General features: G+C 39.8%; 5 protein-coding genes across 5 annotated transcripts in view; 3 read left to right on the top strand and 2 right to left on the bottom strand.

The window, feature by feature from the left end:
* Positions 1–1,104, top strand: part of adamts6 (ADAM metallopeptidase with thrombospondin type 1 motif, 6) — a 66,235-nt gene extending 65,131 nt beyond the window's left edge. The window contains exon 25 of the mRNA XM_018662286.2: positions 1–1,104. This exon is cut by the window's left edge and continues 1,696 nt beyond it. The gene's annotated coding sequence lies outside the window, so the exon portion shown is untranslated.
* Positions 1,105–15,782: 14,678 nt separating this feature from the next.
* On the bottom strand, positions 15,783–45,195 carry cwc27 (CWC27 spliceosome associated cyclophilin). The gene is given in 15 exon segments (XM_018662276.2): positions 15,783–16,353; positions 22,519–22,538; positions 22,540–22,623; positions 22,756–22,865; positions 30,423–30,526; positions 41,427–41,605; positions 41,703–41,739; positions 41,816–41,895; positions 42,648–42,717; positions 43,222–43,325; positions 43,421–43,519; positions 43,651–43,794; positions 43,981–44,093; positions 44,585–44,681; positions 44,969–45,195. Coding segments are annotated over 15 exon segments (1,446 nt in total). The 5' UTR covers positions 45,011–45,195; the 3' UTR covers positions 15,783–16,190.
* Positions 45,196–45,521: 326 nt separating this feature from the next.
* ppwd1 (peptidylprolyl isomerase domain and WD repeat containing 1) lies at positions 45,522–50,414 on the top strand. The gene is made up of 12 exons (XM_051072816.1): positions 45,522–45,528; positions 45,608–45,793; positions 45,914–46,016; positions 46,777–46,880; positions 47,062–47,182; positions 47,291–47,738; positions 47,821–48,011; positions 49,051–49,240; positions 49,342–49,523; positions 49,615–49,696; positions 49,808–49,990; positions 50,188–50,414. Exons 1-12 carry the CDS (start codon positions 45,522–45,524, stop codon positions 50,329–50,331), a joined length of 1,941 nt encoding a protein of 646 aa, XP_050928773.1. The 3' UTR covers positions 50,332–50,414.
* A 130-nt stretch (positions 50,415–50,544) lies between these two features.
* Positions 50,545–57,289, bottom strand: trim23 (tripartite motif containing 23). Its single transcript, XM_018662273.2, has 11 exons — positions 56,962–57,289; positions 56,064–56,226; positions 55,052–55,173; positions 54,670–54,948; positions 54,401–54,583; positions 54,092–54,307; positions 53,845–53,979; positions 53,583–53,712; positions 53,390–53,500; positions 52,466–52,590; positions 50,545–52,342 (listed from the first exon to the last, which is right to left on the bottom strand). The coding sequence occupies exons 1-11, from the start codon at positions 57,160–57,162 to the stop codon at positions 52,163–52,165; spliced, it is 1,845 nt and encodes a 614-aa protein (XP_018517789.1). The 5' UTR covers positions 57,163–57,289; the 3' UTR covers positions 50,545–52,162.
* A 127-nt stretch (positions 57,290–57,416) lies between these two features.
* On the top strand, positions 57,417–62,984 carry mzt2b (mitotic spindle organizing protein 2B). The gene is given in 6 exon segments (XM_018662280.2): positions 57,417–57,762; positions 57,998–58,186; positions 58,293–58,410; positions 58,412–58,454; positions 60,812–60,949; positions 62,273–62,984. Coding segments are annotated over 5 exon segments (621 nt in total). The 5' UTR covers positions 57,417–57,762; positions 57,998–58,010; the 3' UTR covers positions 62,419–62,984.
* The last annotated feature ends 9,105 nt before the right edge of the window (positions 62,985–72,089 follow it).

Raw genomic sequence — 72,089 nt, 5'->3', positions numbered from 1 at the left:
TTTGTATCTGAATGTGTGAACTCATTGACAGGGTTGCTGTCAGGCTAGCTGTTTCCCAGTTTCCAGTCCTTTTGCCAACATCGCTAAGTGCATCGTATTTAGCATACACACAAGAGAGTGATATTGATCTTCTCGTCTGAAGCAGGAAAGTGAATATGTGTATTTCCAAAACTTTCTAACTATTCCTTTAAAAAGGGGCCAGTGCTAAATGTGTACACACATCACACTGATTGTGGATATGTTGCCAGACCACGTATCCAGGCTTCAGTCACCCCCTCCAGATACTTAGCCTTTCCCTTTCCTCTCATCATCAGCAAAACGACAAAAACAGCCAACTCAATGGTGCTTTCCCCCTCTTTTATTGTTTTTTTTTTTTTTTTTTTTTTTTACTTTCATGGAGTACTGTGTTTACCTCTTCTTTTCCTCCTGCTCTGCTCTGAGGGTTATGGCCTTCCCAGGCTTCTGGTGCTATCAAGTGGGTGCTTCCATTCAACCCTCTCCAGTGTGCTTAAAAGTGAGGCTGGATCCAAACAATATAAAATAATATCCTGTCAATATCTCTGTTGGTAAATGCTGGTCATGTTATTGTTTTGTTTGTATCTGTTTATACCTCACACTGGGAATTTTCATTGTTAACCGTATATTGTTGTTTGTGCTACCAACAAAATGGACACTTACCCAGTTGTAACTGCTCCCTTTACCCAGGCGACATTTCTGCTGGTGTAGGGTTTTATGAAAGGGAACACCTATGAAAAGTCTCTCCATCACACACTTGTTATGGAGGTACAATAGGAGTCAGAGAAAAATGAGAGACAACGTAGGAGTGTGCAAGGATCTCATCAAAGCTGTTAACGACTAATTTCTAATTTTGCTGCTGCTACTTTTTTGTAGCCACCTTCAGTATGACAATGTCGAGCAGATTTTCATGGTTACCAAACCTTGAATGAGGCAGTTGGAAAAGGACAGTGGATGCTGAGAAGCATTTTAAAATTGCTTGGACTAACTCATCTACTGGCTGTTGGATTATGGGAGCCTCCAAAAAAAAAAAAAGAGAGAGAGAGAGAGAGAGAGAGAGAGAGAGAGAGAGAGAGAGAGAAAAAAGAAGTGAAATCAATCAAACTGGTACTCATTGCTGTGAACTTGGATGTTTGAATGTCACATTGCTATTATCTGTACCTAAAGTGCAAGAAAAATGAAAAGCATCATGTGATTAGTTGCGTATATTTTATATTCGGTATTAATGTTGGTACACTGTTACTAATTTTTTTTTCAAATGTAAATTATATGCTAATTTATTGCGTTGTCTCACTTGTACATTTATTTCACTGCATGCAAACTGAAATTTAGCATAGTGAAAAAAATGCAGTGATACGGCCCTTCACCAACATTTTTTTAAAAAGTAGATACAATAAAAAAGAGCAGCTTTTAAAGAGACGCTGTGTTAGTGGATTCATTCATTTCCCTGCTTGTCAAAACACATCAAAACATGTGCAACATTTCTAGTCATGTACACAGTGATTGCTGTGAGAGAAAAAAAGCTCAACATACGCTGAGGATCAAATGAGAAGTGCTGGTGCCAGCGTAGATGCTCCGTTCTCACAGGCTTTAGGAGATATATACTCTTGTCCTTTCACTCAACTCTTGGAAAGCACCCACAGCATGAGAACAGCTAATGGCATCACACCAGGATACCCGTTACCACCGCTGAGGAAATCCATTCATTAGCTGCCTCAGTTTAGGGTCACTGAATCAGGGAAGTCTATAAAAGCTTTTGTTCTTATCTACCTAGCTGCATCATCACCCGAGGTTTGAACATAATAAACGTCAGCTGCTCTGAATAAGCAGCGTCAAACACCTTTCCAAACTGTCACGGCTTTGTTACCATAGAGCCGGAATGGCACTCTCCTTCCTCTCATCACGGCCTCAAGTGTCTGGATTCACTCTTAGGGAGCTGTGAGGTTTCCACTCTCCTTGGTAATTAATTCCAAATAAACAGTAACTAGCCCACTTGGCTGGGAAATGCTGCCGTCTCCTTCTAATCCACAGTGTCCAATTACAGAGGGAGACAGATGGCCTGTTTGGTCTAATGTAACCAGTTTAGAATACCTGTACGTCTGGCCCAGCTTCTGTCTCCCGTGCTGGCCCGTCTGCAGGGGTCTGTGATTACATTAGTCCTAACCTGCAAAGCTGAGGACAAAAAGTAGAGAAGAGAAAGGAGGGTGATGGAGTTCAGGCTGACGGACAGCCCTGACGTGGCTGATTCATGTGAAACACTTTGCAGGCAGTAATGTGCACACATATGTCGATGATAGCTCATTGTAAATTAAACACACAAACAGGTTTTTCTTGGACTTACACAGCCACTGTGCATACACATGTGGCCAAGAGGCCTCCAGATGATGAGGCAATGAAAGTAAAATCGAATCCATCAATGTCAGTCTTAAGGCCTGGACCCACCTGTAAGTGGTACAGCAAAATCAATCTGCATGTGATTGATAAATATCTGGTTCTAAAAGCTGAGGGATGTAGTGACTATAGTCATGGGGTATATAGTTGGTGAATTCCTAAACTGGGTTGGCTGGGCAAGAGCTAGTCAGTCACGATAATCCTGGAGATTCATTGGATCACCATTGTGCTCCGTCCTGTGCAAGAAAAGTTATTTAAAAGGGAGAATAAAGCTCCCTGAGCTAACTAGCTTATGTCTCCCGCGCTGGCCTGTCTGCAGGGGCCTGTGATTACATTGGTCCTAACCTGAAAAGCTGAGGGTAAGGAGAGGGGAAAAAAAAACAATAAGGTGATGCAGTTCAGGTCACAGGAGACCTGACAGCCCTGAGGTGGCTGCTTTAAACATTTGCACACTGTAATGATCAGTTAGCAAACTTGTTAGTAACACAGCTAATAAGCTATGATAGATTCCTCCATTTTGGACTCTGGCTCTCTGCCCCCTTAAAAGTCAGCACTGTCAAGATGGCTGGCTATTAGTCAATGGTGCAAACAATGGGGAGAATTTGCACATTTACTTTGTCCTGTGAGGGCATCCATTAATGGAGGTGATTCAATTAAATGTTGGTGAGACCAGGCCTTTAGACTACATCACACAGCAAGGCACTGTCAGCATGAAGACTATGGAAAAGTACTGTCTGACTCTCTTTTTCCCATATGTTGACTTTATTAGTCGAGGGGATAATATTAGTCTCCCTGACATGTACCATGTGTATTTGCCCGAATAAGTGACAAGGTGATTTCCCAGTACATCGGGCCGCTGAGACGTGGAGCTCACGGGCTGCTTATGATAAGAGGTGTAGAGAGGATGGGGAACAGATTTCTCCTCTTCTCTGGGATTCTGCACTTCAAATGGAAACTACTGACATTGAGAGAAGCCATTGCTCTTGCTTATCAGAAATAAAATATCCCTCACAAAGCTGATCAATATTTGGTGATAAGATACTAACAATCATGGACGCACATACACACGTAGTCATGCTCTAATACATGTTAAAATTCTTCAAGAAGCAACACAGTGTGTCAAACTGGAAAGAATCTTTTCAGCCACATTCCTGGGTGGTAATCATCTGCCTCCCCTCGGAGTTTGAAAACCCAAACACCTGTGGCATTACTCTTGGCTGTGATCTTGGGGACATACCATCGCTATAAACTGACAGACAGTGGATATTTGCATATTTATTCTCCAGCTGGGAAGTGTGAGGATTAGCACAGCAACATAGCTCTCTAAGGGTTTATCATTCTTAATCAAAGTTGCTGTGGTACTGCAGTGTTGTCGATGAGTGCCTGAAGCGTTTCGGACACTCTTCCATTTGAACACAGCGCAGCAGGACAAACAGCTCCAGATGGTGTGACTGGAGACAGTGCATGCACAGACCCGGGGGGGTCTGACAGGCAGGAATGCTGGCCTGGGATGGGAAGGTCACGGCTCCAGCACCTGCTATCTACTGGGCTCCGTCCTGTTAAGCCCCGCTGCTTGTTCCCACAGCTGAAGCCCAGATCAAACTGCTGTGGACAAGATCAAAGCCTTGAAGGGTGCTGGCTGCAGAGGAGAGGGCAAGAGCCACCCCATCACATATACCAGGAGGATGTGTTTTTTCCTTCACACCTTCAAAGCTGTGATGAGAAATGCTTCAGCTGTGCACCATGGCCTCTTTCAAAGTTGTTTTCTTTCAGCATCTAGAGCTCTGCACTTCCCTTATCAACTGTGAACCAAACACACTACTGTGCATACAGATGCCATACTGTAACATACATATTATTTTGTGCATTTTAACAGGACAGTGTCTCTTGGTGAGTTCTTTAAGCATCATTTGTGAAACAGGTGGTGCTGGAAGCCGCTACTTACAGGTTGTACAGCAGGTGCTGTTAACATCTGAGCTAGCCTCCGCTGTTCCACTAGTTTCTGTAACTTAGTCTCTCATTCAGCATTTCTAGAGTTTATAATCATATTCTAAGACAAATCGGCATCCATTTTCCTATTTAACTCACCAAGACTCCTGCTGTTAATACAGACATGTAAACTAACCACGACACCTTGACTTGCTCATGGACTCACCCTCATGTATCCTGTCTGAACAGGAAAAAACTGTTTTGATTTTGCCTGAGGATCAGGTCACTGAGGATTCAGTCACTAACCTCAAATGGTGTTCATTTCTAGAAAGCAGGTACTTGTTCTTAAATAGGATAACTCACTCAACTAAACCATCTCCCTTAATTTGCATGCTAACATTCACTAAACAGCACTGGAAACATGTCAGTCAGTACTGGGCAAATTAAAACCTGATGCAGCTAATAAAAGAAGGTGAAGAAAAAACATGCCTCAGTGAACGGGAATATGGACCAAAGCTGACTTATAAACAAATGTGCCATAAATGTATTTGTTTTAAGGGTATCCAGTGACAGATAGCTAGCTATTTCTTTCTTGTCTATGATGCCCTTTCATCCCCTTTACCTGGGGCATTACCTGGACAGCAGTGAAAATAATGACATGCCCTTTGCTCCTACAAGAATTTACAATTCATTGAAGCTACAGCTGAAATTTGGATTAACCTGCTGGTGTATACTTTGGAGGGTCAGAAAGTGCATTGTGAGGTTTACAACCACTGCAGCGCAGTCAAGGTGTAATGGAAATGAGGAGGCCTGAAAAAGTGCCATGTGGGTCTTGAGGATTTGTTTATCAGGGCTGATGCAGAGAAACATGGAACATGATTATCTGGTATCCATGATTATCCTGAACATACAGATTTAAAATCAGTTTTCACAAAAAAGTGATTAAACTTGTTCGGGTGATTCAATTAAGACATGTCAATGTTGTGATATGGCACTATATAAATAAAATTGAATTGAAAAATTGAATTGAATTGAATTGTCTTAACCAATGGTCTTGATGAAAAACACTGAAATCACAGCAGCAGGATTTTTCAGAATAAGTGACAATGATATGACCTGATAACCCAAGGTTTTCTGTTACAGAACCAGATCTGCATCCAATCTGTGTGGTATCATTTGAAGGCCATCAGCAGGTTCTTGTCTGAACTGGTCTGGTAAAACTGCTCTGACTTTGCCTGAGGATCAGGGCAGGGCTTTGGCCACTTAGTGGTGTCCATTTCTAGAAAGCAGAATCTCTAGGGCACGTGTTCAGAAATAGGGCAACTTACTGAACTGAAACTGAAAACAAGCGACTTGTTGTCTTTTGTCTGTTGTGATCTAGAACGGGAGCTAAAGCAACATTTGCGGCATGTACAAACAAGACTTAGAATCTGTTAGTGGCTCTGTGAGGCTGTGTGTGAGTGTATTTGTTCACTGAATATTCTATACAGTGAGTGTGAGCCCTGAGTGATAGCCAGTGGCTCAAATTGCCAGAATCAGTACCAGCAAGTTCAAGAGTCATGCCGAATCCACATCAGTTAAAAAAAAAAATAAAAAAAAAATTCAAATATTCAGTGAGGAAAAAAAATATAAACCAAGTTTGGTGTGTCTGTCAAAACAACAGCACGTCTGGTTTCTGAAGCCCGGCATCATGAGGAATATATACTGTTTCAGTTCAGTGAGTGAGACTATACAGTCTGAACTGGTCAAGCACTGAACGATTTGGTGAACAAATAGCTGATTCTAGTGATTCGGGGCACTGAAAAGAACTCCTTTGCACATCACTGATATTGGGTCCTTAACTCTTGAGGGACCACATGTGTTGTGGTTCAGCAGGTAGCTGGGTCACCTTTAAGGGATGCTGTCTTGTTCCCATACTGTCCTCTGTCAGCAGGAAAGACAGCAGGTAAGTGGATTAAGTGTATAACGAATCAATAGCCAATCACTTAGGCCAATGGAGTAAAGCCAAGAGCTTTTGCTTGGTTGTAGATGAGGCTGAACAGTATTATGTGTGTATGTGTGTCATCATTTGGGCAGATGGCGAGCAGCATATTCTAAATACGGCATACTTAAGGACATCCTCTCTCAAGAACATTATGAAATCCATCAAGAATGAATTACGCTGTGATTTAGCCTCTTCTGCTCCAACTGCCCACAACTAATAAAAGACAGCAAGCTAATGAGGACAAATGATAATGGGGCTGTAGTCACAGCACAGAAAGCTACAATGCTCATGGTTATTACTCAGTTACATTGTAATGCTGCTTCTGTCACTGTTTCATAGCCCACATGTCCTTCACTCTTGACAAGGAAAAGGTGAATCTTTGTATAATACATGGACGTATGGAGGACATCCAGTAGAGGCACATTGAGGGTTTGACAGCAACCTTGATGGTCCCGCTGTAATGTGAACCCTCTATAAGATCTATTCTGTTAGCAGCTTGTAACTGTAATTATGTTCTGAAATAACAAAATGTTTTATGGAGGAATAAGTCATCCTTTTTTTAATAGTGTGTGTTAGATGTCCTTAAAGTAATATCTCTGCTCTCTCATTACAATGAAAAAGTGACCGTAAAGACAAAATTATCTGCTTGCAAGCAATTGTATTAATTGACCAGAGATTCATTAATCAGTTGTTCTCTCAAGAGTCACAGCTAGAGTTCGTAGGAACCTTGCACACATGCCGAATATACTGTACAAAAGAGATACCACTCTGCTTTAAAATTAAAAACATTTTTGTCCTTTTGTAACCTTTGAGATTACACCATATCTCTATTTATTTTATGTTAAAATGGGAGACAGAAACACCATGGCTGTCAAACTGGTCACGTGACCAATAAGGGATTTTGTTTTTTGGCCAATAAGGGGCAGAAAAAACATAACACCCAACCACTGCCTGTCCCCAACTTCACTAATGTGTTACCTAACAGTTGTCTTATTACACACTGGGCAGATGAGGAGAAATATTAGCATTCACTCGGAGTTATGTTTCTATCCACCTGACAAATATGAACCCAATATTCACTCTCCTTGTAGCTCTAGTTTGGTCTTCATCATCTCCTAAGAAGGATATCTGGATCTTTAGTGTGCTAGAGCTTAGACTTTTTTCACCATCTAGTGCCTCAGTTCTACCACACTTTCTACCTTTGCTCAGGGCAAGTAATGTGCAGTGTGTTTATCAGATGTTTTTTGTTGTTGTTTTTTGCTGGAAGCAGAAAACTTTGGGAGTTGGGGAGATGGGTAAGGTGAGATATACAGTGCATGTTGTGTAGAACCAAGACAATGAGCTAAAACAGGCCAAAAAGCTTCATGGAGATGCAGAGTGGTGTGATTGTTCTGCTCTCAGATTACACTAAGTCATTTGATTGCACTAGTATCACAAATGTTGAAGAGCTTTAACGCTGCTATAAGCAATATTTTTGTATTACCAACTAATCAAATGACAAAATCTGTAATTAATTGAGGATAAACCCACAGAGAGTTATCACCCAACTCTGCAGTTTCCCTTTGCTCTACAGGGGTGGTGTAGCATGTTTCAGCTCAATGTTTTGGTTTTGCAGCTGGCAACTTTTCTGTTTTCGTTCACTTTCACCACTCTCATCAGCTTAGTTTCCAGGTGCAGCAGACTGTAGCTCAGCAGCAAACAGCAGACAGACGCAGTCAGAGAGCTAGCTAGGGAACACGGCGGAGCATTTAGCAGCTAAAGAGCCAGATATTTCCCTCAGGAGCTTGCAAAGACCAAAACAGAGCTAGAAGGAGAGTTAATATTGGACTTACATTTGTCAGGTGGGTAGAAACTGTTTGTTTATAGGTATCCAATGACAGATAGCTCACCACTTGTTCTTCATTTATTACCCCCTTTCATCTTCTCTACCTGGGGCTTTAAGGGTACATACCTCAGATACTACTGCAGAGTAGACAGGAGTGAAAATAATGACTCTAAATGCATGACCTTCGCTCTTAAGAGTCTACAGTTCATTAAAACTACATTTGCATTTTGGAGGAACCTGTTGATGTACACTTTGGAGGGTCAGAGAGTGCATTGGGAGGCATGAGAAAATGTGGAGGCTTGAAACAGTGCAAAAAGCAAGATGGAAATGTTTGACTTTGCCTGAAGATCAGGGCAGGGCTTCGGTCACTGACCATAAGCGGTGTCCATGTCTAGAAAGCAGAATCTGCTGTCAGTCTTTCAGACATAGGATGACTTAATGAACTGAAACTGAAAACAAGCGACTTCTTTGACTTGTCTTTTGTCTGTTGTGATCTAGAACAGGAGCTAAAGCAAAAGTTGGAGCACAGAAGACACACAAGCAAACAAGACTGAGGGTGTATGACCATGTTGGCGGCTCTGTGAGGCTGTACTTAATTGACTGATGTTTTAAGCTAAATGCTAAAATCAGCATGTTAATATGGCTCATAGCAGTCACTGCTGGATGAAAAGTTGGAGGAATCACCAGAGTTACTTCCAATTCATCCTTAAGGAGAGGTGAATGTCTCAGCCAACTTTCATAACAGTTCTTCCAGTAGTTGTCAGACCATTTCAATCTAAAACACAATTTTCAACCTGAAGGTGGGATGAAATGAAAAAGCAGGGGATCACCAAATTAATTAGGGTTCATCATCCATGAATGTCTGGGCAAAATTTTCTGCCAAGCCATTGCACAGAAGCAGAGATATTTCACACAATAATAGAAAATGTTGTCATGCTACTTGGGCTAGGTCAAAAGTCAGGGAATTACCAAAGTAATTAGGATTCATCCTCTGGAAACCACGACTGTGTACAATATTTGATTGTAATCCATCCCATAATTGTTGATATTTGTTAGTCTGGATTAAAGTGGAGGAGCGACCAACAGAGCAACATCCCTAGAACCACATGGCGAGTGTGGCTGAAAACATCATTGATCAAACCACAATGATCAAATTCCTTCTCGTACCAACTCGGTTTACCTAAAAGGAAACACTGAAACAATAATTACTTTAATAACATGACCCCACGTACAGTACTCTACACTATTATCCATATTAAAGCCAAAGCACATTACGGTTCCTACTAGCCATACATTTGTGGGTTCTCACCAAAACACACAATTACACTTACTTCTTTGTCTAACAATCTGTCATATTATGGAATAAATTCACCATGACCTTAAATAGAAATAGTTTATAAAGTCTGGCTAGAGGGTTAGATAACAACTGCCTGCCATGTAACTCAATGCTAAATATTCTTTCAGTTTGAGGTGAAGTATTTCTGAGGTTTGTTTTGTTTGAGTTTAACCTTGGTCTTAGTTGTAGTCCTGTGCTTAATTTATTGTTTACACTAGTTTCCTTCCGTGTGCTCAGTTTCTGAGGAATTGTATTCATTCCTGATCAGTCCTGTCCAGTCGCTGTGGTATTGGAAATTTCATGAGCAGGCCTGACTTGGACCTCATATTTGGCAAGATGTGGAGGAATGAATGTATTATTTTTAATGTCCCAACACCCGGGCTATTTCTGCATCACACAGCACTGGCTGGCATCTCTCTGGCTCCTGACATGCACCTCTGCACCGACATGTCATTTTCAAGGTGTGTCCGAGTAGCTTTATCTCTGATCCACAAACATAAGAGCAACATAAGAGTACAGCAGCAGTGTCAAACAAAGACTGCTTTGTGTTACCTTATCATCTTAGTCTGTTCTTACAACAGTGCTTGCTGATTTTGTTCTGGTAACACAAGAAGCACTTTTGGAGAATCGTGTTCATAGAGGGGAAAAAAGAGAAGGAATGATGTTATGGGGAGGAGAGACTTACATGCCTACATGAAAAATAAATCTTATAAAGTAGCTGTGAAATATAACCAGTGACATAAGGACATGTATCCAAGCAAAGCATATTAAAGGAGAAGCAGGGCATGATTCAGCTTAAGTTGACATTTTTTCACAGCTGTCTTAAAACAATACCCACATGGCCATATATACACTGAAAGAGTTATTGTTCCCCCTGTCCATACTGGTCATGGAGCGATCCCATCCTTACATGGTTCCAGTGCAGGAGTGGAAACTAACCAAATACATTAATGCACATAAAAAAAACATACTTTCTAAGCTTATAAAATACCATACATTGTGACAATTTACCGTAGGACCTCAGACTTCTGGGCTTGTGATCCCTTAGAAAAAAAAAATTTTATTTGCTCCTTGTCATGTTTAATATGTTTGTGAGGCATTAAACCTCTCAGATGGAGATATGTCTGATGGAAAATCTGAGCACTTCTTCAGACCTACTGTAGTTTTGCATGAAAAATTTTTGTTTTCTCATTCATTTGAATGTTGCCACTGCGGGGGTCCCAATGCAAAGAGCTCTGAAAAACAACCCAGGGTCATCTGACAAAGAAGTTGAACCACAACCAACATTTGCTTCAACACAAGGGCATGTATTTTGGCAAGGTGGCTAATAAAATACATGCAGTTGCACATTGCTGATAGTTTACTTTGCAACATAAACACTATATTTCTGCAATTTATATTGTGATTTTGATGACAAAACATAAAATACTTGCTGCCATGATTACTTTCCAGATTTGTAAATTCCTGTCATGTAGTATTCTAAACTGCTGTGCACTGTTTTGGCATCTGAGAAGCTTCAAATTCACAGATCTGTTACTCAAACTCTACTCTCTGGATTATATTTCATGTCTCACCAGTACCTGAAGAAATGCACAGTGTATGGAAGCAACACACTCCAAACAACTCAGCCTCAAGTGCAGCTTTGACGCAGGGCTGACTTTGGTCTAAATGTGTTGGACACACATTGCAAGTGTTGAGCCAATAATGAATATGATTTGGCCACGATGAATGATCAGACCGAGCTGGGCTGGGTCTGTTCCAGTCTGGGTCAGTTGGTCTCCTCCTGATCCTGTCACACCAGCTGTTTTTTAAGATTTTTTTTAAAAACATGCTTGATATTTGTAATTGACTTCGGTGAGCAATGACGTCGCTTGTGTGCTGTGTTGCCTAGGCCTCCAGGATCTCACCTAAAAACTCTGTGCCTTTTTCTTCGTCCTTTGCCTTTTCATTGAAAATGTGCAATGTGGAATAACAGTGCATGATCCTGGTTGTCATCCATGTGTTTTAGTGCAAATGACAGTCGGTGTTCTTGCAGGACTCACAGGGTCGTCTGCTGCCAGAAGACTAAAATAAATCTGCACAAGTTTGTGGAAATGATCTTTATATGTGGTGGCTTCATGTTTGTTCCAAGCTTAGCGATAGTAGATAAAATGGACAGTCTTCATCGTCCATTCCATTGAAATTACTTTAGGAAGGGATATTTTCATGATGAACAATTTCAGCAACTATTGGCTCTTTCATTGTACATCTGGGAATGTGAATGTTGGAATGACAATTGACTCAAACCTATCCTTTAACACCAAAGCAGAGAAAAAAAAACTGGTAGGCATTGAAAACACCTGCAGCAGAGACAAATGAACTTTCTGCTCCTTTGACATCTGTGAATGACCAATCGCTAACCATGAAAATCTGTTGTGCCTGTCCAGGCCATCTTCTCTTTGATCTCGCAGACTCATCAATAAACGCACGCTAACTGACTGAGCTCTCCTCTTACGCACACTCTGTCCATCACAATCAGGGGAATTAGCCATGGAGGGAGGACTCATGGCCGTGGTTGAGGGGTCAGGCACAAACTCTCGCAGTTAAAAATTAAATGCAAAATGTATGCGCTTTCAAAATATATTGTTTTACGAGAGGAAATATGTTCAAAAAGAGGACAGGAGAAAGTAACCATGTCACAAAAGAGGTGTGAGTTGAATTTCCTTGAGATGTGAAGGATTAGTTTGCTATATTTAGCCATTACCCACAAGGTCAGAGGGAGATAGTGGTTGTAGAATAGCATGATAATGCTATTACAGTCCCATCTCATCCCTGGCAGTCACATGACCAGCAGCAAAGAGTGGTATTTCCTGCTCCGATCTGGGCACAGTGACACTGGGGAGTGTTAAATATTCTCCTGGTGGTGCTGGAGAGGAATGACACTGTCCTGTCCTTCTCTCTGGTCCCCCCTTTAAACATAAATTACTGATTTATGTGGCAAGCGATGTCCTTGTAAAAAGCAGATTTATCGGAGCAGGCAGAGCATATGTGCATCTTCATGAAAAAAAAAAATATTTGAAGATTAAAGGATAAAGTCAATCGTAAAACAATGCTGACATGCCCATATGTACAGTAAGCTGAAACTGATTTTGGTCTTGTAATTGTTCTTTATGTTCATACCAATGTATATTATGAATATAAAGATATATAGAGTCATTGGTTTATACTGGCCACAAAGAGTTCCCCTCTTTAAGCAATTGCAATGTAAGTGCAGTGGTGGAATATTAATAAGTACATTAACTCAAGTAGATGTCACTTTATACTTCAACTCCACTACATTGCAGAGGGAAGTACTGTACTTTTAACCAGACTATAAACAGTTTGACAGCTATAGCTACTGGTTTCTTCATAAATTCTGTTTTTTTATTTTTTGATACCAAACACATGAGAAGTTTGTCAAATATAAACTACTCATCAGTGTTTTAGATTAGATCTGAGACCATTAGTTGATTAATCTAATCTGATTGGCAAGAACTTAAAAGTAAAGTTTAGGGTCACTTTTAACTTTTCATGCAAAAATGCCAACGCAATGCACTTTACATTTCATTGTAATGATTACAATTACAAAACTACTGACTGACAAAGCTGAATATTTGAATGTGCCACTTTGAGCTCTGGGTAACTGTGATGAGCTTTTCTCACCATTTTCCAACGTTTTACCAACAATTAAATCAATCAATCGATTAATCAAGAAAGTGATAATCAGATGAATCCATTTTGAAAATAATCATTAGTCACAGCCTTATATATTAAAAAAAAAAAAAAAAGAAAAAAAGTATCTGAATACTCCTCCCACTGTTTAAGTGATGAAGGACAAAATCCACAGTCTATGCTAAAATGCATTCTGCAGGTCAGCTGAAGCTAAAATTTACTTTCAGTCATCTGAGTTAGACAGATCCTGATGGTATCTCTGACCACTGAAGCCGCACATTAACCTCAGCTGAATTTTGGGATGTACTTTTACACACGAGGACTGTAAATTTAATCACTTTGCATTAAGAAAGGAACTCTTCTGGGCCAGTATGGACATGAGGTTACAGTGACAAGATTACAGCAGATGCACATGCAAGCTCATGAGGATTGTTTTCAGACAGGTTTGAAAAAATGTAAAGCTATCCTTTAATTTCCAGTTATGCATCAGTTGGGGCATTTCAACCTGACCTGGACCCAGGAGCACACAGAGTCAGTTAGATCACCTGTTTTAGATTTGCAGCAGCTCGGGCCGAGCTGGGCTCATAATGTAACATTAACTCTCCTTCCTGTTCCATATGAAAATTTAAGCATAATCCCAGAAGTGCAGTAAAAAATAGTGTGCAGGCCAAAAGCAGCTCCTGGTCACACACACATACGGCAGTGGCAGATCATTTACCCCCAAAACCACCACAGTGAGGTAAAGTCTTTGGTTTAAACAGTTCCTTTTTACAAGCTCTGACTGCTCCAGTAGTGACCTGAGGAGGACAGTGAGGCAGATACTGTTGGAAAAAAAAAAAAAAAAAGCAGCAGGGTGGTTAGACAATCTCTGGTTTTCGTCTCAGCATTAAAGGAATAGTTCGACATTTTGGGGAAAAAAGCTTATTTGCTTTCTTAGTTCAAGAGAAGTCTAAAGTAGTATGAGGATATTGTCAGATGGTGCCTGGGCCACAAAAATACTAAACTGGCCTTTATTAAACATCCCACTGTTCAGTTCATGACTGAGGGAATCATTTTGAAGGAACATATTCTGTGAAGCCTGGATGATTATTTAATCAGATGTCAGTTAGCTGTAGTATTTTTGTATTTCAGCAGCAAGCAAAAACTGTCATGGTTTCAGGGCTGATAAGAGTGAAGGGAATAGTGAAAAGTGCCTATTCAGCTTCCCTGAAAAGGCTGAATAGGAAGATTGACACACTCTTTTATCTGCTTGTTAAATAAGAATCTACAGCCAGCAGCTTGTTAGCTTCGGTTAGCATAAGAACTGGAAATGGGGGAAACAGCTGCCAGCCTCTCCAAAGCTAAAAAAGTACACCTACCAGTAAATGTACAGCTCACTAACTAACACAAATGAGTTGCAGATATATGTCCATATTTAAACAAACAAGATAAAAGATGAAACCAGATAAAATATGTTCATTATGAGCTGTAGTGTTGCCTGTAGATGGACAGAGGCTAGCCAGGCTAGCTGTTTCCATCTGTTTATGCTAAGCTAAAGTAAGCTAAGCATCTCCTTGCTATAGCTTCATAAGCAAGGGTGGTTTGTACACATGGGTGGTGTTGACCTTTTCATCTAACCCTGAGGCAAAGAAGTGTGTTTCCCACAATGCTGAACTACTCATTTAATCTGGTAAAAACTGCTATTGTGAAGTGAGATATCCTCGCATCTGCCAAAAGTTGAATCAGATATGAAAGGATGCACCAGGCCATTCATTAACGCTATTATCTATAATTAGTGTAATACCCTTTTGCTCTGTTTTTATCCCAAAATATTATTTATAGGTGGCAGCATCAGTGCTGCTGTTTTAGCTTAATCTGAAACTCCACTGCAACACACTGCTTCTCAGGCTGATGAATGTAACCAGTATTAAGAGTACTTAGGGTATAAAAAGGTACTGATGCAACAGGAAAGGTCAATACAGTAGATAGCTATGAAACCAAGGATGTGCCTGAAATGAAGTCACTTCCCAAGTACTACTTAGTGCACTTTATTTACTTTCCACCATTTCGTCAGACTCTCCAAGTTCTTCTTTTAAGATTTTTTTGGGCAATGGTCTGAATTTAGATGGTGACAGAAAAGAAATACTTTGATGATTAGTGTTTGTAGATTTCCATTTACTGCTCACTAGAGAGCAAACTACTACCTAATGTCTAGTATATGGGTGAGTGATTCTGGACACAGCTCAGGCCTTCTGACTTGGTGAATACTGTGCTGCACTAATACACACTCACATGTGTACAGTCTAATGTAATCCTGCAACCTACAATGTTTAGGTTTGTGCTGACACTTATACACGTTATAGATCTGAATTCTATGTTTTAACATTGAGGTCAGAGTTAGTGGAGGTGCTGAAATGGACTGCATTATATTCAGAGGTGTTTCTAATATTCTGCACTCATATTCTTTCTAATTTTATGACTTTACATTTCACCAAAAACTAAACATTATGAGCTTTGTAAAGATAGATCATGTAAAAATGTTGCATTGGATTGCATTAGATTGTACAGGTGTACCTAATAAACTGGCCATTGAGTGGTGCATTTATTTAAATTAAAAATAGAACAATCGTGGATCTTGTTAACAAATGTCATTTATTTTTTGGGTAAAGTCTAATGCTCACATTTAAGCTCTAGACAACAAAAATGGAGAAAGAATGGCATAAACAACCGGCATAAAAAAAGTTAACAACTTAACACGTAATCAAATTATGACCTTAATCATTACTGCGACTACAGCCTTAATCCTGATGAGTAACTGAATGTTGTCTGGGTGCAGCTGTTTAAAGTGAAGAAGCCCTTCCATCACAGATTACAGGGATGGTATGTGCTCAGATCAGTATCCTCAATCCAGATGTTTGAGCCATGAGACTGTTCAACAAAAGCAGGGTTTGAAGTGGTGGAAAAGCGGACAGGCAGGATGCACTATGACCACTTCTTCAGTCACTTGGCTTGGGCAGGACCTGACCTTCGACCTTGTGACCTCACCTCTTGGCCTTTTTCTCCTTCATGATCTTCTTGCTCTCCTCTCTCCGTCGTTTATTGACGGGGTTGCGCGGGTCGTAGATCTCAAAAGTGTCCTCGTCCTGCATGTTGGCATCCTTGACTTTTCTGGTTTGCTCATCAAACTGCAGAACATGGCCCATCCTAAATCAGATGGAGAGAGGTGGAGAGAGTTCAAAGAAGCGCAGCAGAGGATCCACTAAATCACTGCTCTGAAGAACTTTTACCTAGAGGCTAGTCTCTTTTTGCCTTGAGCAGTTTGACTTTATTTTTATTACAATCTAAAAATGGGAAAAACTTGAATTTGAGTAACACTCTCTAGAATTTTGATTGCTGGTATTTTTTCAGCAGCAAATCATAAGTATCAGAATTCTAATAAAAAATGTTGTTTATATTTTTAAAAGATGACAATGATGAAGCTGAAAATGGAAACGAAACATTAAAAATGGGAGGAACGGGCAGAAAAAGTGAATAAACTGAAATGAAAAAGATGAAAACTAAACATTAAAAGACATAAAAATATGTAGTGACTGCAAGTGCTATACATCATGCATACTGTGAATGGAATGTGGCTGTCATATTGTAGTGAAATATGTGGCTCTTTAGCTGCTAAATGCTCCACCATGTCCACCAGGTAGTCACTAACATTGTCTGAGTACAGTTAGTTTATCAGAGGTTTTCTGTGAAAACAGCTGCCTGCTGTGGCTGAAAATAGAGCCGGTAAAGAGCAACAAGACTGAACCAAAACAGAAAACCTAAATGATGAGCTAAAAGAAGCTAATAAGCTCTGCAGAGCTGAGAGGAGCTGTAGAGACAGGTAATAATTCTCTGTTGGTTCATCAGAATGAGGAACTGCTTAAACTTTACACATAGTCACATGATCCATTGTGAATATAAAAATATTGATAAGTGCAGCTTTAAATTGCTCATGATAGGCTATAAAGATAGAGGTTGACGTAAATCTGTACACAACTGTATCCAAGTGATTGGCTGAACTTTGTCCTTTGGACTAAACCCAAAATATTTCCATAATATTCTGTATTGCTGTCAGTGGGAAGCCAATATACAGCCATGTTAAGCCTAGGTCACACAAAGCATTTTGAACTCACGTTTTAAGCCTTGTTGGAATTTAAAGACGCTGGGGTAGCCAGACAACATGGTTAAAACATGATCCTGAGTGTGGTTGGGGAGTATACTACCTTATTATAATGGTATTCAAATTGTAGCAAAAAGTATCTGAATGGTTCCTCTCACTAAAAATGAGAAATACAGTATTATATTTTTGAGTCATCTTAGCAGTTAAAAAAAATCCTGAGTGAAAGCCATAGTCCCCAGAGAGCAGACGGTCATGTGTCTTTCATTTCCCCAGTCAGATTCTCTTCCCCCAAAGAGAGATTAAAGAATCAGGACATTCCTCACGGGAGATATCAGTGTCAGGCACTTCACAGATAGAACACAGTTTCTCCCACTGGCAGGATTTCTTCAACTGCTGCACACAGTAAATCTAAACAACAAAGCAAAACTGACTGGTCAAATGCAAGGATCCCTTTTTTAGCCATGCAAGAGGCTAAATCTCCTATGTCCAGATCTGCACAGAAAGTAAAGTATCAGAAATGACTAAAAGATGGGCAGCATGGCTCTGAGGATGGTAAAGTCAGTTGGCCTGTCTGGACGGAAATACCTTAACAACCACTGGATGGAAGATCATGACACTTTGTACATACATTCATCTTCCCCAGAGGATGGATTCTAATGATTTTGATGATCCTTTGACTTTTCCTGTAGTGCCACCTTGAGGTGACATTTATAGCTTTGAGTGAAATGTCTTAACAAGTATTGAATGGTCAATAGAATTCCCCATAGAAATTGTTACAGACATTAGTGTCCTTGTCAGGATTAATTGTAATTGTTTTGGTGAGCCCCTTACTTTTCATATAAAACAGTCTTCATGTCAAAATGTCAATTTGTCTAATACTTTTTTATTTTTTATGACCACTTCTGTAACTTTCCGAAACTGACAATCCAACATTCACACCCACTTCACACAACGATCGGGCAGCTGTGTGGAGTTGAGAAAGGAGTCAGGGTGTGAACTTCTCTCTCAAGCTCTCTTTTTATATTCATTACATAACTACAGCTGTCTATTTTCTACATGAACAACCAAGTGCAATACTCTTAGGACTGTCTGAAAATGTGGGCCATTATAATAAACACATCTAATTCCTGATGTGGCCAGAAAACACATCATACTAGTTCCATTCTAGCATAACCTGACCCTTAATCTTGTTTGAATACATTAAGGTGAAGGCTAAAAGAGACGTTAAAGGTGCTATATGTCAGTTGTGGTATCACTACATAGCCAACATTAGCAATGTTAGAATACACCCTCTGGGCAGCATTACTCCTTCATTCTCTCATTGGACTTAAGGCAGATTGGACACTTCAGCAACTCACTCTTGCAAAATGGTATTACAAGACAGGACTGTATGGGGCTAGCTGGTTAGCATGCTAAATTTAGTAGAAAAAAAAAAAAAAGAAGTGATAGAAATAGAAGCAAAACAAGAGTAAGCATTGGCATGGCTTTCCACCACTAGAGACAGCTCTTAGTGAGTAAAGGAATTAAGTTTTATGCTGTATTTGCAACATTTCTTCTAGACTGGAAAGAAATCAGCTGTTAATGCTAATGTAGGCTGAGTAGCGATAGCAAAAATCTTACATATAACAACTCTTAGAAGAGGTGTGATTGGGGGAGGGATATGGTACACACAGCAAAGATCCACGGCCTGACTCAGACCAGGGACATTGTAGTTACATGGTCACTGTCTTAGACCTTCCAGCCTCGAGGACTCCTTCCACAGCATGACAACGAGCTCAAATATACAGCCAGAATCATAAAGAACTATCTTCTGACAAGAAGAATAAGGAGTCCTGCAACAGGTGGTCTGGCCCCCACAGAGCCCTGATCTCAACATCATGGAGTCAGTCTGGGATTAGTGTGCTGAAGAGAACTGGTGCTGTTTTAAAGGCAAAGGGTGGTCACAGCAAATATGGATTTGATTTAGGTTTTTCTGTTTACTGCACTTTGTATGGAGTTAACTGATAAATAAAAACTATTTATGGCATCAAGCATCCTCATTTTACTTTTAGAGCCTAAAACTTGTAATGTAATGTACATCACTCCCAATGGGCACACTCATGCTGCTTTATGTCACAATCTCTGAACCTTTCCTTTAAAGTTTATCATCAACAGGATCTTTCTTATCTGCCTGACAACAACAACAAAACATAACCCTGTGCTGTAATTGTCTGAGTGAGCAGACTGTAGCACCAGTGTGTTTTAAATTGGCTGTACTACTTTAAAGAAACTGCATTTTCTCTATGTATATTTCAGGTTTGATGCCTTGTCTACTGTGTATAGCATGTGGCATGTGTCTGCTCCTGTCTCTGGCTGAGTGCACAGTTTGGGTGTGTTTGTGTGTGTGTGTGTGTGTGTGTGCTCTGCGCTCTCCCCTGTGTTCATTTGAAATCGGCAGGAGTTGTGACAGCTCATCTAGAATGTCATGGCTAGACTCTGGCAGACCCTGAGGACTCCTGCTGTGTGAGCGGGCCGCCTCTGATAATTTGTCTAGCAGTCTCGGTGATGACAGTCCGCCGGCCGCACAGCCTCAGAGTCAAACGGCCCAGAGATGTGATGTGGAAACTCAGCGTTCAGGCCTTATCAAAACCACTCTGTGCTGCCATGATGCGGGTCTACAGAAGTCTTTCCTTTATTTATTTTTCTTACATTTTTTTTTTTCACTCAAGTAGGGGGTGGGGATTACAGAGTACAGAAGGGATGGTGAGAGTGACTACAGGCTCTTTGCATTGAGAGCGTGGAGAGAGAGAGGAGGAGGGGGCTGAAGAGGGAGAGTCAGAATTTGTAGACACAGACACAGATGGAATAGTTTACCTCCTCTGGCCCAGACTTGACTTCCAATGTCTGACCTGTTGTAACCCACATTCTGTTCGCAGTGCTCCTAGAGTGGCACAGACTTCCCACTGGTGTTTTTCTAGGACTGCTATGCTACTGCCCCTGTCCTTCCCTCCTCACTATACCTGGCAGGGGGAGTGGGGTGGGAGCACAGTGAGGTGTCTACGGCCGGGGAGAGGCTCCAAACGCCAGCCAAGGCCTCTCTCAAATTCATTAGGGCCCCCACACACAGACAGACTTACACTTCAAGGGGGCTTCTCGAGACTAATAGCAACTACAGATTTTGTTATTCTAAATCTCTCACACACAGACACTTTGCTCAAATTCAAACACATGGTATTCATTTCAAACCCTCACTCTGTGTAGTTAGACTTTGAGATCTTTGGTGAAAAACAGAATATGAGAGGAAAACACAGCGTCAGGGCTGATTTCCTGATGGCCAATCTGGTGGCTGCGGGTTGAAATCCCAACTTGACACACACACATGCATACAACTTGAACTTTCACACACATTTATCGGTACCTGAAGCAAGCTCTGGATCTGACAACGGTCAGGTTCATCATTCCCAGTGTGAGGAGAGGTTTTCTGCAGTAGTTGACCAGTTCATTGTCTCATTTAAGCTGCTCTTACTATTAAAATAAAAGGTTTCTTTCACAATTTCTTACAGTCCAGTGTATCAATAAAATAACACAATCTAAACCCAGGAGAGGCTAATGAAAAAGGCTTTTTTGTGCCAACTTGTCATGCTTGAAGTTCGCCGTCCATAAAACAATGTGTTTGCCAAACTGCTTCTTGAACTCTCCAGGAGCACTCAGGACTCTGGTGTGCTGCTACTAATATTTGCTATAGCGAATAGTGTCAGTGATTTAAAGCTTAGCAAGGCTGCTTTTACACGGCTGCTATTTTATTCTGTCTTTGGTAATCCAGTATTCCTCCTCCTAGAGGCATAAGCATTTAAATCATAAAAGCATCATAAAATACTGACAAAAATGTGCCCTGCAATTTAGCTTGCATGAAATTACAATAATTGCAGATAAAGTAAGAAATGCTAAACTTATAAAGGAAAGTAGCATCAGATGACTGTGTCCATAAATCTAACCTGTTAGTAAGCACCAAAAATCTGATGTCAGACACACCTGTTCTCGTTTTTCTACAATAAATAATTTCAAATCGGAGTCATGACCCCTTCTTATGACTCAGCTAGGCTATTGAGGTAGTGCACTGTAGCGGTAAATTTGTATTTATATAATTCCACATGACTTTAAAAGGTTAATCCAATGATTCAGTACTGCACTTACATGAAGTTGAGGAACTCACAAGAAACACAGGAAACAAAGATCAAAACTGAAGCAGCAGAGACTGAGATATTCTAATTTTCAGTTCCAAGTCGGTTCCAAGGTCAGATTTAAAAAAAGAAAAACTAGATCCTACAATCCCACAATGCAACTTAATTGCACCTTTTTATTAGATCTTCTCTGCCTGGTACATGTCCATGTCTTTCAAACTCCAAATCCCTAGTTTGCAACATGAACTTATATATATAAATAAATCAATCAACTTATTGTTGCAGCGCTATACAAAACAAAGCATGGTTCTGTGGTTGTGTGACCATTTTGACAACAGCTTCTGATTGACAGTTTCATAAGAAAAAATGTTTTTCGAATTTTAGTCGCGTGTAGTCGGACATGACGCTCACTGTGCTGCCACATTCTCCCTTTCATCGCTTCATGTAGGAGTAAGCATGTTTTGTTAAAACAAACTGTTGCTTGATTAAGAGCAACACAATAATGGCAACTACTGTGCTGAACAGACGATAGATACCCTCTGTCAGGGAGCTGATCAAAATAAAAAAGAGAAGAAGAGATAAGATAGCCGTCGAGGAAGATGAATACATGACGTGTTCATCATTTTTGTGCTAGTCACAGACACTGTGACTGACCTGAAATGATCAATTGACATGATGAGCAGAGAATTTAATGGAAACTTCTTGTTATCAGCCAACATATTCTCTGATAACAGAATATTTCTAATAAATTAATATCTTAGCTCTAGTGTGGATAATAGTATTGAAGATTTTGATGATAAGTGTCCAAATGAGGTAAATGACTTCCTGTGTTTATCACTCTTTGGACAGACATTCAGGAAAGATTTGGCTGCAGTAAAAACCAACCATGCCATACTTTTTCAGCCCCAAACCTATGGTCATGTTTATGTCTGACTTTCTTTATCAAATGAGGGATGAATTCAAACAAACTTGAGAATGATTCCACAGTGATAGATGAGCTAAGGAAATAACAAAATCCACTAACTTATCTCAAATGCTGTTGGGCTCACTCACCATCCTTTGTCATCATCTTCTTGCCAGGTCCTCCACGTCATCCTCTGGAGCATCAGTGATAGCCGATGACAGCTTGGACTTGAAGCGATTGAGGAGGGCCAGTGTCTACAAGGCAGAAAGATCAGATATTATTAGATCATACAGTACATAATGAACTGTGACAGTCTCCAATCAGTCTGCTGAAACGGTTTGTTTTTCAAGTTTAGTAAATGATGACCATGTATTCAGCTCTTTTACCTGTTCTTCTCTGTTTGAGCCTTTCTTCAGTTTTTGTTTCCTGAGCTCTTCGTACTTCTTTCTTCCCTCCAGGTACTCAGCCACTGCCTCACTGTTTGGCTTTTTATCCACTGGAGAGACAAGAGAGACATTGCTGCTGATTACTGGTAACTCTTCATTTACTTTATCTACATCGTTAGATATATGTGACAGTATGCAGAAAAACAAAAGTACTTTGTAAAGTATTTTTAAAACATAAACAACAACATAACAGGCACGTATATATCATATATATATATATATTTCTTGCTAAACAAATTCAGAGGCTGCTACTAAGCCGGGATAATTCTCCACTGGTAGTGCCATTTGTGTTAAAGAATCCAGGAGCTTTCAGATGCTTGCAAATGGGGCAAACCATAATAATATTTTCTTTTTTATGTCATTCAGCGTTTATTGATTTTGTTAGGCAATCAATCAAGAAACCAAAACAAGAATCCCACACTGCCCAGGAGCACTCAGTCCTCTCACACCCCTATCCCCAGTCCTGCATGGGATGTAAAAAAGTACAGAATTTGAATTAATGAGAAAACAAAAAAGGAAGGATGAAGAGATAATCTGCCTTTTACAATATTGGATCAAAAATGTAGCTATAAGGAAAAGGTCAAATCATACACCAGCTAATGGGTCATTAAACAGACATTATGATACTTTGGGTTGTTTGGTAAAAAGTATTATGAAAATATCATTATGCGTGGTTATGGTTATACACAATGCTTTAAACATTTATCTCATTGTGATTATTGTTACTCACTTTCTTTATTTCTCAGACAACATTCTGACAAAAACTGGGAGTGAACACACTTTCTGTGGGATGATTTTGACAATGTAGATAGATATTAAAATTACTAACTAATAATTACTACTACTACTGCTACTTTTATTATTTATTTACAACATAATTGATCACATTGAAGTTTTCAAGTCATATTTTTCTGACCATACAATTAAGATTTCTTCCCATTTTTTGTTTCCTACCAAATAAAAAATTAGTTTGGCTCACAGAAATGCAGCCTCCCACAAAAAAAATAGTAGGGATGATTCCAACTCTCTGATGCTATAAGTTGACAATATACTGCTGCTTCATATGTTCTGCGGTGCTTGACAGATGAGCAGCTAAAAAATGGGCAGAACATGATCAGAGAGAAAAGATAAAAGGAAGTAAAGCTTGTCAGGCTGTGACAGTTGCTGCCGTACATGATCTGAGAACATGATAATAAGAGAGGTGAAAAGATGAGGCAACACGGGGCAGTCCTCTCATCTCAGATTGACATGCTCTGCATGAATCCATACTGCTGCCAACCTTCACAAAGATGTAGTGGACAAAAGTCTTAACCTAGTAACCCCTCACTTTATCTTACTCAGAGATGACCTACATTACTGCTGCTACTTTATACACAAACCTTATGTAAGTGATCGCTCCTGAGCAAGGAGAGACCCCTTTAATCCTCAGCAGAGACAGGACAAATGAGCATATGTGCATTTTGTTCACTTGGTTTGAGAAAAGCAGCAGTAAAAGTCACTAAACTGCTGTTTGAAATATTAGCAGGAGACTGTGATTTTACAAATGTGGGCTCATTTTGAGAATTACTTCAAATATAGGAAGCAGAGCTGCAACAATAGGCTGATTAATTGATGATCTGATCAAAAGAAAATGAATCTACAACTATTTTGACAAGCAATTCATCTTTTTTTCACATTTATTAAAGCAAAAACTCCAACTATGCTCTGATTTCACTTTCTGTTTTTCTGTTTCATATCATTTGATGTTTTGGCTGTTGGTCAGACAAATGTGACTTGAAAGGCAAAGATTCCCATGTTCCAGCTTCTCAAATGTGAATATTTTTGTTTTTCGTCTACGAAAGTAAATTGTATATCTTCCAATTAATTGAGAATAAAATAAGAATAAAAATAATCAGCAGAATTAATCAATAATTGTTTTTTTTTACAAGGGCCAAAAACCGGACTTAAGTGCACTGCAGCAGACTGCTGTTACAAATAAAGCGGTATGACGTGTATGTGTTATTAAATGCAGACAGGGAGAGTAATGTCACAGAACTGAAGGTAATGTAATTTTCCACCAAACTGTCCTCCTCTGCAGTATGTGTGAAACAGTTTTTCATCATGGCTGAACAGAGGGACAATCAGCAGGCTGACATTGGTGTCTCATGCAGTTAATGTGCTTCTGTAAATCTCCCAGCTTAGACACTCGGGCTGTGAAGTCACAGAGTGGCAGACAGTGAGTACAGTCTGCTGGCTGCTGGAGCACTTTCTTTCCACAACAAAATGTGATGTCACACACACACCGCCAGCCCCGGGACAGCGTCATCTCGCTGGCGAAACTGTGCCACCTCTGACTGGATGCTCTGACACATTCAGCTACACAAAATAAATGATGTAACAGAGAAAACACTGCAGTTTACTGCTTGTTATTTAGTAAGAACTAAATTGTGTTAATGTGTGTTTATTCATACAGCCCTTTATCATTAACTTGACTGTGAAAAGATAGAGGTGCTTACCAAGATCTACTAGGAAAGACTACTAAGAGAGAAAAATAAAGTGTAAGATACAGAGAAGTCTGTTAGAGAGACATAACAAACCTAAACTAACCCGAGGTTGCCCAGTCTGTACCACCACTCCACAAATAAAAAAACTTCAAAGAAAACATCATAATATAGGAATTTAAATAATGAATATATTTAGAAACCACAGAAACTTTGGATAGGCCATGTTTCATACAAGTCATCTGTCACTCTAAAGGTAAAATTATGAGCAAAGACAAACACAGAATTTCTTAAAAATATACAAAGTCCACTTGTGTATCTTTAAATATTAGAACAGCCTCAGTCTCTGTTGACTGAAAACAGAGAGAGAGAGAGAGAGAGAGTGAGTGGTGGTCGAGTTAGCTAGAGAGTGAATGAAGAGATGATGATGGGCATTAGTGAAAACAAAGCAATGAATCAGAGAAATAAAATGTTATTTTGTGTTTGTTTCATGGTGGTTACGTTCTAAAGAATAAATAACCCTGCAGGAAGATGCTGCGTTGCCAGATTTTCAATGAATGCATCCCAATTCAGCCCCGTCCTCGGTCACACATCCATCACGCAGACAGAGAATAAGAAGAGAGACAGAGACAGTGATGCCACTTTTTCGCTACGTCCCTCACACCCTGGCACTGTTACTGGCTGGAGGCTACACACCCACTGCTTTTGCAGCCAAGCATCGTCCAAAATACAGAAAAATAAGAAGGACATAAGAAAATACAGGCAGAGGGCAGGGTTTCTGCAGATGAATACACTGCCACACACCTTTAATGGGTCATAAGTGATGATTGAGAGGGAGACGGTAGACTGTATGAATCTATACACTGCTTTTATTTATTTATTTAAATCCTGTAGATCGTACCTTTAAAAGATTACATGGACATTTTGGGAAATGCCTTTCTTTGCTTTCTTGCCAGTTGTTAGTTGAGATGATAGATCCCACTCTCATATTAACATATGAAGCTACAGCCAAGACGTGGTTTACTTAAAGGTAAAAACAATAAAATGAATCAGTTTACTGTCACTTCTGAGGCTCGCTAAGTAAAATTTTACATTTCATTTGGTTAATAAGAGTTTAATGTAAGCTTAACAAGACCTTTAATAAAATGAAGTCGTTAAAAATAGTTATAACTCTTGCCATTGTGGAAAATGTTCTACTTATGTAATAAGTTATTTGACAGTCACACTTCTTATTGCGGAGAAAAAGTATTTTGGGGAAAAATAGGTTCAGTTCAGGAGGAATGTGACTGAACAACAAAGAGCCTCAGTTCCACAGGGTGTTTGGGCTGGCTATCATTTAAGAAAACCATGCAATTACTCTTGTTTCTCTGGGCTTTTAGGCTGCAAATATTCCAAATACTGAGCAATCACTGGAATTTACAAATACAACCGTGGAGATCCAAGTGCCACACTTTCCTCACTTCCCCCGGTGCCATAATGGAAGTCTGTTGGGCTGCTCATGGGGTAAACCTTTCTCTCCTGATTTATGAGCCCAACAAGTGATCTCCCTCCATCTCTCCCTCTCTCCCCCAGTCACCTCTCCTGTTCTGCCTCCCTGCTGCCGCCTGTGACATGCTGGATGCTGACTGATGATGCCCTGAGGTCCTACATGAGGAACACACATCACCTTCTCCAGCTGTTGTCACTAACTACTATCTTTGAGTTTGATGGCCTTTCTAACTACATTCCTCCCCTCTCCTGTCACCTGGGCCCAGGAGAGCTACAAATCAAGCTGCTGATGTTGTAGCAACCAAAGGCTGTTGTTGGACGACAAACGACTCTTCCATGGGATGAAAGGCTTCTGTGTTTAACAATTCACAGTTTTCACAGAAAAGTCAAAGCAGCACGGCCCAGTGATCATCAATCAAAAACAAATCAAAAATTTTGTCAGCTAGTGCTTTAAGGTCAACGCCAACTATCCATCTTCAATTATAGAACAAGAAAGACTGTTTACATATGAAAATATGTGTCCAGTGAAAATAACTAACCTGGTGAAAAACTGTCATACTGAACATAACTAATCTTAATCACAGGTAACTGGTGTTTCAAACATCTCTCTGCTGCAACATGTCTTCTAAATCAACAACATGATTGACATCGGTGTAATAAAACAGCCAGAACACACAGGCATAACCTGTATAATATCTAAAAGGGAAAAAGACTGTTGCCACACAGTTTAGGGAGGGTATTGAATGGACAGAGGTTTCAGAATGGCCTTCTTATTTTTGGCTCTGCTACCCAGCGGTGATGCCAAGAAAGAGAAAACCAGACTACAGGAGCATGCCATAATTTATGTGATGAAAAGTGAACTGATGACTGCTGAAAACATAATTCAGAAAGGTAAAAGAAATAAAGGTAAATAAATAAACTCTGTGCTTTAGCTAATGGTGAATGCTGAGGAAACAATGTGTTTTTCATTCCCAGAATCAAGTGTACTGTTACACACATACCAGCAATATGGGAGGCTGCCGGTGGAGAAGGATGAGGACTGGGTATGGACTAAGATGTGGACCACTTAGCATATATCACAGCTGTAAAAAATTGACCACTGCAGTGAAAAAATCCTCATTCTATGCTTTGTCCTCTATGTTTATTTTATGTACCCAAGGTCTAGAAACAATAGATGACAACTAAAAATTACTTTTACCATCATTAAAGTGTGTTTACACTGACACAAAAGAGAAAAACAGAAAACCTCACTTCAAAAGATTACTTCAATTAATTAATCATCAAAATAGTCCATTCATTCATTCATCCATTATCTACACCACTTATCCATTAAGGGTCCCAGGGAGGCTGGAGCCTATCCCAGCTGACACTGTGCAAGATGCGGGGTACCCACTGGACAGATCGCCAGTCCATCGCAGGGCAAATACATATAGACAAACAACCATTCACACTCACAGTCACACCTACGGGCAAGCTAGAGTTATCAGTTAACTTAACCTGCATGTCTCTGGACTGTGGGAGGAAGCTGGAGTACCTGCAGAGAACCCATGCAGGCAACAGTATTTCAAAACCACTGCACTGTGCCACTAAGTTTCTCTTTAAGCAAGAAAGCTGCTTCAAGGTTTCAGATATCCATGAAAAGTTCAGTGCCTTAGCCTGAGTAATGGCAAAACCATGTGAATTAAAATGGACTGATGTATTAAAATAGCAGTAGACAGAATAAGTAAGGAAATGTTTATGTGGAATAATCACATGCTTTTCTGTGGAGCTGAGGAGCTTTATGCAATTTATATATATATATATATATATATATATATATATATATAAATTTACACTGTTACCTTTCAGGGGAGACCAGAGTTATGACTGGAATCAAAATGGTTGAAGAACAGTAACCTTTTTATTTTGGGTTCAATATTTTTGGGCTTGTGCAAAAAATGGGGCTTTCTGTTAATGGATTAAAGAAATCAACAAAAAGTGATCAAAATAATTTAGTCTTTAGGTTTTAGGTTGGCCTGATGCTCCCACAAAAACAAACTATTCAAAAGTTGACATTTTTTTTCCTGTCTTCTGACATTTTAGAGACCAAAACTGATCAAAAATGAATGTAATAATTAGCTCCAGGTCCTAAAATCTGTCATTTGAAACCTACATCATATGTTCTTCCCACTGAACCCACACTGACCATTTAGAGTGGCATGTGAGTGAAAGGAGACCAGAGTTTGACCTTCACAAAGAGGTCAGAGCAGAACCAGAAGAAAGATTTAAGCTTTAAGGGATGACAGTGTCAATGTGGTCCTTAATGTGTCTGTGCGGCTCTAACTGCTGTGCAGCTTCTCCAGTGGGATGAGATAAAACGAGCCCTCACCACAGTGTTCCTCTGTGGCTGAGCTGAGTTTCATGATTTATAGCAACAGAGCAGACATCCTTCTCCCCTACAGTGGCCATTGGCCCATGACATCTAAGAATTACATCTAATGGAATTAACTTTTGCTTCCAACACAGAAATGTAATGAGGAACTCTTAAAAGAAACTCCTGCCTCTGGCTAAGCTGCCAGAGAATCACAAAACAGAGGTCCCTGGCAGAGTCTAAATACCTTGTTAGATAATGGAGGAGCTTAGGCTAGTTGCCACTTGGTGTAACAATGTGGGGCTGTTCCTATACCTCAACTCTTGAGTTTATAACTGGATCTATTTAGTGAAGGCCTCTTTCTGCTTTGAGTGTTTATAGAAACAGCCTAACTCTATGCAAATATCACTAAGAGCAACACATTCAGCCTGAGACACCAACAGAACCTTAGTTAATCTTAGTATTAAAGTACAATGTAATGATTGTGTTTTGTGCTCTTTCACCCAAAATGACCACTAAAATCTTGAACCAATCAGCAGCAAGCCATGAGTGGGTTCACTGTCTGTGTTTAAAAACATAAAACCATCAGTGTTTGTGGAGACAAAAACAATGTTTGAGCAACAAAATCCCATCATGGCGTCTAGTAAATTTTGGCTGGTGGTAATCCCATAGTTAGGCTGGTCCCTGCAGAACCCCCCGCAAACTATTGTGTTTTGTTGCACAACAATACACACAGCCTCAAGCTAACCTCTGTGCCTAAGCGGTTTTTGTAATTTTCAAAAATGTGTTTCAGCATCAGCAAAAATCCAAAGATTGACGGCATTATGACAGACTGCAGTGTGGTGGAGACCCCAAGGAGATTTGGGGGCAGATTTTTACAGAATCACACTGGCCAAGGCTGCAAACTAACAAACACACAGAGGATTAGATGTGCAACTATGGCGGCCACTCAACAATTTTTACCCACGCAATTTTCTGCGAGCTGTAACACAAAAATGCGGACCCTTGGGGGGGAAAATACACGTCTGCAACTAATTGACAAAATCAGAGGGTTGCCTCTCTTGGTGTCCATTAGCAGGGAATGTAGCACGGACCACCTTCTTAGAGACTTTCTTCACACTTAGAGCTGTGTGGTGGGAAAATCCTTTTTCAAACATTGCTAAAAAGGATCTAATTGTGGCAAGAGATTTAAACAATATATTATCAAAACACCAATAAACAACAGCATAATGGGTAACAGTAATACACATCAATCAGTAAATAAAGGGGATAAAAAGCTGCTCACATACCTTCCTTGACTTCATCTACTACAGGTTTTGAACTTTCTTCTTTCCTTTGCTTTATGGCCTGTAGCTCCTTCTTCAACTGCCGCGCCTCTTTCCGTAATTCATCACTGTTAGCGGAGAAATGGGGTTTAAGCATTTAAACTCAACATAAATAACTGTTATAAAGAATCAAACCTGCAACAGACAAGAGCGGTGACAGAGAACAGGTTCACACACAAAAGTCAGCCATGACAAACATATAGTGAATAGTTTAAACAGATTTGTGTGTCCACCGGCCGCAGCTGTAAAAGAAGCATATACATGATTTTAAAAAAAATCACATCAGTACCCTGGATGTTGCTGGTCTTTACAAACAAACATTAATTGTTCTTAAACATTATGCCTCTCAAAATTCACTGGCCAATTATGTGGGCATATAAAACAAACATACTCTGTGCGAGTGTCAGAATGAAGAATGTACATTAAAAGCTTGTGTTACTCCAATTAAATTTGATGGAGCCTTAATAAAATAATTGTTCCCCCCTCCAGGCTCCTGGAAAGCACTGGAGGGGGTGTTGAGGTTGAGCAGACTCAAGTCAGAAAAACGTCAGTGTGTTTCTTGTTTAGAGATGAGCACTTGTCATTGTCACAGTATTTATTCCAATGTAAGAAAAAGGGAAACAACTCTGACAGAGGTCATTCTTAACCTATTAAAATGCTGTCACTCAGTGGTGGAAATATTTTTAAAATACATGCATGTGAGGGAGATGCAAATAAAGCCCATACTGCATATATTAAACATATATACTAGTTGTGTACGGCTTCTAAGTTAGTTAAACATTTCTTGGATATAAACATTTCGATCAGTTCTACGTAAGCACAGAGGTGGGATACAGACATTCTAAGTTCAGTCAACATCAGTCAAGTCAAGTCCAGTCCAGGTCAAGACTAATGACTCCCATGTAAAATCCCAGGTTAAGACAGTCCAAAGTCAAAGCCCAATACAACACAGGCAAGTCCCAAGTCATGACCAACAACTCCCAAATGAAATGAAACACCCTACACAAAATGTACTGCCATTTATTTTTTCACAAGTCATGATTTATTGGTTGAGTCTTGAAATCGGATCATCAGATTCATTACTCTACATAAGCACATGCGCAAGCTGAATGTGCATGTAAAGCAGAGCACCACACTTTGAATGAAAGGCACGGGGTATTATTGCAGTTAACTGTGTGCAGTTTACTACATAAATGTCTTGTGATACACGAAATACACAACTGTCAAATTCTGTTAGTGGCAGAAGTAATGAAAAACTTTATACTTCCTTCCCCCAAGTGGAACTACATTAAGTATTACAGGCACTATTCATGTCCAGCAACCCTTATAAAACTTTTAACTAGATGACAGAGGAAGGCCAAGGTACATCCTTGCTTCCTTGATTCAAGGTAGCATCTCTTTTGGCTGATGGCCTGAAGCCCAGCTCATGCAAGGCCAAATGCTTGAAGTCTGAACTGGAGCCAGCAATGCTGATTATTGTTCCCTTTCATATGATTGAGACTACTGCCAGTTGCAGAGCAGATATGTTATGTTAGGAAATGATAATATTTTTGTACTGCCTGACAGCTCTGTTTTTGTCCCATTCTCTTATGGAGCCACAAAGCACAGGTAAGCTGCACAGTCTGGGCCCCTGGCCTAGAAACATGTGAGGCATCTCCAGACCAAACAATAGCTGCCTTTGTTTCTTACATCTGCTTCTCTGAACTGACATTCATTTATATCCATTTCTTTCCCTTTATCTGGAACTTTCACTCTTGTGTTTGTAGAGTTCCAACGCTCATGTTATCTTTGTTTAATTCTCTGACGTTGTCTGTGGCAAAGCATCGAGGCATCAAACCGAGTGATATTTTAACTGTAAGTGCCTTTACAAATATTAACAGCTGTGGCTGACTTGATGTCATGTCTCTTCCTCGTTAGCTTCCCTGCTGCTCCTGAGGATACACATGAGGAATCAGTCAGACATGCAGTTGTTAGTCCTTTCTTTTCCTGAAGAAAAAATGTTGCAGCTGAATCCAGACTGAGTTGCCAAGAGCAAAACTGGTTGGCAGGGTCAGACTTTGCCTGTGTGAGGAAGTCTCCTGCTCAGTTCTGTCTAGAAGCAATGACAACAAACCTCTTTTCGGAGACACATTTTACATACACTATGGTAATGTGAGTCAGATGTGACAAACCAGAGGTGGGCCAAAAAACGTAATAATTCAAAGACAAACTGCTATTCTCAATATCATGAACATGAAGGAGGAAAGCCTGGTTTAAAAAAAAAAAAAAGTTTGCTAGTACACCCTGATTCAAGGCAGAATATTGGCATCCATATAAATCAGACAAAGCCAGTTAATCTTCTTTTTGGTGACCATCTATATTTAAAGACTGTTGCTTTATGTTGACGTACTTTAACTCTCTTTGGAGTGTGTCATCATGACCTTTGAGACTTTTTAAAGAACTTTATGTGACTCTTAGATGAAGCAACCATGTAACTGTGTTATCAGGCCCTTTAAATATAATGTTGTCTCTGTTAATTGTTATGTAAGAAACTACACAACTTAGTCATTTAGGAGAATATCAGTTAGCTATGCTTTAACAAGCAAGCATATACCAAAGACAGGCCAAGAACTGACTGTATTAGCAAACAAGAATAGGGATATCTGGATATCTAATTGGATTATTGCTCAAAAACTATGACCTCAAAATAACCTGAACTGACATGTCTGAGTTTCAGGAGAAAAATACTGATCAAGTCTGTTGTATTGAACTGTTTATATAAAGTGTTTCTGTTTAATCCAAACCCTTTATATACAGCATATATACACATTGTTTGATGTATCATGACATGACTTGTGTGTTTTAGTTAAGTTAGTCAAGTATGACTCGAGGCTCTTACTTGAAAACAGTGCAGCCTCTTCTCCAGGCCTGAGAGGTGAGGTTTTATACATATATTCTGCTGTGAGGAACGCTTTGGACTGAGTGATCATTTTCTGCCTGCCTTGACATGCTGCCATTCAGAAAACAAGAGACGTATCCAGGGCAACAGCCAAACAATCGGCTCCACAACCCTGCTGCCAATGAAGTGAAGGAGGCCAGAAAGGACAGGAAAAGCCCCAACAACACCTGTTAAGACACACCTCGAGGCTCAGCAAATTCCTCTCAAGACCCTCAGATCACAACACTACAAATTATTTTGTTTCTACACACTTTGGCTAGCTGATGCTGAACTGGTACCTATGTCAATGTTGAAAATGTTTAGGCCATCTAACAACATATCATCCAATGATAACTTCTTCAAGATAAACATGTTACAGAAATATTTTTAGAAGGACCCTTTAAATTTGGTTATTTACGAATTGTGGATGAGAAATGTGCTGAGCAGGGTATTCTAACCTGTCAGTGCTCTCTGGTGGACAAACTTTGGAATGATGACTGTTTCTATATGACCTTTGACATTTCTTTACTGTAATTTCTTATTATGAGCCAACATATAAACGATACTGATATATCTGTGATAAGCTAAACTCTGGCCCTCCTTCAAAGACTGGAAATGTACTATTTAAACCTTCCTCATACACGTACGTCTGCTTAAATAATTTCAATGTCATTTCGCAAGCAAACATGCCAGCTATTTACCCAGCTTTTCAAATAAGAGGATAAGAGGAGCTGCTGGTTTCCTATGGTTTATATCACTGTAAATGGAATAGCTTTGAATTCTGGATGCCTGGTTGGGCAAAAGAATCACTTTCAAATGTTACCATGGGCTACAGAAAAGTGTGACGGACATCTATCACAATAAAAAAAGATCAGAGGAATTGAGAAAGTACTCGTCAGATTAAGCGGTAATCAAAGTAATAGTCTAGTTGCAGCAATTAATTCTTCATGAAGCAAAACTCATATTGCCAGGTGAACGCTCACTTTGAAATGACTAGCTTGAAAAACTCTAGCAAGGAGTGAGTAATGTGCTGCCCATTCCTGAACTGGTTATAGCATAGATGCTTACTGATAGAGATTTAGACTAAATCATGCACCACACAAACTAGTTCTTGCGCAGAGCTTTGTTGCTGATAAATTTTTACACGTAAGAACTGCCAGGAGTAACTGCTGCATAGAAACTACATAGCATAACTGAATATTTCCACCATTTCTCATTCCAAACTGCATGAACACTACAAAACACATATATTTCTCCATGTTTATGTTTGCATATACACGAAGACATGAAAAACTGCTTGGAGATCAAAGTAAAACCTATATTTACAAAGGATTTGCATTTAATATATAGTGACCTCCTGTTCACATAACTGATCGATTTAATTAGACAGTGCTACATGTTTGTTGGTAACCACTTTATGAAATCACTATTTTCAGTTAATAAAAATGTAGGATTTAAAGATGAAAGGAGGGATAGAAGAGGAGGATTTGGAGGAGTTTGTGGAGTGAACCTCTGTCTTTGACTGCCCCATCCAACCATCTTTGCATCCATCCTAGGACTTTCCGTCTGCTAGAAGGAGAGGAGACTCTGCTGGTCATTTAAAAAAATACGGCACCATTCAGCTGTTATCAATAGTTGCCAGATAAACGGACTGATTTGAATCCTTTTCGTGACTCCCTACTGGTCCTTGCGGCCTAGGTCTACCTGGGGGCTGCCAGCTACTGTCACTCTTTCAGAAAATTCCAAAAAAGTGAAACCCAGAGAGCTGTGGATGATTAACTTTTCATAAAGAAAGCATATGAAGTGATTGGCAGTAGACCAAAAACTCTCTCATGATTCAGAACCTTGCATTTAATACTCCAGTGTCTGGCAGGAGTCTGAGGCTGACACAGGAATTCAACAACCTTAAAAATAGTACAGTGATGACTGTATGGTTCATCAAAAATTCAGCCGTTTTCCAAAATGCACAAGCAGGCGTATTTGCCTTTTTTGGATTTCTCTGTATTCTCATTTTCCAGCCTTCAAATAACTTTAAGAAATGTAGTTACTGATAAAATCTAAATGTTAAAAGTAAATGTTAAAATACAGTCACAGTATGGCAGTGACAAGTCAAATGTATATTTAAAAAGTAAAATTGAACTCATCTTACTTAGAGTATGTACATTTCAAGGATGGCAGCAGCAGCTTCTCCCTGCTAGGGTGGACTCAAACCAGTCTAACGACTGAGCAAGTGATGTGGATGAATGTGCTAGAATAACAAGATGGCTGGGTGAACTCCCCTCAGGGGGCACTCCATGGCTTGGTCAAAAGCCAAGGAGAACTGTGAGCTGGAGTGGAGGAATCCAACCTCAACACAGGAATTTGCATGACTTTGCAAAGTGATCTAGACCAACACATTACCCACGCAGTGGACCAAGGTTCCTCTTTTAGAGTGGTTCATCTGCCTCCCAATTACTGAATAGATCCTTTGCCCTTCTGTTAATTAGTCATGATGGAAGAAAGTAATGAATCTTATCAAGCATATATAATTATAATTACATATAAATTTCCTAGTTGTAAATATTTTTGCTTGTCTGAGAGCAACAGACAGACTAAATGTGCTCACTGTTAAATGTTGACTTTGTTCTTAGTCCAAGTGTTCTGCTGGGTTTTTATTCATTTTCAAAAAGTCTAACCCCCACATCCTAGACATGCATTGCTGCCTGGAACTCTTTCCAGCGAGCAAGTGCCCCATATGGGGCAGACATGCTACAGTGGGCCAGAGATGTGTAAACCTGGAGGTTCCAAAACATACACAATCACGCTGCCAAGAACTGGATTATCTCAAGCAGTTTTCTGCACAAAAGCAGCACCGACTGCTTTCTTGATCTCTGCAACCTTTGCCTGAGAACGCACTGGGTTGTGACCGATGACAAGAGACAGGTGCAGCCAATTAATACGCAGTGACACGGCATCGGTGAAACGGCCACTTGATCATGATAATTAGTGCCTGACGTTCCATTTAAGTGACACTGTCCACAAAGCTGAAAGAACACAGAGTGGCGAGAAGGCCATATCCAGAGACTAGGAGATGCAATGATGAATGGAACAATTAGTTGACGACAGAAAATTAAGCAACAACCATTTTGTTGCTCAATTGATCATTTTTGTCATATTTTACATTTTCTGTGTGCGGTGTGAGGATTTTATGCTTTTTGCGGTTTTGTATCACTTGTAAACTGAATCTCTTTGATTTTTGGACTGTTGGACAAAACAAGACATTTGAAGATGTTGACTTTCTGACATTTTATCAACTAAACATTTAATTAAAAAAATAGCTGTTAGATTAACTGAAAATGAATGTTTGTTGTAGCCTTAATTAAGACACTCTGATACTCGTATGATTGCCAGAGGAAACATCTTAGGCCTTTGACCTGAAAGAAAAGCCTTATGTGAGAGTAATGATGTATCATTCACATGTAAATATGGATGACAACTCTATGTTATTGTTTATCAACTTTAATATCATGACGATATGATTCTATCATTTTAATGTTCTACAAATCTTCTGTGTAGAAATGAATGACTCGGAGCAAAATGTAATTAAAGGCAAACAAAGTTACACAGCTGAAATGATTTATTGGCTGACAGATAAACTGGAACATTCTGAAATATTAACATTTTCTAGTTTTCCTAGTTTTTTATAGCATTAAACTGCATTTCTTTGAATTTTCGCTGTTCGTTATAGACATAAGTAATTTGAATATGGCAACAGGGACTCCGGGAAACTGTGATGTATATTTCTTAAGTGATGCTGCATACATTTACCATTTTGTGATATCTACTCAGTGGCCACTTTATCAGGTCTGCCTGTAAAATCTAAAGCAATCTAATACAATACAGAACAGCTTAGCCACAATATCTACCTTTACAAACAGTTTTGATTGATATTGTCAGAGACTTTATTTTTATTACTGAGGTTGCGGTTTGCAGTGCTGTTGAACTGGATTATACTGAGAGGTGTTTCTAATATTACCATTTACAAACACAATGGGGGAAAGAACATTAAAAACACATTTCAATATAATGCAGACCAGTGCAGCACCACCACTTAGTAAAACCTCAATAGTAGACATGTATAGTTTAATTATCACATCTTCCTATGTAAATTAATTTTAATCTTAACCCTAAAACCAAGCCTTAAACTTTAAACTTGTAGAGTCCAGCATTCAGACCTAACAAGCATGGTAAAAGAAGCCCACATACACACACACACACACACAAACCACTATGCACATTTATTTTCTTACTCATTTAATGATGTACTGTAAAGGGACATCATGCAATTGTGACAGCAACTTGATTTTTAACGACTCTATTAAGATAATTCCACCTGAATTGTTTAAGTCTGCTGCCATATGCTGTATAAACCATTTATAAGTATGTGATAACAAGTGATATAAATAACAGGAAGTGCAGTTCTGTCATTATCTTCAGCCTGCAGTAACTGAAAAGCGATTACCAGAGACAGCAGAGGGAGCCAGGCCCTGCTGGCAGAAGCAGCTCACACTGTGTCCCACAGCCATATGGAAGCGTTTTGCTTCCCCAGTCATGCCCCGTCGGGTTTAACAAAAGTGGCGACTACCACATACACTGCTTTTGGGACTTCATTCAGTACTGTCTCTTATAAAGCAACCCCCCTAAAGAGGCCTACTTCAAACACAGCAAAACCAGATTTGATCAATAGTAACATAAAAGAAGTGTCAAACTGTGAGCATAAAGCTTAACCAGAATTACCAACAACGTCAAACATCACAGTGAGTTAAGACAAACTCAGTGTAAATAGGATCTGTTCTGATCGAGTTGTGACTGATCTTTAAAGTCTTCAAATTTTCTTGGTCCATTATTTGGCAACTTGCTCATGAATGTGAACAAGTCCAAGCATTTTGCAATCATGGAATATTGCAGTGGAATATCATCTGGCTGCTGGATAGCAACATAAGATAGTTTTGACCTGATGTAAAAACTATTTTGGTTTCAGGGAGACTCCTAATTTCAAGGTTGTCTCAGCAGCCTTGACTTTGAGAAAAAAAGATACAGTCAGCATCGTAACTTTTCCCCTGACTGAGGCCTGAGTACACGGCAGGCACCAGAGAACTGTCATTCATACACATAAAATGCACATCTGAGTGCAGGAGGAATTAAAGGAAAGAACAAATGACAAAAGTCCTGTATTGGCAAAGTTAATCAGACAGAACTGAGAAAAGTGGCTGCTTTTAACATCCTCTCCTTTTTTTCCCAGGTGACTAGATATCCGTTGGTGTCCCTCCTTGTGCACAGAGCAGCTGAAAGCCCGAAGCAAAGCAACGGTGGGAGAGCAGAGCTCACCCTGCAACAATGCCCCCTTTGTCCCGGACTAACACTGTACCTACCAGCCTGCTCTTTGATTCCCTGCCAAGACAAACCACTGTGTTGGGTTACAGTTCTTGTAGCAAAACAATCTGCGCTTGTGTTTAATATACTACAGTCTGCCTGCATTGGGCTGGCTGTCAGTCAGGGCACCACACACACACACACACACACACACAACTGACTGGGGGCCCGCTCCTTATCCCATTAGCACTAATGAGAGAAGGGTATGTTGATTATGTGTGTTGAGGGCTACCTGTTAAGAGGATATAGAGGAGAGATAACTGGCCAACCTGTGGCATCAAAGAGAGCTGAAAGATAAATCACTCGCTCTATTCTCCTTGAGTCATTTTCATACTAATGTTGTATCACACACACATACACACACACCACCACCACCACCTTCCACTCTCACCTTCATTTCACTCACACTGTTGGCTCAGACAGAGGCAGTGTTTGCTTCTACTTCAGCACAGTAAGTAATTTGCGTTGAGTGCCAACATTCCTGTTTCAAATAGCAGGTCCACTGATGTTGGTCCAGTGAGCTACAACTGAGATATGTGTGTGTTTGGGATTGTGTGTGTGCATGTGTGTAGAAACAGAGCTGGAGATATTAGGTGGGATGACAGTAGACAGGTTTCCATCCACCTGTCTTTATGCACATTTTCAAATTGCACATAAAAAAATGTAGTAGAATTACAAAATCTCAAAATATATCAATAACGTTGTTATACTTAGATGTTGGGTACTGATAAAAGCAAAGTGTGACAAAGTGCAGTGGGGACAAAATTAGCGAATCACAACATGCATAAAGCATGTGACCTAAATGTCCACTGAAATTTCTGCTCCATCTACGACACTGAAAACAGCAGCAGATGAGAACATCAGATCTGTGTGGAGTGATATGGAAACTGCAGTATGTGTTAGAATTACAGCATGTTTTGAATAATTGGAAGTTTTACTGGTGTTTTTCTAATTAGGTCATCTCACTCCTTCTGCACGGCTTTAATGGCACTACACTGGAAAATTAGCACCACCAGCTGTAATTAATATTCACAAAACAGTAGTGGATGGAAACGTGCATTAATTAGAATTTTCTTTTTGAATTTGTCTCAAAGTTTGTTTATGATTTACACTACGACTGGATGGAAAGTCAAAGAGTGACACTGGACTTCGAAAGGCAAGAGCTGGGGGAACACTGGTGCTACATTCAGAATCATCATACTGGTGAAATCACGCTTATTTGTATTATCTCACACTGTTCAGAGTGGTGTTGATCATTTTTGGGGACCAAGTAGAAGTAGACTAATATTTCTTGACATGCCAGTGATTTTACACATGAAGTTATTAAGTTTAACACTACTGAGCCTGTGAAAACAGTTGTTTAATGTCTGCAGTAGCTGTGGAGGAGCTTTGTCGAGTCTGAGAAAATAACCCTGATGTATGTCAAAGTGATGTAGTCCGGGTTATCTCAGCTTCAGCTTGAGTCTTATAACTTCTAACCAGCCTGTGGTAGAAACTTAGGGTGTGAGATTGGAGAGAGTTGGCATGTGGAAAGATTTAACTGAGCTGCACTGTGGGAAATGTAAGATCTATATTTGTTGGGCTTGACCCACACAAGAGACTAAAAATCTGGATCACCATCTCTCCCTCACCCTCTCCTGCTTCAGTTTTGAGCAGTTTTAAAGTAAAGCTTAAATGAGTAGCTTATCAGAAAAAGTCGAATGACTTTAATAATTAATTTAGTGTTTAAGGAATTTTTAAGCAAAACCTCTAAACATTCTCTTATTCCTGCTTCCAAAATAAGAGGATGTGCTGCACTCTGATTAATATTTTCTACTACATTTGTATTCATATTTCCTAATGAGCTCAGTTTTGCAATGTGTTCCTATCTAGACAGTTAACATATCAACAAATTTCTTTGAGGGTTTTTGAATTTGGCTGAATCTGAAACTTTGTACAGTTCTGTTAACAGCAAAATGTGCTAGATTTGAGAACTGCGTCGATTTTAAGTAAGTCCTATTTTAAACGGTTAAGTGCACATCAATTTGTACGTCAGACTGCCTTGGCAATCCAACCACAACCTCATCAAAGAAACCAGCAGACAAAACATGGCTGTTATGGGAGGATTTGCTGTGGCAGAGAGGTAGTAATTAATACATGTTAATGACCGTTTTTAGTGCGTCTAGGCCCCCGGGGGTGTCTGAACATTATATGAATCATTCTCATCACTTCTGGATCTGCTCTAGCGGTTCTGAGATTTCAACATTAACTCAGTGTAGAAACAACTGGTTAAGAAATTAAGAGAAAATCAACTATTTTGGTAAATGAGTAATCCTTTATCATTTTCCTTATCATACCTGATTTAAATAGAACATTTGGGGGTTTTTGATTGTTGGTCAAAATAGACTTGATGTGGATTTACCAGATGCTGTTTTTGTCATAAAAATATAGTTTGGATGGCCTATTCCCATCGTGCAGGAGAGGAATACTCATAGTGCTTACACAGTCCAACAGCTCCCCCACCAGGCTATCATGCTGCATTACAAGTACAACTTAGTCACTGTCAGTGACCAATGCGATGACCAGGTAGACTATTTATTTAACAAGTCATCTGTTGGACAGTTTATATTACTGCCATAGAGAGTAACATGCAGTCTTACCTGCGGCTGGTCTTTTTCCCTCGCTCTTCCTCACTGGGCTCCGTCATTTTCTCTGTGCCTTTTTCTTTCTTTAGCTTTTTACTGATGAGCTCTCTCATCTTCTCTTTCTTATCTGAGTCATATTCTTCATCTTCTTCCATGTCGTCTTCAACATCATCATCGGCCTCATCATCGTCCGTCTGCAAGAAAACATTGAAACTCACAATCAGATAAAAGTGACTCTGGGGGCGAAAGAGATGGAATTTTTCATCTTAACATTATTATTGTCTGACTTACATCAGCTGCATCTCCAGATGTCCCTTTCTTTTTCTTCCTTTTAAAGCACAAGAAATATTTAAAAATTAAATCAAGGATTATATAATTATTAATTATTTAGTTATTATACATACTTATCAACTGCTGGAACAGAGCTCAGCCTTGGATCATCTTTCAGGAGGTCATGGCTGCTTTTGCTTTTTCCCTTCAATGTCTGAAGACACATAAAAAAATAGAGTGAGCCATTTTATTTTTATACATTTTTGCAGGATGACCACCGCTCCACCCAGTCAACTTCTCTTATTTAAAGGTGCTGGAAGCATCAAAAAGTTCAAAAAAAAAGGATAGAAAAAGATCTCTGCACACTGAGATCCATGCAGTGAGTTTTTGTTCTGTCTGACCTTCATCAGAGCATGTTCTGAAAGCTCACAAATAAAGTGAAAACACTGTATGGATCTAAGTATGCAGGGATCTTTTTCGATCATTTTTATACATTTTGCAACACACCAAGTCCAATGCAATCTCAATTACCACTCTTAAGTACACTAGTTAGTTGCACATTCTTAAAGATTGTGGTGCAGTATGTAGAGTATACTTACTTATTAGTATTACTGCCCAACTATACCTATCAAAGGTAGCTGACACATGCTTATAATTATTCTTCTTGCCTAAGAGATTTACACATCACTATCACCAGATCTTTGAACCCAGCAGAATGTATTATGACTTGCTGATATTATGACTTGGTGGAAAATATAAACTGAACCCAAAATAATGGCTAAACTTTACAATGACCAGATAACTGACTTTTATTGCCTGTGACACATATGAGACTGAATCAGTGATGATATTACTCAGGCACTCGCTATGGTTGCGTTGTGTGACTTACTGGCATGAAGGGTCAATGGCAGAGGTGGCCACATTTTAATGGTCTGTCTGACACAGACAAGTTTTGTAATTCAGTACCTGACTGACTTGATTCACCATCTCCTCTTCCTCTTCAGCTTCTTCTCCAAATGACAACAGACTGAAGTTCCTGCAGGAATCACAACACTGTTATTACTGAAGCATAACAACACTGCTTACACAAAAAATACATTAAGCCGAGGGCATAGAAGTTTATTTTCATCGTGTACGTTAAGTCCAATTAAAATACACATTCTATTAAAACATGTGTATAAGTTCACTGCCAAATAACTATTCAGTCCATCAGTTATCAGAGTGACAGAAAGGCCTGCACCAGATTCCATGTGAATTACAGGAAGAAGCTTGAATGATTAGTGAATAGTATTCCAAATAATAATCACAATATGGCAGATAATGATACATATTTTCTACTGAAAAAGAATGTTTTTGGCCAAAGCACTCTGTTGCTTGTTGTTAGAGTATATGTGGGTGCCTTGGGTGGCTGTTGATGATTACAATGTTTCTGACATCCACATATCTATGCAGTAGATGAAACAGGAAAATTAAAAATGAGAAGAACCTTCAGTATAAAGATTTAGTTTCAGTCAAAAAAAGGTGAAGTCTCAGAACTCACTTTGTGGCTTTGGACTGTGATTTCTTTCCCTCCTCTTTGTCTTTTTCCTTTTTGCCTTTCTTTATTTCACGGGGTACAATGTCATCAAAGGGAGAGTGAAGCACCTGGGAAAGACAACACGTTTTTGCGACAACGTTTAAAACACAGACTAAAAAAGTAAGACTTTGTTAAGTGAAAAAGAAGAACAGCAAGAAAATACCTCCGCGATTCTTATTTTGTGGGGATTCAGAGGTCTTTCCTCTCCATCACATTCAACGTCGGCTAATCTGAGCATATTATAAACTGTGTCTCCTGTGACCTGCATTGGGAAATGTTAAAAAAGACTGATGGTCAGTAATTAACAACCTTACAAACCTGGTGAAAGATGCATAACATATATTTTGCTGGGGACAGACTTTACGCATAGAAAACATTTATGCAAAGATTTACCTTGGCGAATATAGTGTGTTTGTTGTTGAGCTCATCTGCGCGTCCCAAGGTGAAGAAAAACTGACTGCCATTATCATGTGGCCCAGCATTTGCCATGGCAACCAAACCTCTTCGATTGAAGCGCAATCTGGAGTGAAATTCATCCTGAAAGTTTAAAAAACACACAGGTATTCCACTGTACATTTTTAAGAGAGCCAATTGCAATGTCAGCTACATTCTCTTGATTTTTGATTGATTGCTCATGGGGATTGGTATGTTAACATGTCCTGAGAGTGATTCATACCAATGACTGTCAGCTTTAACATTTATCACATAAAGAAGTAGTCTGACCTTGAATGGCCGGCCATAGATGGACTCTCCACCTGTCCCTGTCCCAGTGGGATCTCCACCTTGAACAATGAATTCAGGCACCACTCTGTGAAATATTGTGCCGTCATAGTAACCTACAGGACAGAGAAATATCGGAGGAAAGGGTAAACCATTTAAATTTTTCAGGCCTGTAATTTTAAGAAAGTTTCCTCTGTAGAAGTGCCTGAGGTCCTTCATTTAGCAGTAACTGCACAGCGGGTCATTATTCTGCAGGCAAGGATAAAAGTCAACATACACAATAATGACTATTAATAAACCAGAATTATAAATAAACGTAATAAATTAAGTTGAGTTTAAAGTAAAAAAAAAAAAAAAAGCTAAATACCTTTCCATTAAACTTATGGACCTGTTAAATAAACCTTAACTGACAAATACTGTTAAAAGTGAAAAAAATCAATGTTATATATTTATTTAGAGAAATTAATAGATGGATAAACAGCAGCCTCAGAGAGGTCTGTTGTTACTGATACACATTAAGTTGAGCATAATAAGTTAAGCATATAAAGACAACATTTGGTTAGAAGGGCTTAAAAGAGACAGTTTAATGAAAATGGACTTTTCTTACCTTCCATGCATAGCTGCACAAAGTTCCTGCATGCTTTAGGAGCCTCCTTGGACCACAACTCAATGTCAATATCACCTGCCGAGGTCTTCAACAGGACCTGAGAAAAGATCAAAACTTTTGAACAGGTAATCAGTAATCACCACCCCTTTACCTGAAGCCTGCAAGGCAAATAAACTACAACTCTAACATTTAATCTAAAAGTAGTGATTTTATTATAATGGCAACTGTAGTCGTGTGTAAAATATCACACTGCTGCATTTTACGCAACGAAGCTAAACATACTCAACGTTATGGACCCTAACATTAAAGTACATGTTGAAGGCTTGGTAAAAATGCACACAAAGGAAAAATACGAAAGTTAAAATTGCAAAAAGTCGTGCTCACCTTTCCGTTTGTTGGAGGCTCTTGAATGTAAATATTGCTCATTTTGCCGCCAAGCTTGTGTTTTAGGTTAATGCACGAAAATTATGGTATTTACACTGACACTTGTAGATAATGAAAATATAAAACGGTAGATAACGTTTGTTAAATTAACCTGCTTTTCAGGTAACACATTTCATACTTTACTGTCTACAGCCATATTGGCTATACATATGAGCTTATTGTTTACTTCCGAGGACATGGGGGGTTCCTAATAAAAACATAATTCATATTTTTATTTCTCCACAACAGTTAACATTTAAACCATTCACTTTCTTTTGTTATAGTTTTACCAAATGTTTTGAACACAGGGATATTGATTTGCAAAGATGTCGCTAACTGAAAAAATCAAAGGAATGTTGCAAACTCCGCTACAGTTGGCTTTTGGTTTGACCCAAGTGTTCCACGACAAATGACCCTCAGAAACAGCTAAGTACTTTTGTTCCACTACAGCTAAGTCAGTTAAAATCTGATAGACATTCTTTTAAAGCCTTAGATAGAAAAAAATAAAGCAGACATGATTGGTTAGTTGTAAGAAATTATGGTAGGACATTAAGGAAAAAAACTGCTAGAAAACTAGTAAAAGAAAATTCTGAGGTTCAGGCGCCGGGCGGAAGTACCGTAATTGGAAAGGACAGTGCGGAAGATTTGCAGCAATGGCGGAGTCTGAAAACAATGTGGAATTAAAACGAAAAGCAGATGAAACTCAGGATGGAGATGGAAATGGGGAAGATGATGAATGGGTCGGACCTATGCCAAGCGAAGCCACAAAAGCCAAGAAAAGGAAAGGTCGGTTTCTTGTAATTACCGAGCCACATTTCGTTTATCTGCGACTCCCGCTAAACGAAGCTAAGTAATGCTAACTGGAGTCCCGCTAACTTTTGGATGATTTTGTTTTGTGTTTCTCAGTTTTGGAATATGAACGTGTCTACCTGGACAATCTACCATCAGCTGCCATGTATGAAAGGAGTTACATGCACAGAGACGTTATCACACACATAGTATGCTCCAAGTAAGTGATTCTTCACCATAAACGTTGTGGTGGAAGCAGTACTCAGATCCTTTACTTAACTAAAAGTAGGAATTTGACAGTTTAAACATATTCAAGTTCAAGAAAAAGTCCTGCATTCAACATGTTACTCGAATAAAAGTATAAATGTATCATCAGCAAAATGTATGGAAAGTAACAAAAGTAAAGGTAATGCAGGGATACTCCTTTCAGAAGGTTTTACCTTTAATAATATACTGTAGAATTGGATATTATTCCTTAATGTAGTAATTTCTCAGTGTGTAGCCAGTTTTAGGTACTTTATACATTAGTTTAACATTAAAGCACTGCGTCATGTTTTATAGACTCTTCATATGTTGTACATCTTGAAAAGTAATTACCAACTAAAGCTGTCAAATAAATGTAGCTGAGTAAAAAGGTCAACATTTCTCTCTAAAATTGTCATTTATCAATATCACCAAATATACAATCTGAATCAGTAGCTTTTTAGGCTAATCTAGTCTTTGTGTTCATACCACTGCCCCAGAGAGATACCAAAAGAACAATCTGACATGGTGAGACTTACCCATGATAAATCTATAGACGGGCAGCAGCATTCACGAAAGAGAAATTTGAAACATCAAAATATCCTCACAGTAACACACATAAAGAGGGAGGGTAAAAGTCAAGTAAGTTTTATTCATGAAGCCCAACATCACAAATTTGCCCCAAAGAGCTTCACAAGGTTTTTGTTTCTGATCAAAGTCAAATCCCCTCTTTTCAGGACAGACTTCATTATCACGGCCAGTCAGGACGGCCATGTCAAATTCTGGAAGAAGAAAGAGGACGAGGGGATAGAGTTTGTCAAACACTTTCGGAGTCATCTCGGTATGAATTGAATAGATCACAATCTCTTTTCAACCATCTACATGGAAATGGACTAAGAGGGAAGACATGTTGGTTACCCTCTGTTGTTGTTTAGAGTTACATTACACTGTATATCCAAATATAACATGCATTGTATCATACCATACAGTGAGTCCTGACATTGTTCTTGTATTATCTGCAGGTGTGATAGAAAGCATTGCAGTCAGTGCTGAAGGGGCGCTTTTCTGTTCTGTTGGTGATGATCAGGCCATGAAAGTATTTGATGTTGTCAACTTTGACATGATCAATATGCTGAAGTTGGGGTGAGTATAAATGACAAAATAAGTGTACTTCTGGATGAACAATATGACAAAGATGTAGTTAAACTCTTTCCCAGTGTAATATGATATTTTTTGCTCCTCTCTGTGTAGCTTTCATCCAGGCCAGTGTGAGTGGATCTATAATCCCGGGGATGCCATTTCCACAGTGGCCTGCTCAGAAAAATCCACAGGAAAGATCTTTGTCTATGATGGACGGGGAAGCAACGAGCCCCTCCACGTCTTTGACAAAATGCACTCATCACCACTGTCCCAAATCTGCCTGAATCCCAAATTTAGAGTCATCGTTTCAGCTGACAAAGCAGGAATGCTGGAATACTGGACTGGCCTCCCAAGTGAATTCAAATTCCCCAAACATGTGCATTGGGAATACAAAACAGATACAGACTTGTATGAATTTGCAAAACACAAAACCTATCCCACCAGCCTGGCATTTTCTCCTGATGGGAAGAAAATGGCAACCATCGCCTCTGACAGGAAAGTCAGGATCTTCCGCTTCCTAACAGGAAAACTGATGAGAGTGTTTGATGAATCGTTAACGGTAAGTTCTCACACGTGTTTCAGCCCGGATCTTAACTCATGTGTTGAAATCACATGCATTTCACACCTGCCTTGTATGTTAGATGTTCACAGAGTTGCAGCAGATGAGGCAGCAGCTGCCTGACATGGAGTTTGGGAGACGAATGGCAGTGGAGAGAGAGCTGGAGAAGGTGGATGGCATCCGGTTGACAAATATCATCTTTGATGAGACCGGCCACTTTGTGCTCTATGGGACCATGCTGGGCATTAAGGTCATCAATGTGGAAACCAACAGGTACGTTCATATGAAGGTAGAAAAAGTCAGTGTGCTTGAATGTTTTCCCCCAGGAAATTGTTTACCCGTCCAGCCCGGCGATATGGCCAACAATGTTATCACAATAAGAATTTTCATATCAGTCGAAATGTCAAATCATTAATTCAAGTTTAAAGGCCGATTTTTGCTCCTGAGTGAAAGAAAACAGAAGGTTAACTGCAGTTCTATCACCAAGCCCTTCCCAAATAACAGCCATTCTAATTAAATGTGTGGCATTTGCAGTGTGTAACACCACCACTGTTGTTTTTCTTTTAATGTGTGTTTGTGTGTGTCTGTGTGTGTGTGTGTGTGTGTGTGTGTCTGTGTGTGTGTGTGTGGACCGCTGAACTTTGAACTGAACTGTTGTTCAAAATTAGTTTGATCTGTTGTGTTTTTATGTATTTTATGTTTTTCTTGTTGCAAAGTGCAACTGAGTAATAATGATATGAATAATAGCAACAATCATCATTATGATCATCACCATCATTATTTGTTGGGCAAAGTTGCAAAGGCAACAGATTTAAAGCAATAATAAAAGCAAATGACAAAACCTCCAGGTAAATAAAATATATCAAACTGAATAAGGAACTGGAGAAAATAAATAAACTCAAGTAAAATCAGGGAAAGAAACTAACTGTAAGCAGACAGCAACATGAGTCCACACGCAGACGCGCAAAAGATTTTTTGAAATGCATATTTGACTTCTCAGTAATTTTCCTATCCTTTAAAATTATGGTATGTCAGGTTACATCAAGAACAGCACCTAATTTTGTCAAATTAGTCTTTCTGGCCAAAGCTTGCCTGCATGGTGATCATTGTGTTCCTGTGTACAGAATGAAAAGTGAAAGGAAGAAAATAAATTTGGATGAAAGAATAACAGATTAGGTTGACAGGTCTTTTTTTCTTTGGAATATACAGTATTTTTTTCTTGAAGTCTATGATCTGTCTATCCCACTATCTTGATGTGAAAAACCTAGTCAAGGTCAAATGTAAAGTAAAATCTTCTGGATCTATTTCTCAGATGTGTTCGGATCCTTGGGAAGCTGGAGAACATCCGTGTGGTCCAGCTGAGTTTGTTCCAGGGGATTGCAAAGGCCATGCAAGTAGCCCCCACTGTGGAGATGAAGGCATCTGACAACCCTGCCTTAGAGAACGTAGAGCCCGACCCCACCATATTCTGCACTGCATTTAAGAAGAACCGCTTTTACATGGTGAGATGACACGACATTCGGTTCAAGATGATACAGCTACTTTTTTTTTTTTTTTTTTCCTTTTAGCATCCATGCTAATGCGTCTCTTTTCTTCACGTAAGTTCTCAAAAAGAGAACCAGAGGATACAAAGAGCGCTGACTCAGACAGAGACATCTTTAACGAGAAGCCTTCGAAGGAGGAGGTGATGGCTGCGACGCAGGCCGAGGGCCCCAAGAGAGTGTCTGACAGTGCCATCATCCACACCACCATGGGAGACATCCACATCAAGCTCTTCCCTGTAGAGTAAGTTTCCAGCATGGACGTGATGGCTTTGTTCAGAAGTCCTCTTTACATTTTACATGATGTAAACAGAACTTTGTTCTTTTGTTTTTAGATGCCCCAAAACTGTGGAGAACTTCTGTGTTCACAGCAGGAATGGCTACTATAATGGCCATGTATTCCACAGAGTAATCAAGGTAAGTTTTTTTTTTTTTTTTTTTTAATCTGATTCATGAGGCAAGACATAATCAGAGATATGACCTTACATTGTCCGCTGTGTCTAAATCTTTTGTCTCCCTCATGCTCAGGGCTTTATGATTCAGACGGGAGACCCCACAGGCACGGGCATGGGAGGAGAGAGCATCTGGGGAGGAGAGTTTGAGGACGAATTCCACGCCACGCTGAGACACGACCGCCCGTACACGCTCAGTATGGCAAACGCAGGCCCCGGCACCAACGGCTCACAGTTCTTCATCACTGTTGTTCCCACTGTAAGTTGCCTTTAGAAAATAGAAAACCCAGCTAAAGCCCCTATAAGACATATATTTCATTAATGTCCTGGCTGTTACACCTCAGCCACAGGTTTAAATAAGTCCTCGAGACAGTATTCAGATGAAGAAACCAGCAATGTTACAGATTCTGTGTTGTTAATTGTGAATTCAATTGCTTCATGTTTTCTTTTCCGCAGCCTTGGCTTGACAACAAGCACACTGTGTTTGGAAGGTGTACAAAAGGCATGGAAGCTGTCCAGAGGATCTCCAATGTCAAAGTTAACCCCAAGACTGACAAACCGTACGAAGACATCAGCATCATCAACATCACCATTAAATGATCCTATGTCTTTATCTTGTCCTGTACAGTGATGTATTTTTTTTTTTACTACATTAATTCATTAAAGAATGCTTTGTGATTGTAGTAAGAAAGATTTGTTTGCAGTAGAATCATAATCGAGAGTTTTCAGTCGCTTTCTAAGTCTGAACAGCTTGTAGATGTCAAAGCAGCTGAATTCAATGCCAAAGAAAGAAAAAGCTGTCAGCCAGACAAATAAGGTCAATTAGTTTATTTGACAGCATCACATTATGAATAATTTACAAAAGCCATTATCAAGTCCACTGGTAACAAAGGTTTTTTCGATGCGCATTGTGCTTCTACGTTTCAAAAACAAATGAAAAATGTTTTCACAAACTATGTGGAAAGGCTTTTCACACGTGCATTTTTTTATTTGTATTTTTATACATAGGTACAAGTAGTAAACATTACATAGCAATGAATAAAGATTAAATGAAACTCAAATGATGGTTCCTCAATAATAAGACATGTGTCAGTGTTAGGTTCAATGTTTCACAAAGTTTCACATTACATTACTGAAGGCTGTAGATTAAAGGTGTACCATCTCGTAAGCACTCCAGACAAACAGGATCTGTGTGAGATGTTTAAATAGGAATATTTTCACAAGACTTTTTTTAGTTGTTTTTTTTTTTGCGGTGAGTTAAATACTCATCGTCTACTAAGAAACAGCAGATAGTTCATTTGTTTCCAAATGAAAACTGGTAGTGAGGCAGCAGACAAGTGCATTTGACATATTCTGCGTGCAAGACACTCCACAAAACGGAGGCAGTATCGGTGCATAAAAACGGATTTTCTCACACAGCCCCGCGTCAAAGTGATGTCCTCGTTCTTGCTCATAAATAAATTCAGTAAACAGTTTTCTCTGTAACAGTAAACACTACATTCAAACCAAAACTCCATTGGTGCGCCATTTCAAGACCAGCTGTGGCATTAAATAGGTTCACACACTTAAAAAAAAAAAAAACATGTTGCACACATAACTTAAAGACCCCATGATACACCGACTGCTATTGCTTACATTAGATGATAAGGCCAAGTGAGAGCTCAGCCCAAATCTGAACAACTGACCATCAGTTTGAAGCCACTGGAGGTCCTCTGGGTTCATTTTAAACATAGAGAACATTTCTGTCCCATCTCACTCACCTGCCAATACACTGGGTTTAACTAAAAGGGCATTGTAGTTATTCCTCAGGATTATTGGAAGTCTAATGAATCAACGCAAGGTACGTAGGTAAGTGATGCTGTGATTACAATACAGACTACTCTGCATTTAATTCAAATTACTGTCACATATGGTGGTGGCCATGGTAAGAACTGTGAGATAGAGAATACAGATACAATCCACTCTGCAAGGGCACAAGGAGCATTTCTAACATTTGACTGGATCTACGTCGATGAGCTACAGATGCCAGATAAACAGCTTATCTCTTGAAAGGGTTAGAAGGAAGAAAAACTAAAGTAACCAATGTGTTATACCATGTAAGCTGCCTTAGAAATGAAGCAGGATGGAAGCCTGTAGTCATAATTCAGGTTTTAGGCCCAGTAAGTGTATTTCTTGGGAGGGTGGTGTAAGCGGTAGGACAGTTGTTTGTTTCCACGTTCCCATTAAATGAGCGTAGCGAGAGTATTTACATCTTTGTTTTCTTTGCCCACAGCGGTGCACAAAGAGGGAAAGATGATGAGAGAAGGCTTAAAGCCGCAGTGGCGTCTTAAAAGTTAATACTTGGAAGTAACAGAACTGATGAAGAGAGCTCAGAGGCTGGGGTTTGGGTTCAGTCGTTAGGAGAGAGTCAGTAAGGAGAGGGAGGTGACATTTAGGCTACGTCCAGGACACCGGCGGCCACCAGCTGTCTGGAGAGCCAATCCAAACCCTCGTGGAGGCCCATCCCGCTGCGGGCATCACAGCCCTGAATGTGCCAGCTCCTCCCACAGCACAGCTTGTGTAGGCTCAGCAGCTCTGTCATCTCCTCCACAGAGACAGCGCCAGGAACATCCTGCACAGCAAACAACATGCAAACTGGTGACCAACTCTGTCTCTGAGCTCAGAAAAGGATATGCTTTACAGAAATTCACTGGGAATTAGTATTTCTCTGTTCCATGTGATATCACTCTGGTACCTGTTTGTTTGCAAAGATGAGCAACAAGGCATCTCTCAGCTCCTTCTCTGTCAGTAGTTTGGCCAGCTCACTGTGAGCCTCCATCAGTCTGTCTCTGTGGCAGCTGTCAATCACAAACACCACCGCTGCGCACATACAAGAGTTAGAGAGAAATTCATCTTTAACTAACCACAGGTTTTAACCAGCATCCAGTGATACAAACCATTCAGTCCTTGAATTTTAAAATATGATGCTGCAAAACTGTCAAGAGAAGAGTAAAAGGAAAAAAAAAAGGAGAAAACATCTACACAAGATCTACTTGATTCAACCCCATTCATTTTGACCGATCACTTCTTTAAAAAGTGACCTAAATTAATTAGAAATATAAGATACAAAATATTTTTTTTCATGAAGTATTTAGTAGATACATCTTTGGCAGAAAGTACAGCCTTGGTGAATACTTTTTAAGGACATCATACAGTCTAAGATAGTATACTTCTGATATGCATGGAATAAATAAATACAAAACAGCTTCAGATGGTGCACTTTAACAGGGATATCTTCCTACAGGGGCTCTAGATAGTGATGACTGAGTCTGAAACTGCAGCAACTAAAATCTCATAATACAGAAACAGTCTGTTCTAACTAGGTATCCACCTGTCCACATCTCTCTGAGTCAGTAAACATATTAATATCACTCGCTGAAATGTGCCAGTTCAGTTTCAAGTACAACATCTCACTGCATTTACATATTGTTGTATAACTAATATGCTGCAATAAAAAAAAACTAATTTAACTGACAGGGGAGAATTTATAAGTCCATCAAAATGTGTCTCGAGTCAACAGGGATCTTATCTCTGTGCTCTAAATGCAGCACAGTATGTTGAAAATGTCAGTCTAAGAGACTAGACAATATGTTTAAAGTGTGTAAAGTGCAGACAATACCTTGAGTGTTCAGATAATAGTGTTTCCAGAGGGGTCTGAGCTTATGTTTTCCACCCACATCCCAGATGGTGAACTTCAAGTTCTTATATTCAACTGTCTCCACATTGAAACCTTAAAAAATAAACAGCTTCATTAAGGACAATACTAAACATTTTGTGTCTTAGATTAGTGATTATACTGCAAATGCACTTACCAATAGTTGGGATGGGCTGCATGAACTCATCTTGTTTCAGCTTGAAGAGGATGGTGGTTTTTCCAGCTCCATCAAGTCCAAGGGTCACAACACGGATCTCCATCTTTGGACCAATGTGGACCCGGTTGTCCTGAAAACACAACACATTTTGCCTGGGTTGTTACATATTGGAACTCAAACTCAAGCCCTTTACATTTTACATGACTTCTTGGCTGATAAATGCAAATGTCCAGGGATGACTCTGAGAGAGGACAGTGTGTACCTTAGTGAAGGTGACAGGGATGCCAGCATCCAGCTGAATGTGATCTGCCAGCTCAGTGAACTGGTGCTGCTGCTTCTGTAAGGTCTCCAGCAAACAGTTGATCTCCTGCTTTGCCAGCACAACTCTGCAGTCATCCTACAACAGAAAAGAACCATCACTGTGCTATGTGTGTGCATCAGCCCGAGGCTGTACACTCTCAAAAAGCACCAGTTTATTCACTGAACTCTGTGTTTATCATGCCTCTTACCTGCTGAAGTGTTTTCTCACAGTGCAGGCAGGCGGTGGAGACCTGAGACAGCAGGATGGTCATGTCCTCCTGCTGCTGCCTCAGCCAGATCAGCCTCTCCCTGACATGAGCGTCCACCACGCTCAGGGCCATCTCCTCCTGCCGACACAGAGTCTCGTGGAGGTCTGCGAAGTAAGCTCGGACACAGGAGCGTGCACTCTCTGCTGTGCCAGGGACCTGACGGGGTGGGACACACGGAGGAGACATTAATGCTAGAAGACAAGCAACAATAAATCATGTTTCAGAAAGAGGTCCCGTGTCATATCTTACATGTTCAGTGTGTGCCATGCCAACTCCATCCTCTACTATTTGCTCCCCGCCTTCTATTTGCTGCACAATGCCCACCAGCTTCCTCGAATACTCGGACACCTCGTCTGTGAAGGTACGGATGCAGTGGGCCATGTCCAAAATGGATGCCCGGATCTGATTAGCTTCAGTCTCAAGAACAGCGTGCTGAAAAGAAAGTTGGGGAGAACATGAGGATCCCTTTGGATGAGGATATCTAATATTAAATTGGGTACTACAGCATGTTTTTATACCTTATGTCCCTGGTGCTTGCCATACTCCTTACACACACAGCACATCAGAGGCCCAGACTGACAGGCCTCTTCCAGGCAGACAAACTCGATGGCGTGGACCTGATGCTGTGGGCACAGGGTCTTCTCATGAGGCTTGTCAGCCAGCGGCACCCGGCGGTGTTTGGCCAGAGTGCGAGTGGAGTGGGTGAGCTGGGAGCACTCAGCACACAGATGGGTGGCACACACAGTGCAGTACATGGAAGCTGTGTGGCTCTCGTCCTCGTCGCATCGTATTATGCACTGAGAGAAAAGAAGAATTGTGAATGACAGGTGAAGCAGGTGTGAGCGCCAAATGGCTTTCAGAGCCTTTTGTAAAACGGAGTGAAATGGCAGTTTTCCTTACCTCTCCCATGCCTTTCAGAGCATCCTCCGCCATCCCCGACTGGTTGGTCGCTCCATTCTGGAGTCGCTCCAACAGTTCAAGCAGAGCAAAGTTCTTCTTCAGGCCCCAAACCCCAGAGTCCCCTAAACAGATATAAAAAACTAAGTTATGATTTCCAACCTGAATACAGAAAAAGGGACCAGTCAGAAAAGGTACTGAAATGTTTTCTCTAAGAATTTAGTCATTTTGATTTTTTTTTCTGAGCGGAACCGCTTAATGTCCACTGTGCAATATAATTCAATCTAAAGTAGTAACACCACCTGCAGCATATTCTACATATTCTCATCAAACTGATGATTATAAGCTTAATTTCTGTCTGGACTGCAGAGTTTCATTCTTCAGTGATACATGAAAAGCCTCTAAAACTGTGTTCGTATCACCACGACTCATGTGGCTTTAACTGTCAAATGTTATTTTCATTAAACCAGGATAATCTAGGCACCTTTTTTTTTTTTTTTTTTTTTTTAAATCAACTTTGGTTGGCTGTTTCTATTTTCAGAAGTAGCTGCAGTTTCTACTCTGTAACTTTGCCATGAGACCAAAGGTTGAGAAACCTGCAGATCCCTCTAAGTTGTTCTAAGGTTCTTTGCTGGTTCTGGGATTTTGGTGAACCTTGCTGCTTTGAAATCTGACAGCTTCTGTGGGAAGATGAGTTGAGGAAAGATGCACTAAAAATCTTCCCAACTCGCTCCAGGTACACAGCTGTGTATCAGACTGTAGTTCTCTGGTGACATTATCCTTTTCATTGTGCCTGTATACCTCTGTACATACTGTATCTCTGTAATGCTAATGGCTTGTCTGGTTTCTACACAGCAAAGCTGGTCAACATTAGACTTGACCTCTCACCACTATATTAAATCAGCAGGTCAAGATGACCCAATTCAAAATGAAAGATGCATAAAAATGTAGATATTTCAGACAGGACATGAATTATTGTTCAGGTTACTATGGTAACAGAAATTCTCTTTCTCACCCAGCTCAGTGACCTGTCTGTCGAAGGGGCAGCGTACCGCTCTGCCATGGAGGGGCAACCGGGTGAGACAATCATGGCACACTGTGTGACCACAGAGCAAAAGACGAGGCACCTTGTCCCCCTGAAGAGAGAAGACGTCCTCACACACACCACACTCCAGCACCTGTTAACAAATACAAAACGATTAAATTCCAGAAAACTCACAGTGTGTGTGTGTCAGTCACTGCTATAGAGACAACTCTGAAATCAGGGGGAATATTTATTTCACAAATATTACATGGAAAAGAAAATTATGGTGAAGCAAGGAGACCGATTAGTCGATAATATCCTGAGTGCATCCATTGTGAGCTTTGTTAAACTGGTTTACTCTGAGGGAATTCACTAATATCATGGTGTTGTAAGACCTCTGAAGTCACCTTGACTGTGCGTCTAGCTCTTGGCCTATCAGCATCTTTAAAAAACAGCAAGTCACTATTTTAAGAGAAGCAGGTTCTAACTTGCAGGCATAGTGTGCAGCGACTTTTGAAACTGATCACGTTACTGTGAGGAGCTGCAGCGAACCACAGTTTGTGCAGACGCCAACTAGCGATGGTAAAACCCCCAACACTGTTAGCGTGTCGCAGGCTCAAATAGCAGCTATACCATTTAGCATAATTCTAACTAAGTTACTTTTGTAACAAATGAGCAGTAATCCTCTTATGATGCATTTTTTTTTACACACAGCTCTGATCCAGTGTGGAGGAGTGTTTGGCATCCACCGCCACCAACGCCAACGCAGCAGCATTCACCCAAAATCAGAAGCCACGAAGGCAGCCTGCTGTCGACCCTTTGTACCAAAAACAACACATAGCCATTGCCAATAACATCTAGATGTGGATTTTAGTGACAACATTACAACCTTGACCGTGTTTCCACTGGCTCCCCTCCCGTATCGGATGCAAGGCTCCATCGTCGCTACGGCGCCCTGCTTGTTTATTCCTGCTGCAGCAGCGGCCATTCTTGGACGACAGCGCAGAGGAGTGCGAGAGGACAATCCCACAAAAACTTCCGGTTTCGCGCTGTAAACTCTATTAGCATGTAATTCCGTTCTTTCGTCCATTTTCCAGTAAATATACAAGAAACGTCACTATATAATGACATATTTTGGATTTTGATATGATATGGATAGTATAACAGAAACAGAAATTTAGCGGAATACATTGCGATTTCAACAAATTTCTTATTCAATGCGCATGCGCAATCAAACTATAAACGCGTATAAAAATCAAGCAGGCGCCGTCAAACGTTAAAATGACCTGCGTTATTTTAAAAAAAAATCATAAGTTTCAACATTCAAACACACCATTAGCATAAAAAAGACAAAAATACTGAACGAATACATAATATTAAATAATTGTGTAATAAAAACATTAACTATTGAGGACTAATCAAAACCTTTCTGAGGTATCACGTAGTTGTAATGCATTTTCACAGCTAATAGAGCCCTACTTTTTCCAACAGTACCAAATAATATTTAAATATATAAATGAATTGAATAATATTGTTTAGAGTCTAATCTGTCTAATGTGAAAATGTACTCATTGTTGCTGACTACAAGTCCCATAATACGGCACGGTTTGTCTTATGGTGGTGACGTATTCTTGGCGCGCCTCGTCTTTCTCAAGTAGGAGAGTTGACGCTCATAGCTGTTGTTTCAACGGTAGGTGCATGTTTTTATTCTGTTTTGATTAAACCGTCTTTTGGTTTGGTGATCAGTTTCGGGTGTGATGTTCAAATGTTGTATTTGAAGAGGAGGTCCAAATGAATCATCCCCGTTTTCATTCTGGGCGGGTAGCTCACTGAGCATTACAACTTTATTTATGCATGATTTTCTTGTGTGTGATTTAATGTATCTTACTCATTCTCATTCGTTCTAACCATTCACCCGCTCTCAGGTATCCGTCACTGATGTCTCAACAACCACAACAAACTGTGCCCTCCGCCCCAGACTCCCCTGCGCTGGTGGTCACCTCCAATGTGCAAAAATATGCGATTAAGAAGAAAAAAGTCCTCAGTGCTGAAGAAACTGAGCTGTTTGAACTAACCCAGGCTGCAGGCATCACTGTTGACCAAGAGGTCTTTAAGTAAGTGTACCAATAACCATTAGAAAACTGACTGTAGTGTATATGGAGGACAAAACAGGAAGAAACACTGTTTCTGTTTGACACGCTCCTCTTCTTCTCCTCTAAGGATCATAGTGGATCTTTTGAAGATGAATGTGGCTCCTCAAGCAGTCTTCCAGACTCTGAAGGCAATGTGTGCAGGCCAGAGAGTGGCTGAAAGCTGTGGCGGAGAGTCTTCTGCTGCCGTCCCACACCACCAGCATCACCACAGCACCTACAGAGGCCAGAGGTTAGTGTCTGAAGACGGGATGGCAGCATAAACTGTGACAAGTAAATAACTAGACTACAGCTGGGAAGGCTAGTTTTAGCACTCACACAGGTCTTTGTCCTTATTGTGGCAGATTAGACCTCTGCTCAGATTGAAGATGAGGTAGATGAGGTTATGCTGGCAACTGCATGGCCCTGATCCAGGACTGTATATCACATATCACAGCTGTTTTAATATAAACAAACTGTGCACATGGATGGATAGGATTCCTAGAGGGACAGACCTTTTTATTAACCAGACACATCGCTTTTTATCTCAACCAGACTCAATTGAAAAAAAAAATCATTTAAGCAGAACAGGGGATGCCTTGGGATGAGATGCCTCCGTCTGTTAGTTTGTTAGTTACCGTGTGGTACATTTACTTCAATAAATGATCCGAATACTTCCACACTGAAGTCGCAAAATAACGTAAGTCAACTAACTGATGGAGGCAGTGGTATTCCAGCAGCTCCTGTGTTCTGCTCAAAAAAAAAAACTAGTTTTTGTCAATGGAGTCTGGTAGCGATTGCCGAGTACGCTGTTCTTGACCAATAATGCACTGGTTCCAAAGATTTTTGTCCTTATCAATCATTTATATGATAGAACGAGGTCCAGGTTTTGAAATACCAGAGTTATCATTTCAGTTGTCACAGAACAGGCTATTTATTTGGCATATTTTCCACTGGACATTCTGGCCAATTATATTTTCATCTGCCGGACAACAACGCATGATACCGGCCAAAAGCCAGCATATGCCAGCTAATGTAAACTCTGATTGGCATGTAAGAGCATAAATTAATTAATGAACACATCACATGTCAATATTCCACCTAAAGGGAATATCAAACCTGAAGCCTGATTTGTCATCACTGGATGATTTCAAAGGTCAGCCAGGTTATGGGTCATTATACTTTTTCCATATGTGTACAACAGACTTATTTCATTAAAGATATTTTAATATGTGACAACAGGAAAAGCACAAATGGAACTAATAACAGCACAGCAACAGCTTAGTTAGTGATAGATTATGTAGAATACCAATGCCCTCTCACAGGTAAAATGAAATGGAGTCCAGTCAGTATTAATGTTATTAATTACATCTGTGCTTACATCTGCTCTGCTCAAATGTCGCGTCCATATCGTCATATTGTCCTGACTCTTTTTAGGAGCTCTTGAGTTGGAAAAACTGTAAATCTAAGTTGGAGATATCAGGAAATTGTGACAGAACTACATCCATTAACAGACTGTTGGTAGAATGGCTGCAAATGCACCACTGCTGGCAGTAATATTAAAATCAATTCCAGTATTAACACTAATACAGTTAAACCAGATAGCTTTATAGGAGCTATACACCATAATGAGAGGTTTCCCTGTTTCTCATTTTGCTCATATTGCGTGAATTCAGTAAAAGGCTTTGTCCAAAATAACTCCCTATTTACTATATAGTTCATTTTATAAATGTAATATTTCAGTGAAGATGCAAAATTATGATGGTTTGTTAATATCTTACATCTTAATTTATCACTCATTATAGTAAACGAATGACTGATGGAGTTATTTTTCGACAGACAAAATGTCTGCTGGGAAAAATGTTGTATTTTTCCTGCAGTGACGAGGGAAAAACTGCAAGAACATTGACAGTTTTACACTTAACATGTTGGAAATGTAACATTGTGACATGTAACATTTGCATTCATTTCGCAGAATGAATTTACATACCTTGGGGAGCTTCTAAAGCTCCATGCTCCGCTGTAAATAAACCCCTAATGTTTAACACCCAATCAGATAATCCCTGTTGGTTATCTCAAAGTTCCAGAATTGTTTGTGGCTTTGAGAAGAAGGTACACATAATACAAACTATGGCGTTAAATTGACTGAAACATCACTATGTGCTGGAGAGAGTGTGTATGTGGATCCCTCTAAAGCAGAGGCTCCCAGCTTCTTATAACACAGTGCAGACAAGGCCACAACTTACAGAATGTTTTAATGTTGTTTTTTCTGACTGACTTTACTTTACAGTTATTCTTCTCGTGCCCTTTGCTTCTCACTTCCTATAAAAGCATGTGAAATATTCACATTCCTCCACTTAAGTAGCGTACGTACTGTAGTAGAGGTTCTTGTCCTGCACTCTGCACTCACCTAATCCCCCTCACTAACTGAATTCACTCTTCACTCCATAATGAGCGTTTCCACTTAAATGGAGGTGAGTTGAAGACGGGGGGGTTGTACAGTAGATTTCTGATAAGCTGATCTTCACTGTGTGCACATCACGCTGCTCTCTGATTTCCTTTCTGTCCCCCATGAATTCTATTTGTTCTGTCCCTCTTTTTTTCCTGAAGAAGAGGACTCTTTGGTCTCTGGAAAGAGCCCTAAGCCTCCTGCAGCTCCCCCCTCAGCATCTGGCCCCAGAGCCACAAGGGTCAACACTAAGATTGTGGTCTACGGCCCCCAAGACTCTAGCTCTCCTCACTCTCAAGGTCCCCTCATGGTGCACTGTGTCCCACTCCTCCATCTGTCTGCTTGCTTGCCTCTTATTTTATAAAGATATATAAGTGTTCTCTTTGTTTGCCTGTAAGATGAAGCAGGATTGTGCCAAAACTACATGCTGTGCTTTCCCATTTCAAGTGTGCAGAGCGTAAACTATGTGTGCATGTGTGTGCATGTTTGTACATGCATGAGTGTGTGGACAAAAGAGATAGAACGTGACCTTGGGTGTTGTATTGTAAGTGGAATTTTTCTTACTGCATATATGATTTTCTTTTTCAAGTGGCTAGAGAGGTTTTAGAAAAACTCTAAAGTATTGGCTAATGTTATCAGGCTCTGTGCTTCATCACATCCAATTTGAAATTAGATAATGGATACAGCATTAAAGTATCAAGTCTCAGCTTTAATTTGAGAAGGTTTACATTAATATAATAAAATACAGTTCTTTTATATTGCGAGGGTGGTTGGCAACTTGGCTGCTAAATGTTTCTTGGGCAGCTGCTCAGAGCTGATTGAGAGTTTCCTTGTAGATTGAGTTGGAGTTAAGTAAAGAGTCTATCAGAGAGGTATCAAAAGTAGTTTGTTTGCCAAACTCAACAGTTTGGTACTTTCCAAAAAAAAGATAAGAGAAAAAAAAAACAGGTACACACAGGAAAACAAATGAAAAGTGTGTGAACACAGAGTTTTTTTATTTGAAAAAGGTTAAGGTATGAACTGTAATCATATGACGTTCAGTAGAAAAACCCTTGTACTGATAAAACTGGTAGCATCTTTACTAAATTGAACATTGATTTTTTTAAAATCAAAATCAATTTTTGGCCAGAATCTTTACCACAAATATGAAATTGTAAAAATCCTAAAGATTCCCACTTCTGCTCATTAAAGACTGATTGTTGCAGTGTAGTTTTTACTGTAGTAAAGTAGTTAATAGTTAATAGTACTAGTTATTACCAAGCCTGCTTGACATCACATATGTAGATGTGTGTTAGTCCCTCCTTAAGTCTCTAGAGACTGAACTATCACAGTTCACATTTGCTAAAAGCACTTTCTGGTCACTTGTTCTTGCTATAGTCAGGAGTGCAGTGTTGATGCACAGTGCTATTGCAGCCGTGGTTCAGAAAAGGTAAGAGAATTGGAATAATTTTCTCTTATGTAGCCTGTGAAATGCATTTTTTCCATTTAAATCTTTTCCTTGTCATCGCCCTTTACATTTCTGAAAGTGCCGTGTCACTCCTAACGTGTGAAGCCACAATCAGAATAACTCAACATTCACCTCATCCTTTAACTTGGCATTTTTTCTTTATTTTTGTCAGCAGTGCGCAGTAAAGCTGGAGGGAGCCACAGTGAGAAGAGCAGGGAGGCTTCCAGCCAGAGAGTGCAGCGGCAGCCCAGCGCCACTAGGGGGCAGAAGACTAAGAGCTCAGGCAGCAGTAGTTCCTCCTCTCAGATAAACTCCACATAAGACTCAGGTCAATGTGAGACCTTTTGTAAATATGTACTTTTCTTTGCATTTAATTTATCTGTATGGTTTACTGTATAACCAGGTTGGTTCACTTAAACAAAACACAAACAGGTTTTGGTTTTACTTGCCCTGGTTTTTATATAAATGTCCTCCTTATTGCAACGGAGGTGAATGGAAATGTATGACAACACTGAAAAATTAAAAATTGTCTAGGTTATTTAGGATAATCCACACATCTCAATGGACTATTTGTTTCTGGTTCAACATATTTCCAATGAGAACTGTTCGCATATATCTGAAAACCTTGGAAAATAAAATTAAGCTTTGCATGATTAGATGGATACCACCGATGTTAAGTGAGAAAAGTTCTAACAAAACGTATGAAACTCCTGAATGTCTTCTCATTCTTTTTGTGGCAGGTGTTTCTGTAAGTGAGTAAAGCCTTTTGTCTGGTTGCCATGTAACATTTAACATACTTACATTTTTACTGAAAAATGAAAATGTCTCTGTTCAACGTGCAGCTTTTTATATTATGAATATTGTTTAATAAATCCAATAACAATATACTCCACAAATGTGTCTCCCTTTTTAGCATAATGTTGTTAGGGATGACCTATTTTTTTTTTCTCCAAATTCCCAATCTAATACTAGATCTACCCCAGACATGTTTTAATAAAGAAACAATACAAACAGACAATGTGAAAAGGGTTCAATTCAATTCAATTCAATTTTATTTATATAGCGCCATATCACAACAAAAGTCATCTCAAGGCACTTTTCATATAGAGCAGGTCTAGACCATACTCTTTAAAATAGGTATTTACAGAGAGAGACCCAACAGATCCCACCATGAGCAGCACTAGGCGACAGTGGTCAAGAGGCAGAACCTTGAGCAGAACCGGACTCAGGGTGGGCAGCCATCTGCCTCGACCGGGTTCACTTGTAATGATGAACCTACAGAATCATCAGCTGAATCTGCAGCTCTCCTTGACTTTTAGCTCCTATATTGACTTTCAGCTCATTGTTGAGCTGTCTCAGTCGATCTCTGCAGCAGCAGGGAGCTGTTTGCAGTGTTAAAGTTCTAAAAAGCCATCAGTAGTGTTTTTCACATCTGGTTTGTTGTAGGTTGTAGGTCTGGTCTCACAATTGGCTCCTTAAAACCAGTGGTAATGTCACAAAACCCCGATGGTAAACACCCACCCACCACCACCCTCCCACCCTTTCAGCAGATGGATGTAAAAACAGCCGTCTAGTATCAAATTCTCAAACATCCAAGTAAAGTTAACAATAATAATAAGCAAAATACATTTGTGTGGAGAGTGGAGAGGGACTTTAAAATCCTCACTTTTAATCTAAGGTAAAAGGAGGTCAGGGATTTCTGTGGCACTAAAAACTGAGCTGGTAGCCTGCTCATTGATAGTGGAAACCATATTTAAAGTGGATTAGCCATGTCATACCCAATTTTCTTATGAAGGTCAATATTGTCGCTGATACCCATATGGCATCGGTGCATTTTCAATATTTGTATTGTCGTACTGTTTTAAATAACCAAAAGTTTGATTTTCTATCATTTTATGACTTGCTCTTAATCAAAGCTGTTGTGCTCAATATTACATAATCTTTCAACAGCAGGAGGCTAAGAAAGACTGGCTTCGTTCTCTAATGGTTGGCAACAATTACCTGCATCATCTCAGTGCAGTAGTAGTAGGCCTTTCTTCTTTGGCTGGCACTGAATGAGTACAGCTGTTATGTCTTTCTCTTCTTGAATGGCTGATAATATACTCAGAACCTTGAGGAATGCAGGTTACTCTGTGATGGAGATGAAACGCGGATTTTTTTTGTGTCGCTTTCAAGAATGCTCACAGCTATTGATCATACTCTAACTGTCATGGTCTTATGGATTTTTTTTTTCTTTTCTTTTCTGTCCCATCAAAGTGAGAAGCAGTGCACTTTTAAGTGTAATCAGTAGATATACACTCACCGAGCACTGGGTATGACCTCCTTTTGCTCTTGGAACAGCCTCAGTTCTTCGTGGCGTAGATTCCACGAGATATTGAAAACATTCCTTTCAGATTCTCTTCCATGTTGACATGATTGTATCACGTCATTTCTGCAGATTTGTCGGCCGCACATTCATGCTGCCAATGTTTATATTACCACATCCCAAGGGTTTAGTTACTGGATTCAGCCCTGGTGACTTGGGAGGTCATAGTGGTACACAGACCTCACATTTATGAAACCAGTGTGAGATGATGTTAGTAAATTGTGGCCACAAAGGGATAAACATGGTCAACAACAATACTGGCATAGACTTTGGCATTCAAACCATGACTGATTGATATTAAGGGTCAAATGTTCCAAGAAAACAATTCCCATTACCATTATACCAGCACCATCACCGGCCTGGATTGTTGATACAAAGCAGGGTGGGTCCATGGATTCATGCTGTTGATACCAAATTCTGGTCCTACAACCTGCTGCCTCGGTAGAAATCCAGATTCATTTGACCTCACCATTTGTCCTCAGCTGTCCACTTTTGGTAAGCCTGTGTTTTCGTCTGACCTCTCTTATCAACAAGGCATTTCCCTTTACAGAACTGCCACTGGATGTGTTTTGTTTTTGGCACTATTCTGAATAAACTTAGAGGAGAGATCAGGAGATCATCAGTTTCCATGTCACGGTAACAATCATGCCGTGGTCAAAGTCACTGAGATCGCATTTTCTTCTACATTAATGGACGCTTCTGGCTTCTTGTGACTGTCAGATTGGATAATTGCATGAATCAGCAGGTGTACAGGTGTTGTGTGCTTGGTGAGCGTATTTTTGAAAGTTTGGAATTTGATGCTTGTGCCTGTGTCGTTCTGAATTGTTTTATTTCTATCACATGGGGGCAGTAGAATCACACTGCAATTAAGGTTGTCACCCAATGTACCCAAGTCTTTTTTCAGCCTTTTCAAAGATCTGATTGGTATAGTGAATGAAAGTGACTCTTTACATGCATTTTGTATTTTTTTTACTCTGTATATTTCATACAAAGCAGCCACTCATTCACAAACACACTGGTAGTATACCTCAGAGGTGATACAGAGAGAGGGGGGGGGGGGGTGCTCTGTCTGCCTGTGTCTGTGAGGCAGGCTGCAGGGCTTTATGTAGCTGCAGGTCTTTTATGTGGCCGTTTGTCCTGTTTATATGTTCCTGCCTCTCCTCTCCTCTCCTCTGCGCTCTGCATTGATGGCAGCATGCCTGTAATTGATGGCACCATATTGCTGTGGTGTAGCAGGTTTAATGGGGCTTGACAGAGCAAGGGAAAGCAGCATGCAACCAGGGAGGGGAACTTAACCCTTTCGCACACACCCCACCCTCCATCCGTGTCCCTTCCCATTCTCCATTGCCACCCTCGCCTGTTTTCCTGCTCTGCGCGCCCTCCCCCTGCACATCAGTGCATGCAAACTCAAATGAGAATACAAATAGGCCCTCGGTGATTAGCTTGTTTACGATTCCTACTGTTATCAGTGGTCATGGTAATGGCAGTTTGGTTCATGATCAAGGAAGCTCAGACACCCCTCTGACTCCACTTCCGAAAATAAATACTCACCAGCTGTTGGTGCTCTCCACTGTTTTGCTTGGAGGAACCTAAATGTGTTTGACAAAGGTAAACGGCTGGGAATTTATTCCTTCAAACTTGCTGCCAGACTGTAGTTCCTGATGTGGCCTATAGGGGCCAGTGTGGATCCAAGCTACTGATGTGGCCCTCCACACTACCTTGGATTTCCATAGGCATCCTCTCCAGCTTTTTGGATGTGTTTATTTTGTTATGAGGGAATTTCATAGCCAGTGCAGACTCTTCCATTAAATAGGGAGTGTTATCCTTCACTCAGATGCACTGCACATGTGAATTTGTGCTCGCGCATGTACACACTATATGCACCATTAATCAATAGAAACGATGAAATGATGCTATTGTGTGCGAGGCAGGGCGAACGGCACATTGAAGAATGAGCTAGTCAAAGCTGTTGGCAAATCATTAATGTAAGGTGTTGGTCTAAACCAAGTTCTCACACTCTCTCTGTGCAAGCTGTTCCCAGGTGACAAAAAACTGGGGAGAGACACTATTTTAAGAGCCGATATCACACCTCTCTTTCTATTTTTTTTTTTACCCCCATCACTTATATTCCCTCCTGAATCTCCTTCTCTGTGAGAGCACTTGGGTGGGGTGTGGAGGAATATCATCCTGTTTTCCTTCTCTTCTCTCCGTCTTTCCTCCTTCTCTCGGGTATTATCCTTCCCTGTGAACTCTCGGTCCACATTTCTCTCCTAAATTTATAGGCCACTTTTCCTCACTTGTTGTCTCTCTACATTCACTCCCCCTTCTAAACCCGTTACTCTCCATCATCACACCGCCCCCCCCCCCACCCCCCCCCCCCCCACCCCCGCCATCACCCTCCTTGCCAGGCTGGCTGCAGATTGGCTATTTCCTGCACGCGCCCAGTAGAGCCCTTATCAGAGGTAGAGTGCTGATTGTTGGTCTGTCTCTCAGGCTGACTGACAGTTCGGGCTGCGCTGCTGAAATGCCTGATTTGGTCAATGTTTGTCTGTGGGGCCTTATCTCCACACCTTATATTAACTGCCTTGACAGTATGTGCAGGCAGTCTCTCTCCATCTTGTTGCACCCCCAGCCCCACCACCACCTCTTTCCACCCTCTGTCTCTATCTCCATTCACTCTCTATACTCTCTGCTACATACTATAGTCTTTCAACCAGCAGCTCAACATTTTCCTGCTGATCCTCCTCTTCCATCATTCATCCTCTTGTAGCTGGATCAGCATCTTGAACACTATAAATGTCACTTTATTTCGTATTAGTTATTTCTTCCAAACGCACTCATGGAGCTGACATCTTTAATGGGTCAGTTCATCCAAATTACAAAAATACATATATTTCCCACATACTGTTAGTGATACTGTGTCTATCCATGCATATATTTTCAGTTTCATCTCCACCTCTGAGATTTCTGCTGCAGATTAAATACAATGGTGGTGAATTCATTTTTGTTTGTCAAAACATTGACGTGTAACATTTGAAAAATTCACCGCTAACAACCGTTCCTAGAAACAATGACTCTGTTACTCTGGATAATTCAAAGACCTTGTCTTAAATAGTTCTAACTAGAATAACCTGCTGAAGAAACAGTGCTCATCAAAGCTGTACTCAAGAACAAAAATGTTCTTCGGGTTATCCAGAGTAGCAGGGTTTTAACTGCTGTGAGCAAGGCTGAAGTTGGCATTTCAGAAATACTAAGGTCAAGATTTGAAATCCCCCTCAAAGAAAGTTGAAAAATGTTTTAATTACTTGAATTTTTCATATGTTATTTCTTCTGTTAGGTCTTCCAATTACTTTTTATTTAAATGGAATGGGCCTTTCAACAAAATTCCTCTAGAAATCACCAAACATTTATAAAATAAACACAGCTAACCTTACTTACTCTAAAATAACAAGTAGGTCTGTGTTTCCCGCTGTAAGCGTAATTAGAATATATACCGTACAGGATGTAGCAGCAAGTTATTTTGTCGGCCTGTAAGTTATCAAATTTAATTATGCTGACTCTTTAAAAAAAAGGAATATGCACATTTTAAACCATAAAATGTGGTCTTCTGAGTTCTCTGAAACCCCCAGATTTCTAGAAAACATACAAAGGACATGACTTTAGTGTCCTCAGAGTGGCCCTTATTTTGAGCACTGCGAACACCACAGAGTCATTTCTATTGAGGCAGAAATCTCAGTGAAGGATATCTTGAATAGATACCTTGCATGGCTAGATACTCCTGGGTAATTGTCTTAGCATCACTTTCCTTGACCGACAGACACATAGTAAGATATTTCCGTGACAAGACTTCTAACTACAACTTGAAAACTTGAAGTTAATTCTGGAGATATTTTTCTTATTGTCAAAAAATCCCCATGATAAGACCAAAACCAGAGATGAATTGATCCCAGTGACAAGTATTGTCAATGTATCCAAAGCTGCTATATTATTCTCCTGTGCCATAGAGCTCCTTTGCTGTCAAAACACACCAAAGAGCCACACTGTTGCACTGGGTGACATTTCATTGCCATGAACACATACGCTTTAGTTTATTTTGACTCAATACACCGCCTTCATGCTGGAAAAACTCACTAGAGCATCAAATGTAGATTAATCCACCTCTGGAAACAGTCTGAAACAAATACACAATTTACTTGTGTTTAAGTAACATCAGCCTAATTAAAGAAAAAAAACAATAGTGTTTTGTTTTGCCTTTAAAAAAAAGAGAAAACACAAAAATGACAAGTTGGGGAAGTGAGAAAGTATACAGCCATTTAACATTGATGTGAGTTCATGTTATTATGATTTAGTGTTGAAGTGGTGAACTTAGTTATGGCAGTAGTTAAACCAGAGCTCTGCTTTGTTGCTGTTTTGGTTTCTGTGATCATACAGTCAGTGACTCCAGTGTAGTTATCCATGTTTTACAAAAACCATAATCTGACTTCCCCAAACAGCAAGACTGTCAGAGTAACTGTAATTACCCATGAATGTACAGACACTAACTGTACTAACAAATCTTTATCCTTACATACATAGAGAATCAGAAACCAAAAGCTCTTCCTGCTTTTTGTTAAGTAGCACTAATCGACAGAGACTGAGGAGGTAAACATGGCCTCTTAAGCGTTATTTATTTATTCACTTTGTTAGCAAGAGGCTGTTCATTCCGTCTGTTAATGGCAGCTGTGGGAACGAATAGAGTTCACACTCACTTGGACCCCTATTGTGTGGCAGGCTGTCAGGTTACACACACACACACACACACACACACACACACACACACACACAACCGCACACACACATAAACACTCATACACAAAAGGAGAGACTCTGCACAGCTGCCTGCAAGTTGTGTCTTAGATTAATTGTTTTTTGAAATCTCTGTGTTCACTGTAGTTCAGGATTACTGTAGAAGTAAGCTGTGTCAAACAGTCTGCCCTTGCTATTATGACTATGTAAGGTGTGACATGGCTGTTTAACTGGGTGATTTCCATCAACTATCAGAGTTTCTTTCACAAATTTATGTTCCACCCTCCTTGATTGGGTGCAATGTCCAACTTATTTTTTGAAACTCCTGCACAGAATGGAATCTTTGAAGCTAGTCTTCCTGTGATTTCCACTGGCTCTTCTGACTTCTTCTTAAGAAAATCATTAAAACATTAATGGTTCAGAGAAACTACACAAAATATTTGTTTTGATATATCTGCCTGCAGGGTTTCTGCGTCTACCCTAATACACTGTAGATGAATGAAAAATTGATTTTGCTGGTCATAACGATGAAAAATTGAATTAAATGAAATCTCAGTACCACCACATCTAGTGACAGTTTTCACTGGAACGACCATCAGATTTAGTTTAATCAATTCTTGTCCCCCATACCTTGATTTGGTTCATTAGACAGGTTTACAATCAAATAAAAAATGAAATTGTCAGTTTACATACAATTACATGACAACAGTCATTTGATTTGAATACCCAAATTTGCTGGTTCCAGCTTCTCAAATAAAATAATCTGTAGTGCATTATATCATTGTAAGTTGAATATCTGGCTTTTGTGCCATTGGTTGAAGCAAACAAGCAATTTGAAGATGTCTCCAGTGCTGGACTATAACTAAGTACATGTAGCCCACTCAACTACTACTGTACTGCTGTACTTAAATATAATTTTGACATATTTGTACCTTAGTTAAAGTGTTTCCATTTTATACTACTGGATTTCAACTTCACTACATACTGGAGGGAAATATTGTACTTTCTACTCTACAGCATTTGTTGGATTGCTTTAGTTACTAGCTACTTTACAAATTATATTAAAGGTGCTATATTTAAGGTTTTGCTATTGCTACATAGCCAGGATTAGCATCACTAGGTATAGGTAGAGGTTAGAAACAACAGGCTGAGCAGCATCCCTTCTTTATCCTCTCATGTTGGACTGAGGGCTGACTGGATGTTAGAGTAACTCACTATTGCAAAGTGGTATTACAAGATGGGATGGGCCTGGAGGTTTGCTGGTTAGCATTCTAACTTAAGTGGAATCACAAAAGTGATAGAAAGTTAAACAAGACAAGCATTAGCCTTTGAATGTAAAAGAATGAAGTTTGATGCTGAACTTTGGTATGTATCTCCTAGCATAATGAGTCAACAGCTGCTAATGCTAACATTTGCTATGTAATGATAGCAAAAACTCACATATAGCAAACATGTGATGAGCTCATAAAATATGATGTAAAAAATTGTTACCATGACCAGCTATAATGGTTAAATGCCACTTGGACATTAATACACTAGTGACAACAATCTAATGATTTAATAGTGCTAAATGGCTAGGAGGCATTTTTGCTGCATTAAGGACCTTTACTTTTAAATGTAAATGTTTTTCATAATACTTGCACACTATGATGCCTGGGTTTTTACAGTGTAGTATTGCTAAAAGATCTGAATGCTTCTCAGCTACTGGATGTTATTAAACAATTATTCAATTCATCAAAAAGGTAACTGTCACCTTACTTGCAGCCTTAGCGACCATGAAGACACAAAATACACATGGTGAGTATTTTAAAAGAAACAGAATTTACAAAATATGTATCCAAGCAATTAACATTAAGAATAAATAAAATATGAAAGGTCAGTTAAAAAAATTTAGAACTAGAGTTTCTTGTTAAAAGAATGCTGGAGGGTGTGTTGTGGTGGTTCCTGGCTATGGCCCTGGCCCTGACATGCTGTTTGGGTCTGGATGAAGTCCATGTGAAGTGTGTTGTTACTTCAGGAAGAATAAGTGTGAGAGCTGCTAAAAGAAGGAGAAGTAACAATCACTGTGCTGTGGATTATGAGCTGCTAATTGTCGGCAAAAGAATAAACAGGGAGGAAAAAAGGAGTTTAATCATTTCCCAATTAAGACACTTCCAAAGGTGTTTTGTGTGCATGTGTGTGTTACAGCGCTCCAAATTCCTTTTAATTAAGGCAGAGACAGAGGTTACTAGTCTATCTTTGTCTCAGTTGTATTTCATGAATTTTCTATTCTGTGTATTTCAACTGTGGATATTTTAATTGCCTTTAATTATGCATATTTAATTAATACACCTTCAGTTTACAGTTTATGAACTTTTAAACCTGTTGAGTTCGAATTGTTTTCCGGCTTTCTTTTCGTGTAATACGTTTGTTTGCTTGTGGGATGCAAATCAACAGGAGCAGAAGAGACAGCAATTAAAAGCTCTGTATAACTTTTCTTTTTCATTTGATAGTTCTCGGTTGTGTTCATTTTTAATTGTTTGTTGAGAACTATCCCTGAAAGATTTCTTCTTCTTCTTTTTTTTCCTTCTTCTTGGTCCGATAATTTAACCTTGTGCGTGTCTTTTAATGGAACAGTGTAGGCTTGTACTGGTGTCTGAATGCATGTATGCGAGTATATGCATTTCCAGGTGTGTGCACGGCTGCAGATAAAGAAGCCAGTGGTCATGCAGCACAGTGTCCCCCCTGAGGAATCCATTATATGTCAGTGGTGTTATGTCATGTCATGTCACCACCCTGACTCGCTGACACAATACCAGCATGAGTGATTTTTGCATGTGTAAAGACAGATTATGTACATTTT

The sequence above is a fragment of the Lates calcarifer genome, linkage group LG9, assembly GCF_001640805.2.
Source record: "Lates calcarifer isolate ASB-BC8 linkage group LG9, TLL_Latcal_v3, whole genome shotgun sequence".
In the NCBI taxonomy this organism is placed as follows: Eukaryota; Metazoa; Chordata; class Actinopteri; family Centropomidae; genus Lates; species Lates calcarifer.
This window is presented reverse-complemented; position numbering and strand designations above follow the sequence as displayed.

What these genes read in the sequence shown, in the direction of transcription:
- ppwd1 (XM_051072816.1), top strand. An exon ending in ACACTTTCGGAGTCATCTCG is followed by an intron (nt 46,881 to 47,061) that starts GTATGAATTGAA and finishes TATTATCTGCAG; the next exon opens with GTGTGATAGAAAGCATTGCA. An exon ending in TATTCCACAGAGTAATCAAG is followed by an intron (nt 49,697 to 49,807) that starts GTAAGTTTTTTT and finishes CCTCATGCTCAG; the next exon opens with GGCTTTATGATTCAGACGGG.
- trim23 (XM_018662273.2), bottom strand. Translation starts at nt 57,162, where the DNA reads ATGGACGAAAGAACGGAATTACATGCTAATAGAGTTTACAGCGCGAAA. An exon ending in GCATGGCACACACTGAACAT is followed by an intron (nt 54,308 to 54,400) that starts GTAAGATATGAC and finishes CCACCCCGTCAG; the next exon opens with GTCCCTGGCACAGCAGAGAG. An exon ending in GCAGCCCATCCCAACTATTG is followed by an intron (nt 53,501 to 53,582) that starts GTAAGTGCATTT and finishes TTATTTTTTAAG; the next exon opens with GTTTCAATGTGGAGACAGTT.